This window comes from Globicephala melas, chromosome 2 (genome assembly GCF_963455315.2).
Source record: "Globicephala melas chromosome 2, mGloMel1.2, whole genome shotgun sequence".
Lineage (NCBI taxonomy): Eukaryota > Metazoa > Chordata > Mammalia > Artiodactyla > Delphinidae > Globicephala > Globicephala melas.
The window spans coordinates 125,593,879-125,665,967 of NC_083315.2; positions in this window are offsets into that span (position 1 = coordinate 125,593,879).

The following is a 72,089-nucleotide window of genomic DNA, read 5'->3' on the forward strand; positions in this document are numbered from 1 at the left end:
AAGGATTCTACAATATATGCAAATCAATCAACGTGATACACCATATTAACAAATTGAAGAAGAAAAAACATATGATCACCTCAATAGTTGCAAAGAAAGCTTTTGACAAAATTCAACACTAATTTATGATAAAATCCCTCCAGAAAGTAGGCATAGAGGGAACTTTCCTCAACATAATAAAGGCCATATATGACAAACCTATAGCCAACTTCGTCCTCAGTGGTGAAAAACTGAAACCATTTCCACTAAGATCAAGAACAAGTCAAGGTTGACCACTCTCACCACTATTATTCAACGTAGTTTTGAAATTTTAGCCAAAGAAATCAGAGACGAAAAAGAAATAAAAGGAATCCAAATTGGAAAAGAGGTAAAGCCGTCACTGTTTGCAGATGACATAATACTACATAGAGAAACCTAAAGATGCTACCAAAAAAACTACTAGAACTAATCAATGAATTTGGTAAAGTAGCAGGATACAAAATTAATGCACAGAAATCTCTTGCATTCCTATACGCTAATGATGAAAATCTGAAAGTGAAATCAAGAAAACACTCCCATTTACCATTGCAACAAAAAGAATAAAATATCTAGGAATAAACCTACCTAAGGAGACAAAAGACCTGTATGCAGAAAATTATAAGACACTGATGAAAGAAATGAAATATGATACAAATAGATGGAGAGATATATGATATACTTGGATTGGAAGAATCAACATTGTGAAAATGGCTATACTGCCCAAAGCAATCTACAGATTCAATGCAATCCCCATCAAACTACCAATGGCATTTTTCACAGAACTAGAACAAAAAATTTTACAATTTGTATGGAAACACAAAAGACCTGGAATAGCCAAAGCAATCTTGAGGAAAAAAATGGAGCTGGAGGAATCAGTCTCCCTGACTTCAGACTATACTACAAAGCTACAGTAATCGAGGCAGTATGGTACTGGCGCAGAAACAGAAATGTAGATCAATGGAACAGGATATAAAGCCCAGAGATAAACCCATGCACATATGGTCACCTTATTTTTGATAAAGGAGGCAAGAATATACAATGGAGAAAAGACAGCCTCTTCAATAAGTGGTGCTGGGAAAACTGGACAGCTATATGTAAAAGAATGAAATTAGAACACTCCCTAACACCATACACAAAAATAAACTCCAAATGGATTAAAGACCTAATTGTAAGGCCAAATAGTATCAAACTCTTAGAGGAAAACATAGGCAGAACACTCTATGACATAAATCATAGCAAGATCCTTTATGACCCACCTCCTAGAGAAATGGAAATAAAAGCAAAAATAAATAAATGGGACCTAATGAAACTTAAAATCTTTTGTGCAGCAAAGGAAATCATAAACAAGATGAAAAGACAACCCTTAGAATGGGAGAAAATATTTGCAAATGGTGCAACTGACCAAGGATTAATCTCCAAAATTTACAAGCAGCTCATACAGCTCAATATTAAAAAAACAAACAACCCAATCCAAAAATGGGCAGAAGACCTAAATAGATATTTCTCCAAAGAAGATATACAGATTGCCAACAAACACATGAAAGAATACTCAACATCATTAATCAGTAGAGAAATGCAAATCAAAACTACAATGAGATATCGTCTCACATCGGACAGAATGGCCATCTTCAAAAAATCTACAAACAATAAATGCTGGAGTGGGTGTGGAGAAAAGGGAACCCTCTTTTACTGTTGGTGGGAATATAAACTGTTACAGCCACTATGGAGAAAAGTATGGAGCTTCCTTAAAAAACTAAAAATAGAACTACCATATGACCCAGAAATCCCACTACTGGGCATATACCCTGAGTAAACCATAATTCAAAAATAGTCACGCACCCAAATGTTCATTGCAACTCTAGTTACAATAGCCAAGACATGGAAGCAACCGAAGTGTCCAGAAGCAGATGAATGGATAAAGATGTGGCACATATATGCAATGGAATGTTACTCAGCCATAAAAAGGAATGAAACTGAGATTTTTGTAGTGAGGTGGATGGACCTGGTGTCTGTCATACAGAGTGAAGTAAGTCAGAAAGAGAAAAACAAATACTGTGTGCTAACACATATATATGGAATCTAAAAAAAAAAAAAAAAGTCATGAAGAACCTAGGGGCAAGATGGGAATAAAGACGCAGAACTACTAGAGAATGGACTTGAGGACACGGGGAGGGGTAGGGTAAGCTGGGAGAAAGTGAGAGAGTGGCATGTACATGTATACACTACCAAACATAAAATAGCTAGCTAGTGGGAAGCAGCCACATAGCACAGAGAGATCCGCTCGGGGCTTTGTAACCACCTAGAAGGGTGGGATAGGGAGTGTGGGAGAGAGGGAGATGCAAGACGGAAGAGATATGGGGACATATGTATGTGTATAACTGATTCACTTTGTTATAAAGCAGAAACTAACACACCATTTTAAAGCAATTATACTCCAATAAGATGTTAAAAAAAATTTAAAAAATAGTAAAGCTTATGTTTCCTTTTTTATTTTCATTTTGCATGATCTGTCCTTTGGTGAAAGTGGGGTGTTAAAGTCCCTTGCTATGATTGTGTTTCTGTCGAGTCCCCCTTTTATGGCTGTTAGCATCTGCCTTATGTATTGAGGTGCTCCTATGTTGGGTGCATAAATATTTACAATTGTTATATCTTCTTCTTGGATTGATCCCTTGATCATTGTGTAGTGTCCTTTGTCTCTTGTAATAGTCTTTATTTTAAGGTCCTTTTTGTCTGATATGAGAATTGTTACTCCAGCTTTCCTTTGATTTCCATTTGCATGAAATATTTTTTTTCCATCCCCTCACTTTCAGTCTGTATGTTTCCCTAGATCTGAAGTGTGTCTCTTGTATGCAGCATATATATATGAGTCTTGTTTTTGAATCCACCCAGCCAATCTATGTCTTTTGGTTGGAGCATTTAATCCGTTTACATTTAAGGTAATTATTGATATGTATATTACTATTACCATTTTCTTAATTGTTTTTGGTTTGTTATTGTAGGTCTTTTCTTTGTCTTGTTTTTCCTACTTAGAGAAGTTCCTTTAGCATTTGTTGTAAAGCTGGTTTGGTGGTGCTGAATTCCCTTAGCTTTTGCTTGTCTGTAAAGGTTTTAATTTCTCTGTCAAATCTGAATGAGATCCTTGCTGAATAGAGTAATCTTGGTTTTAGGTTTTTCCCTTTCATCACTTTATATATGTCTTGCCACTCCCTTCTGGCTTGCAGAATTTCAGCTGTTTACCTTATGGGGATTCCCTTGTATGTTATTTGTTGTTTTTCCATTGCTGCTTTTAATATTTTTTCTTTGTATTTAATTTTTTATAGTTTGATTAGTATGTCTTGGTGTGTTTCTCCTTGCATTTATCCTGTATGGGACGCTCTGTGTTCCTGGACTTGATTGACTATTCCCGTTCCCATATTAGGGAAGTTTTCAAATATAATCTCTTCAAATATTTTCTCAGTCCCTTTCTTTTTCTCTCCTTCTTCTTGAACCCCTATAATTCAAATGTTGGTGCATTTAATGTTGTCACAGAGGTCTCTAAGACTGTCCTCAATTCTTTTCATTGTTTTTTCTTTATTCTCCATTCTAATTCCAAGATTTTGGATCATCTTTACTTTCATTACTCTGAATTCTTTTTCAGGGAGACTGCCTATTTCCTCTTCATTTGTTTAATCTGATGGGTTTTTACCTTGCTCCTTCATCTGCTGTGCATTTCTCTGTCTTCTCATTTTGCTTAACTTACTGTGTTTGGGGTCTCCTTGTTGCAGGCTGCAGGTTTGTAGTTCCCATTGTTTTTGGTGTCTGCCCCCAGTGGCTAAGGTTGGTTCAGGAGGTTGTGTAGGCTTCCTGGTGGAGGCCTCTAGTGCCTGTGTTCTGGTGGATGAGGCTGGATCTTGTCTTTCTGGTGGGCAGGTCCATGTCTGGTGGTGTGTTTTGGTGTATCTGTGGCCTTATTATGATTTTAGGCAGCCTCTGTGCTAATGTATGGGGTTGTGTTCCTGTCTTGCTAGTTGTTTGGCATAGGGGGTCCAGCACTGTAGCCTGCTGGTTGTTGAGTAGAGCTGGATCTTAGTATTGAGATGGAGATCTCTGGGAGAACTTTCACCATTTGATATTATGGGGAGCTGGGGGGTCTGTGGTGGGCCAGTGTCTTGAACTCAGTCCTCCCACCTCAGAGGCACAGGCCTGACACCATGCCAGGGCACGAAGACCCTGTCAGCCACATGGCTCAGAAGAAAAGGGAGAAAAAATGAAAGAAAGAAAGAAAATAATAAATAAAAAGAAATAAAATTATTAAAATTAAAAGAAAATATTAAAAATTAAAAAGTAATAAATAAATGAAAGAATGAAGAGAGCAACCAAGCCAAAAAACAAATCCACCAATGATAACAAGCACTAAAAACTATACTAAAAACAACAACAACAAAAAAATGGATAGACAGAACCCTAGGACAAATGGTAAAAGCGAAGCTATACAGACAAAGTCACAAAAAGAAGCATACACTCAGAAAAAGAGAAAAGGGAAAAAATATACCTATGTTAAAAATAAAAGGAAGAGAGCAACCAAATCAATAAATGAATCTACAGATTATATTAAACTCTAAATACTAAACTAAGATAAACATAAACCAGAAATCAGTCAGTTGCATATAGCAAATCCCAAGTCTACAGTTGCTCCCCAAGTCCACTGCCTCAATTATGGGATGATTTGTTGTCTATTTAGGTATTCCACAGATGCAAGGTACATCAAGTTGATTGAGGAGATTTAATTCGCTGCTCCTGAGGCTGCTGGGAGAGATTTCCCTTTCTCTTCTTTGTTCGCACAGCTCCTGGGGTTCAGTTTTGGATTTGGCCTTGCCTCTGTGCATAGGTGGCCTGAGGGCATCTGTTCTTCACTCAGACAGGATGGGGTTAAAGTATCAGCTGATTAGGGGGCTCTGGCTCACTCAGGCCGGGGGGATGGAGGGTTACGGAATGTGGGGCGAGCCTGCGGCGACAGAGGCCAGCGTGACATTACAACAGCCTGAGGCAAGCCGTGTGTTCTCACAGGGAAGTTGTCCCTGGATCATGGAACCCTGGTAGTGGCGGGCTGCACAGGCTCCAGGGAGGGGCGGTGTGGATAGTGATCTGTGCTTGTGCACAGGTCTTTGTGGCTGCAGCAGCAGCCTTAGCATCTCATGTCCTTCTCTGGTGTAGTGCTGATAGCCACGGCCCAAGCCCATCTCTGGAGCTCATTTAGGTGGTGCTCTGAATCTCTTCTCCTCGTGCACCCCAAAACAATGTTCTCTTGCCCCTTAGGCAGGTCCATACTTTTTCCTGGACTCTCTCCTGGCTAGCTGTGGCACACTAGGCCCCTGCAGGCTGTGTTCACGCAGCCAATCTCAGTCCTCTCCCTGGATCTGAACTCCTCTGAAGCCCGAGCCTCACTCAGCTCCCAGCCCCAACCTGCCCCAGTGGGTGAGCAGACAAGCCTCTCAGGCTGGTGAGTGCTGGTCGGCACCCATCCTCTGTGCAGGAATCTCTCTGCTTTGCCCTCTGACCCCCTGTTGCTGTGCTCTCCTCTGTTGCTCTGAAGCTTCCCCTTTCCTCCTTCACAGCTCCCTCCCAGAGGTGCAGGTCCTATCCCTATTCCTTTGTCTCTGTTTTTTCTTTTGCTCGACCCAGGTATGTGGGAAGTTTCTTTCCTTCTGGTAAGTCTGAGGTGTTCTGCCAACATTCATAAAGGGTTCTGTAGGAGTGGTTCCACATGTAGATGTATTTTTGATGTATTTGTGGGGAGGAAGGTGATTTCCACAACTTAGTCCTCTGCCATCTTGAAGGTGGAAAAACATTTCTTTTGACGAGGAAAGAATTTCTAAAATGAAGCTAGGACTAAACAAGATGAGGCTAAAAAATATAAAATAAATAATTCTTTAAAAAATTCCATTGGTTCAAGAAATCAAAGATCTAAATTGTTTCATCTAGAATGGTTTGTATGTTACAAACAGTGCATGCCAATTTTGCTCTTCTAGTCTCATGAACTCTAATACATACTTGATCCAGGATTGTCTGTTTTGTTTTTTCTGTCTTTTGAAATCAGTTTCCCTATGCTGCTGTACTGTTCGTCTAAATGTTATTTTGCATTCATTTTCTTCAAAGTCTGCTCACCTTTTAAGGTAGCAGGTTTTGATGACATTTTCTAAAATATTTCACATGGTGAGATCACAGCTTTCAACATGAAGTTCTAAGTTTAAGTACTGCCTTTTTATTGCTGTTATCTTTGATAATTGTCTTTTATCATTTGCAGAGTACTTTGACTTAACGTTTTCTAATTTTGCTTTAAAAAATATTTGAAAATCAATCAAACTATTTCAAATAAAAGCAAGATTCATTCACTACATTACACTGCCCCTTGTATAGACTACACAAGCTGCCTTTGACTCTGGAAATTTAATTATATTACTTTTTACAACCATGTTATCACTAACCACATTTATCATGTAACTACCATATGTTTATTAACTTTCTTCAGTCATTCTATTTCATGTAGTTCATATAACTCCACAGCGTAAACTCTTTTAAGTCTGAGGCTGGAAGAATTTAAGGAAATGGGGTGGATGGAGATGAACTCAATTAAATGGTAGGAAGAAAGGAGAAAATAAAAAAGAACAATGAAAGCTGAATTTGTACTTTAAAATAGAGGATTGGTTTTGTTTCTTGTGTTTAAGTTTATAGCTCTGGTGATAAATCCACAAGAACACTTCTGAAATGCTAAGATTTAGCAATATTGTTTGAATAGGATTTCCAGTTTTCTGAGTAAATCTATAAATGACAATTCTGAATTGGATGGATACATTTTGAAATTATTATTAAAAAAGAAACTCCAATTCAGTATTTATTAATCTTAGTTATCACAAAGAAAAAAAGTGTCATAGAAATGATCAGGTTATTTTATTAAAAATATCAACATATATTCTTAATATATTTTAAATATACTTCTGATTGAAATTGACTTAGTTGATTTTGAATTATTTAACCAGCATTAGAAATAAATATGAGATGTTTTCACAATAAAATAATTTTATCTAAGATCAAATGAACAGACCTTTAGGGGAAGTACGGATGAGTTTATACATTTTAACAGCATGTAAACGTTTTTCCTCTACCATTATAAGATAGTGCCTCAAGAAGGAAAAAATATATTTGTTCTGCACCAGTCATTATAACAACAAATAAATTAAACTCTAGTGCCTGTGCAATCACAGCAGAAATTCACTAAAGGAGGAGAGAAATCAACAGAAAACCATGAAACTGTTTCTAAAGTAGCCATCAGTTAACCCAAATTGTTTTTTTCAAATATCCTTGAAGAGAGCAGTTAAATATTGCACAAAGAAAACCTTCCATGATTTTGACAAAGAGGTTTCTTCATTTCTAACTTTTCTGTAAAAATAATGTAGGAATTATGTAGATGATATTTCTAAAATTGTAGATATAGTAATAAATTAAATTGCATACAATTGATTTTCTGATTTATCATTATTGGTGCACTTATAAAATTATCCTATTTTTATCATAGAGCCAAATCGTATGTAGATCAGTAGTTGGTTTCGCCAATTTTATTGTCATTTTTATTAAAAAATAACACTGAGTGACCCATTTCCTAGATAGGAAAATTAAATTTGCTTTTATTGGTCAAGTCCCAATAATTGTCAGGGGATAAAATTCTGTTTAATGGGTCGACTGTATTCAATTTGAATTTCTTCTTTGTCATGATTTTTTGTGATGGTAAGTGACCCTCTTGCTTTTTGTGGGGAGATATCCCTGACATCTACTTTATTGTATTTCAAAAACAGTATGTTGACAGTGGCATATCTTTTTTCAAACTCTGGAACGATAAGAATATTAAGTCAATAAAAACAGTTGTGAAGTGGATTCTGTTACAGATGTTTAAATTTTGAAGTAATGGAATAAGTGTGCAATGGCCTTGAGGTGGGAGCATGGTTAGATAGTTTGCAGAACTGTGTGCTGGTGCTTGGATTAGGGTGATGGAGGAAAGCTGGGGAGTATGGACTGCAGGAAGAAAGGAAAGTAGAAGGAGATAAATTTAGAGAAGTAACTGAGTGGGGGTGGTGAACACAGATAACGTAAAGAGTTAGTTTATTTGTAAAATGGGATAAATCATAATGCCTACTGCATGGAGTCTTGTAAAGATTAAATAAAGTAATCCTCTTTACTTCAAAGAGCTTAGCATAATTCCTGGAAAATAACTAGATATGATTATTATTATTCTTTAAATGTTTACTTTGTGTATGTGTGTGCGTGTGTGTGTGTGTGTGTGTGTGTGTATGTGTTTACAAACATGGGAATGCTAGTGTTTTGTTTTGACATGTGTATTTATAGACTATTTAAATGGAAAAACTTAAATTCTGGGTGCATATTGATGGGCGTAAAACTCTTCAGCTTGATTAAGTCAAAACTCATCTAGTGCTCTCAGGATATATTTAGAGAATCATGGGCTAAGGCTTCGGAAATAACAGACAAGTTTATAAAGCCACTCAGGGTCACAGCATATAGCAGGATGTTGAGCAATGAACAATGATAAGGTAAATTTGAATTTTTTAATGAAAAGAAGTTATGATAACAGTGGTTTTACAACACTTAGGTGATAGAAATCTCAAAATAATTAGATGTGAAATCAAAAGATGGAGATGGAGAAGGTTATTAGCAAGATATAAATGCAAATGATAGAAAATGCAGTGTTTTTGTATTAAAGAAACTATAAAGGTTAATTGGGAGCAATAACTGAAGAAAAACTATTAATGAGAATTTGGAAATATTCAGAACATTGCTGAGAAAACATAATTTTAGTCAAATGTCTAAATCTACTAAAATTCATGTGTAAATCTCCCCCCTAACAAAAAGCTTTGTGATTTTTTTCACAAGCATTTATAATATTTCTGTTTAATGGAGAAAGTTAAGACATTTAAAACTAAACACTTAAAAATTTAAACAGAAAATAGCAGTCTGAATGGGTAAGAGTTTGGTAAGAAGGGACTGTAGATATCTATTATCTATCCCCAGTAAAATTAGATTCTAGTCCCAATATATTTATCCAAGGCTCTGCAAATAACTTAAATTCCTTGCTTTTCCTTTTATAGAAATGTTTACAGACATCAGGCCCTCTTAATCTTGAACAAATGGTACCAACAAGGCTGGATGAGGGGAGAAAGCATTGTCAGGCCTTTGCCCTTCCTGAGCAATATATCTGATGTTAGCTTTCCAGCTCTCCAGAAAGCCCATCTTCTGCAAAGATAGAAGGACACAGAGAGTAAGTAAGGACTAAAATATGCTTTTTAAATATAAAAGCTAGTGACATGTTTTTCCTAGTTTCTTAAATTCAATCTTGCTTGGAAAAACCAAGAATCACATTAGTGAAATGATGTACTCTGATTTAAAAAAAATTTGTATTTCATTGATTCACCTACCAAAAATGTGGCTTTATTCTCTGTGGTATTCTATTATTTGGTAATTCAGTCACAAGTAAAATATCCTTATATTATTTTTACCCTGTAATTTTATAAGCTTAGTGGTTTTAAATAGAAATTATCAAAAATGAATCAGGTTTTATAATCCTCTAGTAGCTTTATTTTTCTCCAGTGGTCAATAAGTAATAAGAATTGCTTTCTATAATATAACGATTCATTATTTTGTTGTTCTAAATATGCTTACCAACCTAGGAAATATGATTATGAAGATAAAGAAACTAATCTGATAGTTAAATGCTGTTTTTCCAAAAGAATGTACATCTACATTTAGGTTAAAAATACTGATTCAAATGAATTGTAGCTGGCTCAATACCACACTGAATTAATAGGTAACTTTTCATTTTCCTTATATCCTGATGTGGTTTTCATTCAACTTATTGATTAAAGGGTAATTGGACCCAATTCTACTATTGGGCTTGGAATAAAAAGTCCCAAGTTGTGTCTTTGACAGTTGTTAGTCATGTGACTTAGGAAAGTCACTTTCTCAATTATTATTAAAATTTTCAACACACTGATACTCTGACATAAATTCCTGGCTTAGTTTTGAAATTATAAAGATAGTCTTTCTTTTATTTTCCTTTTAAACATTTTTAATTGTACCTTTTTTCATAAAGTTAAAAATATGAATACCCTAAGGCCCATTGATTTCATTCTTAGGTAATATTGTACACTGGGATGCAAATATAAGAGTGTTGATATCAGTGGTGTTCATAATTGCCCCAAACTTGAAACTATCCTTATGCCAACAGAATAAAGTATTGATGCACAGTTCTCCAATGGAATTCTACACAACAATAAGAATCAAATGAAATATAGAGAATAACGTATACATCTCTATATTTTAATGTCAATTTCCTCACATATAAAATAAATAATAACATTGCACAAATACAATCATTAATGAGACATTGCAAAAATCATAGAGCACTCAATTAGACAAATGTAAAGTGATTATTTTCCAAATAAATGAATATATGTTTAGAAAGGCTATATATGCTTAAGATGAATCCACTAAATGTACTATTCTAAAGATTTTTAGAACTATTAGAAAGACTTTAAAATCCCACAGTTATACACAAGGAAATAGGAACTTATTCTTGTTTGAGTTCAGAATAATTGGAACTGTTGATTTCACAAACATGCTTTTCTTCCTTCTTGCCTTTGTTCCAGTGATGCCTATGCCTATGCTCTAGCATCCTTTCTGATTCAGTTCAAATGTTTTCTTTTTCATAGAGTTCTTTATATATTGAAAGCCTATCATGTACCCTAAATTATGTTTGGATTGAATAAAGCTTTCTTTCCACTGGTATGTTAGATAAACCTGCATCCATAGGCGTCAACATAATCTTCTATTTTGAAGTTTCTGTATTGAATCATATCACATTTCCAGTAGCAGAACCACAATTCAATTAAGATACTGAATTTGAATGATCATCAGACTAACAGGAGAGAAGAGAATTCTTAAAGTATAAAATGCATAACTTTTGCAAATTTTCAGCATGTGAAAGGTAGGATTTTTTAAAAATCCTGATTTTATTTAGTTCAAAAAATTTCCAAGTGAGTATAAAGATGACTCTTCAAAGAAGGGACTTGTTTTGCAGCAGGCAGTTTCTCTGCCTCCAAAAATAATTCATGGAGCGGTGCACAGTGGTTTCCCAGAATTTAAAAGTATCCTGAGGTTTAATTAGTAGACCTTTCCTATGAAGCATGATGAGTGACATGTGGAGTCTCAAATAACAATATGGAAATTGAAGCAATTCATGTGATAACCAGGTAATCTGCAGTCTAGGTTTTAAATCACTGACAGCGTCAAACCACCTTTATGTGTGTATCACCTGCCCTGGTACATCTGCCTGGATCCTCCAGGCAGAGAATCTTGAGTCTTGAGTGACAATTTATGATATTCCCCACTAACCTTGATGCTTCTCTGGCCATAGATAAGCTCTTCTATCTTCACAATGGAACAATGTGTTAGAACAATCCTAAACCGGACTCCCCTTCATCCTAGTCTCTCTTCAGGGTACTCACCTCCTTTGTAATAATCCTATTCCTCTAATAATCTTTCACAGTAGAACTGGAAAGTCTATCAAGAGCTTTAGAAAAAACAAAAGAATAATCTTTCCAGGCAGGGAAAGAACACAGTCATTACAAACTCAAGGACAGATTTTCCATTTCTGGAAATATGTGGAAAATAACTATATAACTTCCTTTTGATTCAATCCTCCAACACCTACCTTCTAACGCCTACTTCCCACACACATCTCTTTTTCATAGTAACTGTCAACAACATCAACAAGAGTAAATTAAAATTTTCAGTGCTCTTGCTGCTAGTTAAGTTTTGGAGGGGTGACCAGCTATACGATATACTGTGGAAACGTTTCAGTGCTGTTAAGTGATTCCTTATAATATCATTTAAAAACTATTTACCTGGGCTTCCCTGGTGGCGCAGTGGTTGACAGTCCGCCTGCCAATGCAGGGGGACATGGGTTCGTGCCCTGGTCTGGGAAGATCCCACATGCCGCGGAGAGGCTGGGCCTGTGAGCCATGGCCGTTGAGCCTGCGTGCCCGGAGGCTGTGCTCCGCAACAGGAGAGGCCACAACAGTGAGAGACCCACGTACCGCAAAAAAAACAAAAAAACCCCCAAAAAAACCCCAACTATTTACCTTTGCATGACTGTACCGTACTTCAAACAAATGTCTTATTTTTGCATATTAAGGTTGGTTCTATATGGTTAAGATTATGAAAAATATAAATGATAAATAAAAACATACAGGACATTTGAACATTATATATTTTTATTTTTTTAATTTTAAGTAATAAAATTTAGGATAATAGATTAAATTCAGAAAAATAAATAAATATGAAACAACAAATATCTATGTATATAAACATCATTAACAAACAGTAAGAGTTTGCCAGTTTTCCTTATAAGTATTTCTTTGATTGTTTTTATGTGATAGAAATAAAACATTACTGATAAAGTTGAAGACCTAATTTTTACTTGCCATCCTCCCCAAGGCATTCACTTTCCTTTTTCTGTAGAAGATCATATCATGTCTCAAATATCATATATTTGCTATTTATTTTTCAGTCCTTTTTATAAATTTTACTTCATATAAATGAATCCATGCCAATATATAGTGTTGCATATGTTTATTTAATTTACTCAAAGGCATTGTACAAAGAATCGGGTGAAACATCTTTCTTTCATATTTTTCATTTAACAGAATATTTTCAAGAATTATCCAAGTGGGTACATATAAACCTAGCTTCTCTATATTATTTTATTATTTGATTACATCATAAGTTTTAATCTATTTACCTAAAGTAGACTTTTGAATTGTTCTCATTTTGCTCTATAGAAACAATTCTGCATTGACCTAAGTTGGATTTGTTTCCTGATGATGACACATGTTAGAAGACCCAGAGTTCCTCTAAGATTTATACTTAAGATCAGTATCGCTCAGTCCTTGGCTATTTCAAGCCTATTAGATGATGTCAATTTATTCTTCAAAGTAGAGGTTCCAATTTACTTTCTACAAGTTGATTAAGGAAGTTCTTATTTCCCATATTCTAGCAGATGTTTTTTTGGGTTAAGAGAATTTTTATTTCTGTCTACAAATGTGATTTCATTGATGGTTATTTATCTTCACAGTAACCTATTTCTTTTGAATTATATTTGCTCTTATTTAATGTTTCCTAAAAATAACTCATTTTAACTTTCCAATATTGTTGATATAAAATTTGGGACTCTTTCAATAGATATGTATGAAGTGCCTGTCACATGCTTGGCAGTGTACAGAAGGGACAGGCACTGTTCAGAGCCTGTCTGCAAATATTCCCTCAGTGCTTTTGGGATGACTCTTTCCTTGGCCTTAGGTACTTTCTTCACATGCACATGCTGATCACAGAATTAAGCAAAGTAGTTTATTATGAGAAAATTACAATTTTACAATACAATAAACTACAGCTATATGTAATAAAATGGGTAAATTTCACAAAAATTATGTTGAGTGAAATAAACCAGACAGAAAAGAATACATTTATAATACTCAAATTTATTAATTTCTGTACCAGATCTAGGTAATATTTGCTGTTAAAAATCATAATACTGTTTACAATTATGGACACCAAGGGGGGAAGGTGGTGGGGGAGGGGTGGTGGTGGGATGAATTGGGAGATTGGGATTGACATATATACACTAATATGTATAAAATGGATAACTAATAAGAACCTGCTGTATAAAAAATTAAATAAAATTCAGAAATTCAAAAAACATCATAATACTGTTTACATATGAAAGGCTAGTGATTGATAGGGGACACGGCCAGGACTACTGAGTTGGGAGATATATTCTATTTATTCACCAGCATGATAGTTGCACAGGTATTTTTGTGAAGATTCATTAAGCTATACACTTATGATTTATAAACTATTCTTATTTGTGATATACTTTATAAATAAGGTATTAAATCAAGAGAAAATTGGAACATGAAGTTGAGGAAACCTAAGCTAAGTAGGAAAAAATAGATGAAACAGAAGAGAGGAAAGAGATATAAGGAATCAATCTAGGATTTAAAAAATCAGATTAATCGAAATTCTAGAAAGGACAGAAAAACTTGAGGAGGTAATATTGTCGAAGAGATTACAGAAAGAGAAATTTCTGGATCTGAAGGAAAACAATCTTCAAATTAAAAGAGTCAACTTAGAACCTTGTGTGCAATGAATGTACATTATGCAAAATTAAAACAACAACAAAAAGTTAAAGGGAACACCTAAAAGCTTCTTTGAGGACATTAAAAGTACTAAAACTAAGTAAACTAAAACAGTAACAAATCAAAAATTTAAATACAAGTGAACTGGAGTAAGAATAGTATCAGATATCTCATCAGTAGCATTGGACATTAGAAAACAATGGATTGACGCATTTAGCTTTTAGTAAGAAAATTATTTTTACCTAGAATTCTGTTCCAAATGAAACAGTTAATGTAAAGAAAGAATAAAGGCATTATCAGTCATGTGATATTCATTACATTTATGTTGAATGTTGTTTTACTAAGGAATTCAGTGGAAAATTTATTTCCAACAAAACAAGACAATAAACCAAGAAAGAAGATATGAAAATAAATGTTAGATCCAATCTAGAAGAAAATGAAGAGGTATTATAAAACCATATATAAACAGCAGCCTTTGAAAAGAAATAGCAGAATGAGAATTTTGAAAAGCCTCGACTTAGGATGAAGGCAATTGATAGATGGTGAAAATGGACATTCACTTGAACTTGATGCTATGTACATTATCTGTTGGATAATCTGAGAGTTCAGAATTAGGGTCACATTAAGATGCAATAGGATTATATTTTAACTTGGCACTGCATTAAAAAAATCTTATTTATGTCATCTAAGTTATCTGAATAATGTTATTAGTTTTAAGTTTCTAGAATCAATTTCAGAAAACTATGTTTACTAGAAGATATGAAAGTAAAGAATTTAGAAGATGAAAGGATGTGAGGAGAAGTGAAAGGAATGAGGAAGATGCTAAGGTTCTCATCTAATAATGTAGAGAGTCAAAAGATAATGTCTGCAGTTTATAGAACAAGAAATGTTTGAAGTTGTTTGAAGAAGCAGAGGTAATTAGAAGAAAGAATATGAATGCCAATATAACTGTTAGGGAAGGTAGGAATAGAGAGAGATGGAGTTTAATTTAAGTAGCTGTACTTTTGTCATAAACACATCTGCATCATGACTCATATGTACAGAAGAAAAAAAACCTTTAAGTCTTAAACGATTCTTTTTTCACTCCTGGGCCTCCCACCTAGTTTCTGATTGCTGTTCTGATTCTATGGCTGATTAAATGCAGAGTCTGCTTTTTCTCTCTCAGCTTGTTCAGAGCCTGATACCTCTTCCTGATTGATATGGCCTCACTCTGGGTCCCTCTGGCTGAAAACTGTGAGCTGCAGCCACATTGTGTGTCCTTTCTGCTAATCTGGCACACCATGCCCAGGCTCTGATGTGGAATATCTCATCTGGGAGTCCTCATTGCCAATCCATTACTTATCTATTTAGCATCCATTCCACAGTTAAAATGCAGGGGGCTTGCAAAGCCTAATTTTAGACTCTGTTTGCCTGAATAAGATGGTGCAGTGTTAAAATAATACGGTGGGAGGGTGGCCCTGCAATCATTGCCTGAGTTCTGAGGGGAACTGTATTGGTACCCTATTGCTACTGTAACAAATTACCAGGCACTTAGTGGTTTAAAACAACATGAGGTTATTATCTTATAATTCTAGAAGTCAGATGTCTGAAATAGGTTTCACTTTACTAAAATCAGGGTGTCAGCAGGTTTGCATTTCTTTTGGAGGTTCTCAGGAAAATCTGTTTTGTTACCTTTGCTGCATGCTTGAGGCCACCTGCATTACTTAGCTCTTGGCTTCTTCCTCCATCTTCAAAACCAACAGAATAACATTTTCACATCTCTTGCTCTCTTTTTTCTCCCTCTAATTGTAAGGACCCTTGTAATTATACTGGGTCCACAAAGGTAATCCAGGATAATTTCCCCATCTCAAAATCTTTAATTTAGTCACATTGGCAAAGTAAGGTAACATCATCACAGGTTCCAGGGATGAGGATGTGGACATATTTGGGAGACCATTCTTCCTACTACAGGAGCCAAGGCTAAAATTCCATTCTGTGCTAATTGTCTCCACTACATTTCTAATATAATTCCTTTCCGGGAAGCATAGTTGTCTGACAGCCTTGCTTTCCTATCCCTCTCTCACTATTTCCCCTCCCTTTAACTCCCAGAATCCAATAGAGAGATTTCCTGTATGCCATTCTCTCCTTCCTGCCTTCACCTTTATTGTTGAGCCATTATTAGAAGCAGGCATATTTTTTTTCTATACATTTGGAGAACTCTATATTGACATGATAAAGAAAGAATGCAAGGGTAGGACAACGAAGAGGTGAAATCAATTTAGAAGTTTTTTTAAAAGACAATTGCATGGATCTCAAGGTGGCAGTCTTTTTGGATAATCCTATTTAGCATATAAGAAGGTGAGTATTACCTTATTCTTTCTTTTTTTCTTTTTTTTTTCTGCAACAAATCTTTATGTTCTCTAAGCCAGATAGATGTCTCTCAGTAGGGAGAAGATCAGATACTCAAGAGGCGAAGAAGAACTGTACAAAGATAACAATCAAAATATCAATGTGGGGCTTCCCTGGTGGCACAGTGGTTAAGAATCCGCCTGCCAATGCAGGGGACATGGGTTTGATCCCTGGTCCAGGAAGATCCCACATGTCACAGAGCAACTAAGTCTGTGAGCCACAACTACTGAGCCTGTGCTCTAGAGCCCATGAGCCACAACTACTGAGCCCGCATGCTGCAACTACTGAAGCCCACATACCTAGAGCCTGTGCTCTGCAACAAGAGAAGCCACCACAATGAGAAGCCAGCTCACCGCAACGAAGAGTAGCCTCTGCTCGCTGCAACTAGAGAATGCCTGAGCACAGCAATGAAGACACAACACAGCCAAAAATAAATAAATAAATTTATTAGAAAATATTAATGTGTTAGAAAGTACATTCTCCTCTAGCATGCAGTGAGTAATGGGAAATGTGAAAATATAAAGAAATATTATTGATATGAAGTTATTCGTTAGAAGTGTCAAAAAATAGTGATTTAAAACTGGTTCTCCATAATTGGAGGGATGGACAAGAGGCATGAATTATTTGATTCTTTATTATATGATTTACATAGGAAACAAAAAGTTGAAAGGATTTTTAATAAAATACTGGGTGAATTTCTATCTAAGAAATTGATCTGGAGAAAATTAGAGGTTAAAATAGTCTCTTAGTTACAGATATTTCAGTAGTCTAAAGGGAATGTTTGTACAAAGCAGAAATGGTACACCCTCTGGATAAATGCAGCCCCATGGGGTGCACCTTAAGAAAATAGATGTCTTTATGCTAATTAGTACAATGTGCCATTTTCTCTGGGCAGATGCGTTCATATGTCTGAGTTTGTAGCTTAGCAAGCATAGGGTAGGCTGGATTTCATCCCCCATGGCCCATCACTTGGACACTCTCCTGAAGTCTACCACCAGCAAAACCAAATGAGGTACTCATGCATGGATAATTCAATTGTCCAATATTCCCAGTTATATTACTGCAAATTGGCTGAAAAATGCAATATATGGAGCTTCAGAATTCAAAGAACCATTGGTGATAATATTTGCTGTTGTTGAGTTTCAATATAAAAGCATTTACAATTTTGTTGGCATTTCTGCTGTTTTCAAAAGTTTTCTTGTTTTATTATTTTTATTTATTATTATTTTTTTTTTTGCGGTACGTGGGCCTCTCACTGTTGTGGCCTCTCCTGTTGTGGAGCACAGGCTCCGGATGCACAGGCTCAGCGGCCATGGCTCACAGGCCTAGCCGCTCTGCGGCATGTGGGATCTTCCCGGACCGGGGCACGAACCTGTGTCCCCTGCATCGGCAGGCGGACTCTCAACCACTGTGCCACCAGGGAAGCCCAGTTTTCTTGTTTTATAGCCAATAACAATATTGCATTTTTTTCTCACTTTATAAAACTCAGTTTTGTGCCAAGGACAAGGCAGTCAAATTAATGTATCTTAGTGCAGTTGAAAAGGTGGTTCCTCATCTGTGGAAAATTTGAAAATACTTAAATCAACTATTACCCACTCTGGTTTTTATTATGGCCCATGCACTGGAAATTCTAAACATCATACATAAGAAATTATTCCTCCTTGAAAAATAAATTTTTATTCAAATTATAAAGACAACTGCTGCAGTTTGTGCCATATGTAATATCAAATCAGCTTTTGAAATTCTTAAAACTTAATTTTATTATCTATTATTGCTTTGTATTTTATTTTGTACTTACTTTCATTCGTTACCCATTAGCACTGGATAGAAACATTGTATGTAACGTGAAAGTTAATATGGAGAACGCCTGGTTAAAAGTATATTCAATCCCTGACATGCACAGATTCAGTTACCTGTGTTCATTTCTAGAGCATATTTGTAATGATTTGAAATTACTCCATCTTCATACTGATACAGTTTATATATCCAACTCCTGTAGTTCTACAATTTGCTAAAGTTAATCAGTAGTTTTGGATTTAAAAAAGTGGTAGTACAGTGTTTTTCAAGACAAATAAACCAAGCTTACTTCAATTCTATCACTCAATACAATCACTCAGAAATTTTACTTGTATTTTAAAATATAAAAGTACAAATTTAAAAGAGTACAAACTATAAGATGTAATATTTTTGTTTGATAGACACAAATTTTAGGTTACATGGAAACTTTTACTGAATTAGAATATAATCTGCAAAAAGTAAAGCATCTCTTTAAATTGCTTTTTTGAAACTAAAGACTGAATCAAGAGAAAAAAAGGGAAGTAATTTAGATACATTATTAGTGTCTATCACTGACTATTTGCTCACTTTATTCGATAAGTCCATACTTGTGTGCCACAGCAAGAATTTCACAGTAGTAATGCATAGACAATCTAAAATACTTACAGGATGAGCTAAAGTACTTATCTACGATAGCACAGAATGACTAGTACCCAGGATGGCTGTTTGGTAGTGTTGTCAGTCTGACTGGTTACAATGTCGGTCAGAAGCACAGTGGCAGGCAGGGTGCTATTACCACTGCTCTTTCAAGACCTTGCCATTGAACACTTGTGCCCTTGGTCTGTGTCTATGATCCTGGGGATCAACCTCCTCAGCTTGTATGTCCACAACAGCTGTCTCACATATAATATAGCTTTAATATTAGCAGAAACCATAGATTTCATGTTAACCAACAAGAGTGGGAAGAAAGACAGTGACGTTCAGACACTATGGTGTGGACCAGTTCCCTGAACTCAGGCAAGATTCTCTTAGATAACTATTTAGAAGTTAGGAAGGGATGAGAATACCCAGGTGAATTTAGGGATGGAGAAGACTAAATATTTGAGTCCTTATTTTGTCTTTAGTGTATTTACAGTGATAGGAAACATACTCAGAAAGTTTTGTTTCTTTTGGCTATTTTAATCCCAGGGTAATTTCCCTCCTATGTGATACTACTATATTCTTTAAGGCAGTTAAGAGATATGAATTAATGCCTTAGTACTGTCTACTTTGTGAGATTCATTATTACAAAGAGTTTAATTTACCCATACCACATTTTTTCTACTGATTAATGGTTAATTTTATAATGAATAAATCTGAAGGAGAATGTTAAGTGTAGCTTAAAGATTATAGAAATATAATTATTCTAAGCTACTTTTAATGAAAGTGAGTGCATTAAGATTCCAGTATTCAACTCATTTTTTTCTAAAAAATAAATGAAAACTGACAAGGTTAGTATCCTATCCTACCACTATCCTACAGATTAAAAAAGCAAATAACAATAGTGCTGAAACCCTGGTTTTCTAGGACAGTTGAAACTGAAAGTATTGCAGGTCTTTCTTCAAGAAGAAGATAGTCATGAATTGTTTAAAAGTTTAACTTAAGTGAGTTACAATAAAAGGAATATCTAATCTTAATTTTCGAGAAGTGTATGCACATTAATGTTTTAGCAAAACAAACCATGTTTATTGCAAAATTCATCATAAAAATGGGTTTCCTTGCATTTTAATCACACACTCTAAAAACATGTTTTGATTATTAATATAATATCATATAATATTATAGCACACTATTCTTTTTTTTTTTTTTTTTCCTTTTTTGGTACGTGGGCCTCTCACTGTTGTGGCCTCTCCCGTCGCGGAGCACAGGCTCCAGACGCGCAGGCTCAGCGGCCATGGCTCATGGGCCCAGCCCCTCTGCAGCATGTGGGATCTTCCCAGACCGGGGCACGAACCCGCGTCCCCTGCATTGGCAGGCGGACTCTCAACCACTGCACCACCAGGGAAGCCCTAGCACACTATTCTTAACCAGACTTTACTTAGAACTAAATTTATATAATGTTCCTACCCTCACAGTTTGGGGTCCTTTGAACCTTAATTTAATATTTTGATTAAAATGATATTGAATATAGACAAAAAATATATACAAAGCTTGCATCTACAATTCTGGGATAAAATATTAAGTTCAATCCTGATCTTATATACAAGTTTTGTTAGCTTTATCCTTTTTTTTTTTCTAAAGTGTACTTCTTGCTAGTTATCTGTTTTATACCCTCTGACTCTCTAGGTTTGAGGCCTGTATTAGTCAGTATAGCCTAATTTATGCTGTGAAAATAAACAAATCCAAAATATCAGTGGCTCAGTGCTATGAAAGTTTGCTCAGCTATACACCATGAGTTCCACATGGGTCATGTGGTGCTTCGGTCTACAGAGTACTCAGATCCTCAGTGAATTAGCACCACTACCCTGTAGATGGGTGATTATGGAATAAGTAGCTTTCTCCATCATGTAGGTGTGGAAAGATAAACCTAGGGAATCAGAGACAGGTCTTTCAGTGCCTTAACCAGGAAGTGTCAAATCACTGCTACTCATGTGTCATTGGCCAGAACCAGCCACATGACCTCAATCTAACTGCCAGGGAGGCTGGGGTAGGTAAGGGAGGAAATGGGAGGTTTGGTGAACACCACTGTTACAGTGCCCTTCCTTACTCTTGCCAGAAGCTAAATTTTTTACTGCTTAATATGAGTGTAGCATCTTGGAAACTGTCCACTCATCACCATCCATCCCTGTTTGGATTTCCAAACATTGTCAGCATCTGTACTCTTTATCTCAAATTTTGGAACGCTCTTTTGTTAGCCATGAATGGATGTAGGAATTCCTCATCGCCTGTTGTAAAAAATGACTGTACTCACTGGTTGTCCCCAGGCTCTCTGAAATAAGACAAAAATCTCAGAACAGGCTTTAAAACTAATTTTATAAGTGTGTCTCTAACTAAAATTTGGTTACGTCTCTATTTGGACTGCCTCTAGCCTTTATGCTCCAGAGGCTCAGAAGAATTTGAAATGCTCTAGCAATAGATATTAGAGAGGCCAAGGGGTAGCAAAGGACTGAGTTAAGTTCTCCTTCCCCTATTTTTTTCACCCAATTATCTTGTTTACAGAATTTTCTGCCCAGAGCATTGATCTCTATTTATACAAATTTTTAAAGTGTGTTGAGGAAAAAGATCAATGGAATAAAACAATATACAGGTAGAGAATTTGGTTGGTTGGTCGGTTTTCCTTTAAGAAGATTTGCTCCACAGATTTGCATAACACATCATGTAGTGAAAACTCAGGAAAAATAAAGAGCAGAGATGTCTTTGTAAAGCTTACATCACAGAGAATCCAAGCATATGAGTATGCTCCAAAGATAAGCTAATAGGAAAAGAATAGGAGAAAAGAGATTTGAGTTCTTGCACCTAAACTCATCAATCAAATAATGATCCCTTGTGTCTTGAGGAGGAGACAGAGCTGGAAAGAATGACAAGTAGTGCTATCCTGTTGGAGAGCCCTCCACATAAAAAAAAAAAAAAAAAAAAAAAAAAAAAGAATATATGATGATAGAAATAAAATCCCCTGACTTTTCCATTCTTAATCCTTTAGAGCTTAGCCATCAAGCCTATGATGAACTGGGGATATATGGTTAATGCCTCATAAGAACTTCCTTCCTTCAAGAGGCCAATCTCTGGCAACAACCACAGCCTCTTGTATGTATTATGCAAGAAGAAATAAGAGACAGCTTAGAATTTTACCTCAGGGGATGTTGAATGACCCAAATACTAAGATAGTAAATTGAATTTGAGAATACTCTGCCCATGGCCAAAAATGGATTCCTTCTCGTGTTTTCTATCTCAAGTCATGACCAGAAAATTCTTCTTTTGACCAAGATGGAGTAACAGGGACTGGATGTACTCTGCCTGAAACAACGACAACAGCAAGAACAATAAAACAGAAAAAAAATGAAACAATGGTTTTCAAAACAGTGGACACCAAGCAATGAAGAAAAGGGAGATGGGAAACAAATAAGGCTAGCCCTACTACTGCCCAGCTTACTGCTTTGAAAGAGTTTCCAAGCCACAGTGCAGGGAGTGGAAACTGAAGTAGAGCCCTAGCACATTCCCTAAGTTGAGGGGACAGAGCTGAGGGTCTGGAGAGACCAAGAAACCCAGTGTTCACAGGATAGAGTCATAGGAGAGAACACCATAGAGAGAGACTACAGGAGACTTGCAGAATGTCCGTCTAAATTGTCCAGCAAATTACTGTTCAGCATATGCATGTGAGGAAATTACCTGAGGTCAGGGAAATAACCATGTAATAATAATAATAAAAAAAGGAGAATAGTACCTGATGTTCTAGCAAGACACCGTGAACAGTGTCTTTTCCTACCAAATAAACTGGAAAAATTGATGAATTCATGGAACATTGAACAGAGTATCCAGGAACGTCTTGATTCAGAAGTAGGGAATAACAAACCTTAGACTGAGCACTGCTCTAGATCTACATAACAAATCATAAAAACAAGGTCCAAAAGAACAAGCCATTTCCAAGTAACTTAATTGCACTTTAGAACAAAGTTCAAGATGAATTTTAGGAATAAAAAAATTATCCGTTATAGAATAAAGTCAAATTCACAATGTCAGGAATCTATCAAAGATTACTGGGCATACAAAGAGCCAGGAAGAGAGACCCAAAATTAGGAGAAAAGTCAATCAAGACCCAGAACTGACACAGATGTCTGAATTATCAAAAAAGTCATTAAAACAATTGTCAAAATTATAATAAAAAGTAGAGACATAGAAGATATTTTAAAAAGATCAAAATCAAGCTTCCTCAAATAGACTCCAATAAAAATTTTTTAAAAACATTTTAATATAAAAAAATAAATTAAAAAATAAAAAAATCAGACTTTGAAATGTAAAAGCCATAATATCTGAGGTAAAAAATTCTGAATAGTATAGATGTCATATCAGATATTACAGATAAAGATATTAAGGACTGTAAGGATATAACAATAGAAACTATGCAAAATAAAATTAGAGAGAAAAAACTTTAAAGAAATGAAAAGAGCATCAGTAGTTTGTAGGTCAACTTCAAGCACACTGCTGTATATGTAACTGTAGACTTTCAGTGGGGAGGGATTAGACAGAAAAAAAAATTGAAATGATGGCCGGTACATTTCCAAACATGATGGAAATGATAGACCCAAATATCCAAGAACCTCAATAAACCCAAAGCACAAGAAAAATGAAGAAAACTATACCAAGGTATGTCACAATCAAATTGCTCAAAACCAGTGATGAAAAGAAAATCTTAAAGCAGCCAGGAAAAATAAAAAGATGTATACAGAGGAACTAAGGTGCAGATCAGTGAGTATTTCTCATGGCAAATAATAGAGCAAGGAAATAGTGATGAAATACCTTTAAAATACTGAAGAAAGGTTAGGAGTGGGGGATAGAATTGTTCATAAAGGCAGGCTTTATGATGGAACTGTTTTCAAAGTTACTTAGTTGGTGATACAGGATTCCATTCATTTGTCAAAACCCATCGAACTGCATGTCACAGAATAATTTTTAACACATTCAAATAACAACAAAAACAATAAAAATATGCCAGGTCATAAGGCAAAAGATCAAATGTAGACTGTGACATATGTATCTAACTGTATTACCGATGAATCACATAACAACGTTGAAGTGAATGTGGAAGAAAGTGGGCAGTGACCTAAGTAACTTTAGAAAACAGTGTTGTGACTGCATATCATAAGGCTAAAGATAATAATAATAAATAAAAATTACTGTATGAAGACACTGTACTATAGTTTTAGTTTTCTGCATTCAACATGCAAAGCTTGGCTTAAATGAAGTCTCTAATAAATGGTCACTAATTATATTTATTTGTACTTTTTGTTCCTGTATTTCACAAAAAACTGAGTTTAAAATCTTTCCAAATATGAAGAGTATTTGGGAGCTTTGTCTGACAAAATTGTAGACTATGAGATGAGCTATAATAAAAACTATTTTTGAAGAATCCTAGGAAGCAGCTAGGAGATTGAAGTGATACAGCAGTGACATGATCTAGTGAATGGTAGTTAAGATGTGATAGAGACAAGGTCATTGGGAGTTAGGAGGTCCAGTAATTGAGAGGTTGAGCTATTGTCCTATGATATAATCTATGATGACAAAAATAAGCAAATGTAAAAATGCTTAACTATTAATTGACTGGCTTCACTATGTTTTATTAGTCTTGAGATTTAGTTTCTGATGTCTGTTGAGAAAGAGGGGTCAAGAGTAAGTATGGTTATAATGAAAGGAGGGACCTGAGAATTATTAAAGCCTAGGGAAAGAACAAAAAGAACAAGCAACTAGGAAGTATGGAAGAGAGTTGAAGTCACCCATATTGTCTTTATTCACATGGTAAAATGTGAAGTCACACAATTTATAATAAAAGTCACACTAATATAATATAAAGTCACACTATTTATAATCAGAATATCACTGTGAACAGACCTTCCTTATGTTGTCAGTATTGAAAGATTCATAGGACATAATCCTTAGGAAAAATTTCTTAGCAAAGCAAAATCTTCCAATACTGTTGATAAAAGACTCTCTAAAGTAGAAATCATATTTATTTAAAGAACATAAAATCTGGCTCCAAGGAACACAGTTAACTTCCCTGAATATGGATTTACCTGAACAGATGCTCTAGTACTTTTATTTGGAATAGCAAATTAGGCCACGTGTATTTTCAGAATTAGCACATACAACAGATGAAAATTGGACATTGTACCCATTTTCACTGTTATGGGGATTTTGCTATGAGACACCCCAGATGTTACTCTTTGGAAAACAGTTATTATTTTTTGTTTGGGGCTCAGAAGATTATCTTATGATTCTGGATATATGTACCAATCTTATTCTCCAAGCGTCTGGCCTAATTTGGTCAAGCGAATAATATAATTGGATTTCCTTACTAATGAGGTTATATGTAAAATGACAGTTCACATGGTTTGGGAATCCTTCATGAATAACACTGCCTTTCCCATGCAGTGTGATGTAGTTTACGCTTTAATGAATGATGATTGTTGATTGAACAGAAGGCTCTATGTTCAACACGGAGACAAATTTCTTAATTTATACTGTGTGTTACACCTTCCTTTGGGCTCTACTAGCTTTCATTATAGTATGACATTTTAATAGATGCTGAAAAGCAGGCTGCTTCTTATTCAACAACGGTAATTGGTTAGTTTTGTTTTTCTTCAAGTATTTATGATGCCACATTTCTTTTCATAACTAATTTATATTTTTGATGTTATTTATTTTTAAATTTATTAATTTAGAATTCAAACTATTTATTGAATCTTGGCAATGAAACAGATAGATGCTGTGAAAAGATGCGTGTTCCAAAATTCTTCCATTTTGGTGGGATGTCCAAAATTGGGTTCGTCTAGCCAAAATACATCAGATATAAAAACTTTCTTTTTTGCTTCCACTAATGTCGCAAGTAGATGAGCCCCCACTCTTCATTCAAACCACTTAAAAAGTTCTCTGGGCTATTGGATGGATGTCTCTTACTTCGGTCAGGTGGGGGTAATTTCTCCAATCAATAGCCTTATTAAAAGAGCCAGATGTTGTGTTTATCTATTTCAATAAAGAAACTATAACCAGTGCAATAGCCACTATTGGGGCTGCCATTTAATTAATTAACATCATAGTCCCTTTTAGTCTATTATGATCCATCTATTTTTACAGAGGTTATGCAGGTAAAATGAACAGGGATATTCTGGGAACCACCATTCTGTATCCAAACTACTGAAAGTAGTTCTACTCTCTACAATGCCACCCTGATATAGTATAGCTTCTTTTGGCTGGGGAGAGACCAGTTTAAGGCATTTCCATTTGACTGTTACTAATGTTTTTTTTCTATAGGTCCAGGAACCAAAGTGAGGGTTCTGTTAGCTGAAAGGTATATCTATACTAATTCCATACTCAGAACTTAGGTAAATAACCACAAATTGAAGCTACAGATTCATTGGACTCTCTGTCAGACAAATTTGGCAACAGTACATTTATCAACTGTACTTCATATGTGCCAGTCTAACTTGGTGGTCACCATAGTGTTTTATATAATCTAGATTATATATATATATAATAATAATCTAGATATAATCTAGATCTCCCTTCCCCAGTATATACAGCTAGTCTGATAAATGTCAGCAAGTACGTTTGGAGAAGGATTGAGAATACTTACTTGTGGTGATATTACAGGGCTCTTTTTCAAGGGAAATCAACTTCCTTTTCAGTTCATATCCTCTGACTCAGTACTTACCAAGAGTTAGAAACTAGATGGAACTTCCATTCACTAGTTTTTTTTTCTGGGAAAAACAATTAAAGTTACCCTTGTTGACTATCCACTCATTGTGTACCATGTTTATTAATGGATCCTTGGTTTCTATCTCAACCTTACTACTCATGATGTCAATTATATCCACCTTGCCTCAGACACATGAGTAGTTTAAGTGCTTTCACTTTTCTTATCCAGAGTTCTATGACTCACATTAAACTAATGAGATCAGTTCCAAGGTATCATCTCTTTCTGTCAATTTTGAGTTATAGGTGGCAGCCACCACAGTGCTTCTCAAATATGCTGTCACATTAATTCCTTCATTATTGATTTGATAAAAGGAATGTCCTCTGAGACCTCTTAATGAATACAGTAGGTTAATTCTTTGGTCTCGAATAAAAAAGCAGTTTAACAACTTCACCACCTTGAGGCTTTAGATCCCTTTAATAACACACTAGGGATTATCACTACAAACAAGGCAGTATTTATTGTCACATGACTGATGAGTGATTCTTTTCTAGAACCCCATCATAGAGTGTGCTTTTTAGAATAATTTCTTGTACCAACTTTCTTAGCTTGAGTTTTCCTGAAAACAGAACCTGAGATAAGCACTTAAGTGCAGTTTTAATTATTTGGGAAGTGACTCCATAAAGTTGGAGGGAGGGAGTTGGGAGAATAACTAGGGAAGTAGTTAAAGACTAAGTGTGCAATAGGGAAGTACTTCTATGAGCAGTGGGCACGTAATTCACCACATTTGCTGAGGGGTGTGCAGAATACCTCCCAGAGGTATTCTGAGGAGGGGAGGGTGGAAAATATATCCACTGCTTCCATTGTCCTTTGGTAGAGCTTTAGCTGGAGATGGTATTATTTCTTTTGACATTTGGTTGTACTTGTATGCTGACTGCAACATCAAGGAAAGTCTGGGGGAGAAGATGAAAATACATACATTGTTTGCACTTTGGGACCAAATTCTCAGTGCAAGGTGACTCTGAGCTTGTGTGCACCTGTCCATTGTACATATGGCTAAAATTAAAAGTACATCGATGTATGTGAGGCTGGGCTTTTACCTGAGACTAAGGAAAAAAATAATGTACAAGAACTCAAAGAATACTGTATTCTTGAAGCCTTCCTGAAGAATATTTTGTAGGATGAGTTTTATCCAACCAAGACAAGACTGGGGAAACTTCAGCAAAGGGATTCCTAGTGAGAATTAAATACATTCAATTGGAGACTCAAGGCTAACACTAAGATGGGAACAAGGGCAGAAAAATACTATAAAAATACTATATATTCTGAAAAAAATAAAACAACATAACTAGGTAATAGGTGGGAGCCAAAGGATACCATTTAAATATGGCAATCCAATTTGTAGAAGCCAAAATAAGGAAGGGGTAAACTGAGAGCATTATAAAAATGTAACGGTAACAACCAGGATAAAACTAGAAACACTTTCGAAAAACAAAAAACAAAACAAAAAAGAACACACAGAGAAAGAATCAGAGTAATATAGAATAATATGGTAGAGTTTCAAGCAACTATTTCAGTCCTATCCATTAATGTGAATGGGTTTTATTCACATATTAAAGAAACAGATTCTCAGATTGACTCAGAAAAGCAAAGCTCATTATTTTCTCTATAGTCAGTTTTTCTGAAACATTTTATTAGATAGGTCTTTGTGTATACATACAATACTCTAGCAATGTCTTCGTATATACATACAATACTGTAGCAATATATCAATATATATAAATCCTAGCTCATTTCACCAAAAGTATTTCAAAATTTAAATGCAAAGACACCACAATAGCAACAGCCATAACTAGTGCTTAGATATTCCTAAATACAATTCCCTACTGAAAAGGAACCAGGACTCCTTGAAGAAATGACTAATACCAGGTCTGAGATAGGGAAAAAACAAGGTGAGTCCTTGTTGGGTATATCTTGTGAGAATAATCAAAAGAATTCTTAAAAACTGGCAGAGCCATGTTAAAAAGTTCAGATGAACTGGCTTGAAGGGCTCCCACTGGCCAAATCTGTGCAAGGAGAGTATCCAAAAGAATAAATGATGGTAATGGATAGTTAACACTTAAGAAAATAATTCATGAATCCATTACAATTCTCAGAATTAAAGTTGGAGGGACCCTTTTTTCAGAAGAATACCAACAAAGGCACAGGGAATTATGGAACTAGAAAATCACTATTTTACATTCACCAGTATAATAATTGATACTCTTAAGGATACAAGTAAGGATAGTCAGTAGACTCTTGATTAAAAGCTGTTAAGGCCAAGTATATTCACATGGTCTCAACTATCACTTATGGATCATTAATTAATTGTAGAACCAAAAATGAACCTTATCTTTTGGTACATGCCACCTAAACCAAGGGATCCCATTTAGCATCATCAAAATGGGACAAACTAATATTGTGTGTCTCCTGGTAGAATGTAATATGAAGTACAAGACATTACCTATATGGAATTCTTGCCAAAATATTTAATCTGAAGCAAATTATTAGCAATCCATCAAATCCAGACTGTGGAACATTCTATAAGATACCTGGGTTAGACTCTAAAAATGTCAATATCATCATTGTCTTATATGTAAAAAAAAAAAAAAAAGTTGTGCTTGGACCTTTCTAAATCAAAATAAACAAACGAGACATTAAAACCAAATGTCATGCATGGATTTTGATTGGATCCTGGATGTTTGCCTAGACTAACCTAGAATTTATTTATGTGTATATGCATTTATGTTGTGTGTGTGTTAAAATAATCCTCAGAATACTTAAGAAACTTCCCTACACTCATAGAATTTTGGTGGCAGAAAAATTAAGGATCTAAGAGTAGGATTCAGGTGTATTTCTTTGTGCTTTAACACTGCATTTCTCTGTACGGTACACCATGATGTATTCATTTCTCACATAAATTTTAGCTCATTGGGCTTATAATAATAGATTTTGAATTATGATAATTTGAATAGAAAGTACAACCATAGAGTTTGATGCAGGGGTTAGGTTTAGAGGTTATTTGGTCCATCTCTTCTGTCAAGGCAGGAACTCCATTTGACAGGAGATAATTCAAACTTTTATCTATAGCCTCCAAAAAAGAGCCCCTTCCCCAACCTCACAAATCAGCACATACATTGGTGGCAACTTCTATTCTTAGAGAAAAGTACTTCCTTAGTCTAAATTGCTCTCATTTTTCTCAATGCATCTGTTATGGCCTACTTTTTATTTATATATGGCTAATTTACTAATACATATGAGAGCAAAATAATCTCAAATTTTCTTTCTATCTCTCTATCATCTACCTATGTATTCATATTAGGTAAGAGATATAGAAAAGACTCCAAACCCAGATAGATAGATAGATAGATAGACATAAAATGTGCACTTAAAGCAGAGGAGACTCCAAAACACCAGAAAAGGATGAAGGAATTAAAATTATAATGACATATGAATAAAAAAACTCATAATCTACTTTTGCCTCACAGCCTGTTTGACGTACCTGAACAGCTATTTCCCACCTAAAAAATGTACCAACTGGCGGTATCCTGAGCTGGAACAAATGACAGTTTGGTTTCTGCCTTGATAAGCGTCTTCTATTAATATTGTGCTATCTCCCGTATTTGCTGAAAAACAATATGCTACAGGGTGTTTATGTATTTTTCCCGCAATTTGTAAGACATATGTCTATCTTTATTATTCCCGAATACAATCTGTTGTAGTACTTCTATTTATCATTATTATAGCTATAAATATTTTTTGGTTATTACATATTTACCTCAAAAATTTTGAGGCATCACAGACATTCCTAATACACCAGCATCAAATTAAAATTATTAAAAAAATAATAAAATGAAATAAAGGATATATGTTTTGTTCATGATTTTAAATCAAACCAGAGAATGCCATATGGCCTGCTATTCTAAAACTTAAAGAATCCCAAGTATATCTTATAAAATGGGATTATCTTCTACCTTCTGGTTCTGATACTGTAGGAATCATTAAGTGACTGCCATAGAGGTGAGGACAGGTCCTATATCCAAAGGACACACTAGTTGTCCTGTTGAGATGGTATATTCAGTGTAATGTACTCTTTCCTCAGCATATCTAAGGTTTTAAACTTCAAACATCTGCAATAAAGAGGTGAGAAGAAGGAAACTGGTGAAGAAGTTGACATCTTTTCCATACCATACCAGGAAATGCAGATAAAAATACAATGGGCTTCCTTGTTACAATAGTATCTTCTCTAAATAATGGAAAAGAGGATCTGATATATTTTAGTTATAAGCATTTTACTTATTTCTTTATTCAGAAATCTCAGCAGGATAATACTAGTCCAGAAAAAAACATTTCCATCAATACTCGTAACACTGAAGAGTGAAGATGTAACGTAATACAATACATAGCCAGTTAAAGAAAAGATTGCTCATGTCACCATGGCTTCCTGCAAAACAATTTTTGTTCTTCTCCGATTGTGTCATTTGCTGAATATATTTCATATGCATTAATAGAAGCTGTTGACCTCCCTTACCCTGAGAATGTTCATTCACTATCTAATCAAAACTCTCTTGGAGCAATTTATTCTATTTGCTTCTTACTATTTACAATTTGTTTTTGCTCTCTGGGGGCTCAAATAAGATTCATTCTTGTGAAAATGCATATACTATTGAAACTTCATTCACAAAATAGTAGAACGATATTAATTTTCATTTCATTTATGTGACTCAACCAATCATGGAGATGGAATCTCATAAGAGAATTTTGAATTATCTATATTTTAATTTTTTAATTATAAAATTAGTATATTATTATAGTAAAAATAAAACACACAGTTCAACTAACAATAAGGGCTTAGTTTATGTCCTTTCATGTCTTTCTTTTAATCATACAAACATACTCACACCATGTATTTTTACCTGGGTGGTTTGTTTGTGGATTTTTTACAAAATTGAATTATACTACAACTATTTCTGAATACTACTTTTTATCTGATCATGTTTTTCATGAATATCCTTACAAGTTAGTAGATAAAGATGTAACACAGTATTTTCTATTTCCTTTTGCGCATAATTAGGTATTTATAGGATTGCCTATGTTGATTAATTTAGATTTTTGTTGTTGCTGTTTCTGTTTTTCTCTTTAAATCTTTTTCTTTTTCTTTCTTTCTTTCTTTCTTCCTTCCTTCCTTCCTTCCTCTCTCTCTTTCTCTTTCTTTCTCTCCCTCCCACCCTCCTTCCCTCCCTCCCTCCCTCCCTCCTTCCCTCCCTCCCTCCTTCCCTCCCTCTCTTCCTCCCTCCCTCCTTCCCTCCCTCTCTCCCTCCCTCCTTTTTCTTTCTTTCTTTCTTTCTTTCTTTCTTTCTTTCTTTCTTTCTTTCTTTCTTTCTTTCTTTCTTTCTTTCTTTCTTTCTTTCTTTCTTTCTTTCTCTTTGTTGGGTCTCAGTTGCAACACGCAGGATCTTTCTTGAGGCATGCAGGATCTTTCTTTGTGGCACGTGGGCTCTTTTGTTGCTGTGCACAGGCTTCCCTCTAGTTGTGACATGCGGGTTTTCTCTCTCTAGTTGTGGTGCATGACCTCCAGAGCGTGTGGGCTCTGTAGTTTGCAGCACGTGGGCTCTCTCACTGAGGCACACGAGCTCAGTAGTTGTGGAGTATGGGCTTAGTTGCCCCGTGGCACAAGGGATCTTAATTCCCTGACCAGGGATCCAACCCGTGTCTCCTGCATTGGAAGGCAGATTCTTTACCACTGGACCACCTGGGAAGTCCCCTGTTTTACTTTTTAAAATGACTTCCCTGCTTCTCTCCTTCTTGATCTTCCTTCAAGCCATATAACCTGAGTTAACAACCCAGTGTATATTCTTTGGTATTTTTAACATGCTTATATATCTACACACATAGATACAAATACATAATTCTTATCTTCACTGTACAATATCTATGTAAAACAGTCTAAGCCCCTATTAATGAGTGTGATATATAATTTACATTGGTTAGCTCCATAATAATTCTAACACAGGTCAAGCATAATTTCTTATAATGAAGAACCTAAAGAGCTAACACTACATTTTCCTGACTCATCTGTAGCTAGTATTCTGATTTGGGAGATAGATTGTATGCATAGCATCCATTTTGCTGGCATAAGATTTTGCAGATGCAGTAAGATTTTGGAGTTTTCAGCTTTGACAGCACCTTCCTGATTCCTCAAGTTCTAGATCACGGCTATCCTGTCTTGCCAGTTGAATAGCATGGTTTTGGGAAACACTCAGTGATGTGCTGAAGCCACCTCACATCAGCTGATCAGGGCTTATTGTGCATATTTCTTCTGTACTTTATCATGTTGGTGGATTGAAATTGGCCATGGTGGGAGTGTTTGTACTACTACCTGCATTGAGCAAGTTATATGAGGAAATTACTAGGCTCAGGGTTTTAATTTCTTAACTTACTGGGTAGAACAATGGAGGGGTTTTTTTTGTTTGTTTTTTACCCTGAGTGAAACTTATCACTTGTTTCAGAGGTACTGGAACTAATATTAGAAAAGGGTTTGTATCTTCCATGCATAAAGTTTAATTATCATTTTCTGTTTCCTTATGTAAAAAAACAGAAAATGAATAAGAAACATTGGAACCCACTAGGAAGAATTGTGACATTTAGAAGAATTGAGACAACTACAGGTACCCCATATTCCCAGATGCCCCTGAGCCCCCATTAGTAACAGAATTGGCCCTTTCTCACCTGTATGAGGATGCTGGTCCTGTCTTGACGGAATATCATGTAACAACCACACCTAACTCAGTAACCTTGCAAGAAGATACCAACTTCCTTTATGCCCCACCACTGCCACTTACCATTACCTCCAGACCTATAACTGAAGTCAGATGATTGCATACCCAAGGGACAAACTTGGTATACTCCTTTGAGAGGAATGAAACTGAGAATTTGGTAACTAAATCACTGAACTTGAAGAAGATGTACAAATATGAATTTTGAATTTACTTGAAAAGAAGAAGATGGGACAAATCCTAATTGAGATTGAATTTCTTACCCAAGACTCTGGATTAACCTAGGTGGTAAGAATGCATCTCATTTTTTATTTTGTTGATTGGTCAAGTCTAGACTTATGGTGGTCTATGATGAATGAATTTGAGATTACAAAATTATTTGATTTTGTTTTAGTGTAAAACACAAATCTGCTTCAGTTAAAATATAAGTATACAAAGATATTTGTCCTCTCAGGCCGTGAGATGAGAGAGAATGTGAGATTTGAGGTGGCTGGATGCCCTGTGTTACAAAGAATATTATCACTTTCTATTTATGCTGTCATGTTGTGACAAAGTTTATGAAGTGCCAGTTAAAGAATGGATTTGCAAAAGTATGTCCATGGGAATGTTACACTGAGTTTAAGGAGTACCCTCTTATCCACCAGTTAACTGTGGTCTCTGGAAAAGTTTTTTTAAAAAACCCTTGAGAAATATACTGGAGAAGTGAGTATTAGCATCCTTGAAAATATCTTCAGTGACATGGAAAAGAGTATTCATCCTCTATAGTCTGAGGATAAAGACGGAAGACGCTGCCATTGCAGTTGATTTACTGATTTCAACTTGGACAAAAGATGCAGTGTAGGACACCATCAGCTCTTAAGATATCAAGATCCCTTTGAGTGAAGGGGAGGCCAATTACACTTGAGATGTGGCCTTAATAACATCATACCTGCATTCTGTAAATATTCCTTTTACTCATCTTCAAAGGAAGCTGTGGTCTTTATCAAGGTAACTATGCACTGATGTAAGAGAAATAAGAAAAATTTAGGGGATGATTAGAGAGATTCTGAATGCCATGTTGGTACACTTTTCAGAGAGGAGACTTATGGAATTTAAGTAATAAGTGTAGTTTTGGTCCAAGTTGTCTCACATTGGTTCCAGTGGCATAGATGAGACTATGAATCCACCCTGTTCATCCTCTTACTGAGTTATTACCTCAGTAACTAGCATAGTGCATACAGATTTACAATGAATGGCAGAGTCCTCACCCCTTACCCCTGAATCATGGAGTGAGGGTCATCAGGATAGGAAAACTCAAGTGGAAATCCCTGGATCATTCTCTTCTTATCATAATGATCTTTCAGAAGATATATCATGTTCTGTTGGAGAATGGGAGAGATTGGGATCACCACTAAAGCACTTGAACATGCAGGTGTAGTGATTCTTATCATATCCATATTTAAGTACCAAATTTATGCTTAAAAGAGACAGATGTTTCTTGGAGAATAATATTGACTGTTGAAAACTTAATCATGTGTTGATGAATCCAATTTCAGTTGTGTCCCAGATGTATTAATCTTATTGGAGCAAATCAACAGAATCAGGTTGTCAGGTTCCTACTCAGGCACCAGAAGGAAACCTCTCGGCTTCCCTAATCTCCTCTGGGCTGAAATAGACTCAACCAACATATTTAGCTTTTTCTCAGCTAGTTGGAGCAAGAAAAAGTAGAGTTGCTCCCTGAAGACAATCTTTATTTTCCCCAGGAATTTTTCAGGGCTGAGTTCTTAGAATCCACCATGTTCAGGTCCTAATCATGAACTTCATGACACACATCCCCCAATCCCTTTATAATGCCTCCTGGACTCTTGTCCGACCCACTGGAGGAAACATCTTGTAATAGTTCTCTACCTGTACCAAGTGGCACATGCTACTTTACAAACCCCAAAGTTCTTTTATTCATGATGGATGAATACGTTGGTGTTGGAGTTATATTGGAAGGAAACAGTTTTGTTTTGCTTCCCTACTGCTGAAGTTCACTTCGTATAATAAAATTTGTCTAGTCTTTGTCCTGGGTTCCTGGGTGGGAAACTGAAACCTTGGACTTCCATGAGTGATAGGAGTGCCTTTGTTATTCATGGTGGGCCCTGATAGTTTATACTATGATGTGATTCTTGGTGGGCCTTTAGATATTTATGTCAAAGACTGGGGCAGGTCATGTCACAAAGAAGGGTGGGCTCTCAGCTATGTGATATCAGTCTATGTGATACCTCCCTTGGGGGAGGGAGAGTATAGGCTAGAGGCTGAGTTCAAACATGTGGTCAGTGTTTCAATCAATAGTACTTAGGTAATGAAACCTCAATAAAATCTCTAGACACTGAAGCTTGTTGGTGCTTCCTGAGGGTGAACACAGCAGTGTGCCCAGAGGTTAATATACTCTGACTGCACAGGGAAAGAGCATGGAAGCTGTGTGTTCAGGACCCTCCCAAATCTGCTCTTTGTGTCTCTTCACCTGGCTGGTCCTGATTTGCATTCTTTAAAATAAAACTGTAATGATAACTAAAGCACTTTCCTAGTTCTGGAGTTGTTCTAGTGAACTATAGAACCTGAGGGGGTTGTGGGAACCTCCAGGATTTGTAGCCAGTTGGTTAGAAGTTCAGGTGGCCTGGGGACCTCTGAACTTGCACCTAGCATCTGGAGTGAGGGCAGTCTCCCTGCGACACTTGCTTTTTTTAAATTGAAATATAGTTGATTTACAATGTTGTGTTAATTTCTGCTATACAGCAAAGTGACTCAGTTATACATATATATATATATTTAAAAAATTTTATATGTGTTTAATTTCACTTTTCAATATTTTTGATTCAAAATGACAAAATAAATATGTAAATAGTAACAGAACTTCTTGTGGTCTTCTGCCATTGTTGTGAATTTTTTCAGTTTCCAGGTATGGAGATGAATGCAGTGACAAATTAAGAAAATTGTCTTACTATAACTGAGCTGTGTTCATGTCTGGTAAGATACAGCAATGCTTCTGCAGACTGCAGAGCAAAACCTGAGCTGGCCCCATGGTGGCGGAGCCAGTGCGGGCTGGGTGTTCACGGGAAGCTGCTGGGAAAACGGGCTGCTACGGCAGGGTCTTGGATGGTGGGCAGGCCTCTCTCAGTGCAGACATCCTCGGGTGCCCCAGTTCAGCAGGTGCAGGGGTCTGCCAGCCTGCAGGTCCCCTCCACTGTCACCACTCCAATCTGCTGGAGCCCAGTGCACAGTTGGTCCTCATGGCCAGCGCCTGCCCATATATATACATTTTTTAACATTCTTTTCCATTATGGTTTATCACAGGATATTGAATATAGTTCCCTGTGCTATTCAGTAGGACCTTGTTGTTTATCTGTTCTATATATAATAGTTTGCATCTGCTAACCCCAAACTCCCACTCCATCTCTCCCCTAAACCTCCTCCCTTTTGGCAACCACAAGCTTGTTTTCCATGTCTATGAGTCTGTTTCTGTTTTGTAGACAAGTTCACTTGTGTCATATTTTAGATTCCACATATAAGTGATATCATATGGTATTTGTCTTTTTCTGACTTACTTCACTTAGTATGATAATCTCTAAGTCCATCCATGTTACTGCAAATGGCATTATTTTGTTCTATTTTATGGCTGAGTAGTATTCCATTGTATATATATATACCACATCTCCTTTGTCCATTCATCTGTTGATGGACATCTAGGTTGTTTCCATGTCTTGGCTATTGTGACTAGTACTGCTATGAACATTGGAGTGCATGTATCTTTTTGAATTATAGTTTTGTCTGGATATATGCCCAGGAGTGGGATTGCTGGATCATATGGCAACTCTATTTTTAGTCTTTTGAGGAACCTCCTTACTGTTTTCCATAATAGCTGCACCAACTTACATTCTCACCAATAGTGTAGGAGAGTTCCCTTTTCTCCACACCATCTCTAACATTTGTTATTTGCAGACTTTTTAATGATGGCCATTCTGACCAGTGTTAGGTGGTACCTCATTGTAGTTTTGATTTGCATTTCTCTAATAATTAGCAAAGTTGAGCATCTTTTCATATGCCTGTTGGCCATCTGTATGTCTTCTTTGGAGATATGTCTATTTAGTTCTTCTGCCCACTTTTTGATTGAGTTGTTTGGTTTTTTTGTTGTTGAGTTGTATGAGCTATTTGTATATTTTGGAGATTAATCCCTTGTCACTTGCATCATTTGCAAATATTTTTTCCCATTCTGTAGTGTTTTTTGTTTGTTTGTTTATGGTTTCCTTTGCTGTGCAAAAGCTTGTAAGTTTGATTAGGGACCCTTGTTTTTTAACCTGTGGAGTCTGGTATTAATCCTTGGTGATCAGTGTCAGAATTGAATTACCTTGCAGTATTTTATCCACTCATACAAAATTTTAACCAAATAAAAAATAAATTGTTTTCCTGTTTGATACAGAAGATATTTGTGCTGTGATAAATGTAAAGTCATATATTAGCTTTTCAATCAAACTGTCTCTGTGCTATTTAATTTAGTTGGTTCTACTGCCATCCAATGAGACTAAGAGTTTATTTCTTTATGCAACTGTTAGCTTTATGATAGTCTAATGGTCACATGCTATAAATAAGCTAGAACAACACCTTGTAAATTCATCACTGTCATAACTATTTCTGTTTACCATTTTAACTTCAGTGACTAGCATAGGTCCTAGCATATAGCATGTAAGGAGTCAGATACTTGATGAATGTTGAAGATTAGTAAAATAGGAAAGTTTTCTGCTCTAAGACTATTCTATTCTAATCGACAAAAAAAAAAAAAAAAAAAAAAGGAAAGCATATGTTCTATGGATAAAGTGTAACTAAAATCATCATTCATTTTGTAGAAGTTTTATTCTCTTCCATGATTGACTTACAATGGACATGAGCTTCCCCAGTAATATGTCACAAATATGTTACAGGGTTGCCTCTCTTCAGGGGTCAGCTCAGACCTTAGCCAGCTTCTTCTAGCTTCATAAGGAGCTTCAAAGAGGGAAGCTCAAGCAGAATTTGCCACACACGTCACCTGTAGGCTGAAAATACAAAGAGCAGCAAACCAGTACCCACCATTTTGATGCATGGCCAAGGAGAATCTATGAACTGAACACCTACCTCATTAAACAACTGCAGATGTTCCCTTGCTTCTCATAGCAAGGAGTCTATACTGCTGCCAGAGGGTATTCCGGGTCCTAAAAATATTAAATACATGGTGAACTGTCCAACTGACTGCCAGTGGGATTGAGGGGGGACTAGAGAGAAAGGGAACAGGCAGATACTTAAGGGTATTACTCTACAACTACATGTCGGTTCCTTAAATTAGGACAATACTTCAATTGCATTCAAAGTCTAATCATGCTATCAATATTTAACATTTCTTATCTAACTGAAGACTAAGAAAAAAATATGGATTCTTTAACTATCACTTTTCCTCATATATTTTTGGATGGCGGTACATATTGGTTTATAATTTTTTTATCATCTACCTATGCAGAGTTTCTTGAAGATAGTTACCAATAAGACTGAAGATATCACTTAAAGATCTGGGTAAACATTGAATATAGCCATCTTAAGCATAAAATCAGATGTAAAGGTTTATGTTTATGTTTGTGGCACATACTCAGCTATCCCAATAATAATTTTTATATTTCATTTTCTTGAAAACATTTAATATACTCAAAAGGAAATGAACTTTAATGTTCAACAACATGTAGACAACTCTTACAGTTCAATCCAGGGTTAAAAAATCTTGGTCATTTTCTCCGTGTGCCATAAAGTACAAAAGTTTGGGAAGCACTGCTGTAGGCCAACTGAAAAACTGGTTTACCATATAAAAGATAATATAAATTTATATGTGATTAATTCATTTCATTGCATTATACAATAGTGATTTTGGGGGGGGGGGCATGCAGCATGCAGGATCTTAATTCCCCTACCAGGGATCGAATCCATGCCTTCTGCATTAGGAGCATGGAGTCTTAACCACTGGACCCAGGGAAGTCCCAGTAGTGATTTATTTTTAAAAGATATTTATCATAGTCCCTTGACATCTGTTTATTAGATAAGATTTAACAGTGATACACTTTAAAAATGACATCTGTTTATTAGATAAGATTTAACAGTGATACACTTTAAAAATGATATATATGTGTATGTGTGAATATATACATATATATTTTTACTCATTAATATTTAATAAAGGAATACCTAAGATACCTCCCAAGGAAGTAAAAATATTGTCAAGATTATATTTTTTAAAACATTAAAAGATCAAGCCAGAGGCATAGCTTAAGGGCAATAACACTCATCTTACAGACAAATTGGAAATTAATGCTTAACTATTATATATAAAAAGGAAATGAAAACTAATTTATTAATGGTTGCTAGTACATAGCTTAGAGAGAAGGAATGCAAAATAATACTAGGAAAATATTAACCTACTTCACCTCAATTGATGATGAAAGATTTGGGCTAGCATAAGGCATGCCTCAGGATTTGCTTAACATGCAAGTTATAAAAACAAGGTGTTCTTATGTCTGATAAATGCATTAATATGCTCTGTAATTTCTCCTAAGTTTTACAGCTTAATATAATACTATGACATTTATTATGCCTGTAAAAAAAGTGATCATTGAAATAGTTATTCACATGATTCTGGAAAAGACATCTGTGTCTATTAAGTAATTTGCCTTTTTGCTTTAGTTTTTTTTTTTTTTGAATCAGTATATTCAAATACTGAATAATAAAACAATAATTTGTCTAGAATCACTTCTCTGTTTTGCCTGTAGACAAAAACGTAGTGATGGAATAATAGAATCTTAGAGCTGAAAGAAGTCATCTATCACAGCTCCTTATGTAACTGAAGAAATCAAGCTAAAAATAGGCTAAATACCTTTCTAGATTCTTTAGCCTCTATAATTTTTATACAGCTTCCCTCCATGTCACTGAAAATGTCAATGAGAGATCTCAATCTTTTCTAATATAGAACAATTAAGAGATAATATTTATTGAATGTCAACATATTCAAGACACTGTTCAAGATGCTTTATATGTTTCATGTTATTTAGTCCTAACAACAGTACTAACATGTTGACAATACCATCACTCTTTTGCAAGAGAGGAAACTCAATCATCGAAAGGTTCTAACTGGTTACCAATTTATGTAGCTATTAAGCAGCAGAAACAGGATTTGAACTCAGGTATTCTAGTTTTCTAGGTCCAGTGGGCTCTCTTACAACAATTAAACCCCTTTACATGAGCATAATAGAACATTAGTGATACTGTATTCCTCAGTTATAACCATTGCTATTCCACTTACAAAAGCGTATGTGAGTGTACATGAGTAAAAGTGAAGTCGTAGTGTTTGTGTGTGTGTGTGTGTGTGTGTGTGTGTGTGTGTGTGTGTGTGAAAGACAGAGAGAGAGAGATTAAAATTTGGGTCTATTTATCAAACTCATTCCAGGTATCACTTTAAATATGAGAGGAATATATTTAATTGAAGCTCATTGGTTATGCCTGAGTACTTGAAGAACAGGATTTTAAGGACAGCAATCCTTCTCAAGAGGAGATGTGGAATCTGAACTCCTTACGAAAACTGGGACCTCTCATGTTTATTGATTAACAGCTTTTAGGCATTTTGCCCAGTTTCCACAGTGGGAGCTACTTCAAGGAGGCAGCCCTGAGAGAGCACTGTGGTGTTGAGACCATCTGGACACAGTACACAGGACCCAAGGCAGAAATGACTTAAAGTAGAATGGACTGATTAAGAAACAGTTAGGAGACCTTCAAGATGGCGGAGGAGTAAGAGGTGGATATCACCTTCCTCCCCACAAATACATCAAAAATACATCTACATGTGGAACAACTCCTACAGAACACCTACTGAACACTGGCAGAAGACCTCCGACTTCCCAAAAGGCAAGAAACTCCCAACGTACATGGGTAGGGCAAAAGAAAAATGAAAAAACACAGAAAAAAGAATAGGGATGGGACCTGCACCTCTGGGAGAGAGCTGTGATGGAGGAAAAGTTTCCACACATTAGGAAGGCCCTTCACTGGCCAAGACAGGGGGGTGGGTGGAGGGGGAGAAGCTTTGGAGCCACAGAGGAGGGTGCAGCAACAGGGGTGCAGAGGGCAAAGCAGAGAGATTCCTGCACAGAGGATCGGTGCCTACCAACACTCACCAGCCTGAGAGGCTTGTCTGCTCACCCACTGGGGCAGGTGGGGGCTGGGAGCTGCAGCTCAGGCTTCAGAGTCAGACTCCAGGGAGAAGACGGGGGTTGGCTGCATGAACACAGACTGAAGGGGGCTAGTGCGCCACAGCTAGCCAGGAGGGAGTCCGAGAAAAAGTCTGGACCTGCCTAAGAGGCAAGAGACCATTGTTTCAGGGTGCACAAGGAGAGGGGATTCCTTCCCTGTCTGCCCACATAAGGCAGAGCACCACCTAAATGAGTTCCAGAGACAGAGCAAGCCAGGCTATCAGCTCAGACCATAGAGACGGGCATGAAATGCTAACACTGCTGCTACAGCCATCAAGAATCCTGTGTGCAAGCACAGGTCACTAACCACACACCCCCTGACAACCCCAGGAGCCTGTGCAGCCCGCCACTACCAGGGTCCCGTGATCCAAAGGCAACTTCCGTAGGAGAACACACAGTGTGCCTCAGGCTGTTGCAAAGTCAGGCTGGCTTCTGCCACTGCAGGCTCATCCTGCATTCCAATTATAACTACCATACACCTTCCTCCCCCTGGCCTGAGTGAGCCAGAGCTCCCTAATCAGCCACTGCTTTAACCCAGTACTGTCTGGGCAGGAACAGAAGCCAGAGGGCAACCTACACACAGAGGTGTGGCCAAAACGAAAGCTGAACCCCAGGAGCTGTGTGAACAAAGAAGAGAAAAGGAAATTTCTCTGTGCAGCCTCAGGAGCAGAGGATTAAATCCCCACAAGCAACTTGAAGTATGCTGCATGTGTGGAATACCTGAATAGACAATGAATCAACCAAAAGTTGAGGCGATGGACTTTGGGAGCAACTGTAGACTTGGGGTTTGATGTCTGCGACTGACTTGTTTCTGATTTTGATCTTTATCTTAGTATAGTTTTCAGTGCTTATTATCATTGGTGGACTTCTTTATTGGTTTGGATGCTCTCTTCTTTTTTTATTACTTTTTTAAATACTCTTTTGTTTTTTGATTTTAATAATTGTTAAATTTTAATTAATTTATTTAAAAATTTTTTTTCTTTCTTATTTTCCTCCCTTTTCTTCTGAGTTGTGTGGCTGACAGTGTCTTGGTGCTCCAGCCTGATGTGAGGCTTGAGTCTCTGAGGTGAGAGTGCTGAGTTCAGGACATTGGAAAACCAGAGACCGCCCAGCCCAATGTAATATCAATTGGTGAGAGCTCTCCCAGTGATCTCCATCTCAACGCTAAAACCGAGCTCCACCCAATGGCCAGCAAGCTCCAGTGCTAGATGCCCCATGCCAAATAACTAGGAAGACAGGATCACAACCCCACCCATTAGCAGAGAGGCTGCCTAAAATCATACTAAGTTCACAGACACCCTAAAACACACCACTGGACACAGACGTGCCAACCAGAAAGACAAGATCCAGTCCCACTCACCAGAACATAGGCACCAGTTCCCTCCAACAAGAAGCCTACAGAAGCCACTGAACCAACATTACCCATGGAGGGCAGACACCAAAATCAATGGGAACTACAAACCTGCAGCCTGTGAAAAGGAGACCCCAAACACAGAAAGTTAAGCAAAATGGGAAGACATAGAAATATGCAGCAGATGAAGGAGCAAGGTAAAAACCCACCAGACCAAACAAATGAAGAGGAAATAGGCAGTCTACCTGAAAATGAATTCAGAGTAATGATAGTAAAGATGATCCAAAATCTTGGAAATAGAATGGAGAAAATACAAGAAACATTTAGCAAGGACCTAGAAGAAGTAGGGAGCAAGCAAACAATGATGAACAACACAATAAATGAAATGAAAAATTCTCTAGAAGGATTCAATAGCAGAATAACTGAGACAGAAGAAGGGATAAGTGACCTGGAAGATAAAATAGTGGAAATAATTACCACAGAGCAGAATAAAGAAAAAAGAATGAAAAAAATTGAGGACAGTCTCAGAGACCTCTGGGACAACATTAAACACAACATTCAAATTATAGGGGTAACAGAATAAGAAGAGAAAAAGAAAGCATCTGAGAAAATATTTGAAGACATTATAGTTGAAAACTTCCCTAACATGGGAAAGGAAATAGTTAATCAAGTCCAGGAAGCACAGAGAGTCCCATACAGGATAAATCCAAGGAGAAACATGCAAAAACACATATTAATCAAACTATAAAATTAAATACAAAGAAAAACTATTAAAAGCAGTAGGGGAAATACAACAATTGCATACAAGGGAATTCCCATAAGTTTAACAGCTGATCTTTCAGCAGAAACTCTGCAAGCCAGAAGGGAGAGGCAGGACGTATTTAAAGTGATGAAAGGGAAAAACCTACAACTAAGATTACTCTACTCAGCAAGGATCTCATTCAAATTTGATGGAGAAATTAAAACATCTACAGACAAGCAAAAGCTAAGAGAATTCAACACCACCAAACCAGCTTTACAACAAATACTAAAGGAACTTCCCTAAGTGGGAAACACAACAGAAGAAAAAGACCTACAAAAACAAATGCAAAACAATTAAGAAAATGGTAATAGGAACATACGTATCAATAATTACCTTAAAGGTAAATGGATTAAATGCTCCAACCAAAAGACATAGACGGACTGAATGGAAACAAAAACAAGACTCATATATATGCTGCCTACAAGAGACCCACTTCGGATCTAGGGACACATACAGAATTAAAGTGAGGAGATGAAACAAGATATTCCATGCTAATGGAAATCAAAAGAAAGCTGGAGTAGCAACTCTCATATCAGACAAAATAGACTTTAAAACAAAGACTATTAAAAGAGACAAAGAAGGACACTACACAATGATCAAGGGATTTATCCAAGAAGAAGATATAACATTTTAAATATTTATGCACCCAACATAGGAGGACCTCAATACATAAGGCAAATGATAACAGCCATGAAAGGGGAAATCGGCAGTAACACAATCATAGTAGGGGACTTTAACACCCTGCTTTCACCAATGAACAGATCATCAAAACTGAAAATGAATAAGAAAACACAAGCTTTAAATGACACATTAAACATGATGGACTTAATAGATATTTATAGGACATTCCATCCAAAAACAACAGAATACACTTTCTTCACAAGTGCTTATGGAACATTCTCCAGGATAGATCATATCTTGGGTCACAAATCAAGCTTAGGTTAAGTTAAGAAAATTGAAATCATATCACATATCTTTTCTGACCACAACACTATGAGACTAGATATCAATTACAGGAAAACATCTTTAAGAAATATAAACACATGGAGGCTGAACAATACACTACTAAATAACGAAGAAATCACTAAAGAAATCAAAAAAGGAAATAAAAAGTACATAGAAAAAAATAACATTGAAAACATGACGCCCCCAAACCTATGGGGTGCAGCAAAAGCAGTTCTAAGAGGGAAGTTTATAGCAATACAATCCTACCTCAAGAAACAAGAAAAATCTCAAATAAACAACCTAAACTTACACTTAAAGCAACTAGAGAAAAAAGACGCAAAATCACCAAAGTTAGCAGAAGGAAAGAAATCATAAAGAGCAGATAAGAAATAAATGAAAAAGGAATGAAGGAAACAATAATAAAGATCAATAAAACTAAAATTTGGTTCTTTGAGAAAATAAACAAAATTGATAAACAAATAGCCAGACTCATCAAGAAAAAAAAAGGGAGAAGACTTAAATCAACAGAATTAGAAGTGAAAGGAGAAGTAACTACTGACACTGCAGAAATACAAAGGATCATGAGGGATTACTACAAGCAACACTATGCCAATAAAGTGGACAATGTGGAAGAAATGGACAAGTTCTTAGGAAAGCACAACCTCCCAAGACTGAACCAGAAATAGAAAATATAAGCAGACCAATCACAAGTACTGAAATTGAAACTGTGATTAAAAATCTTCCAACAGGTCTTCCCTGGTAGCGCAGTGGTTGAGAGTCCACCTGCCGTTGCAGGGGACACAGGTTCGTGCCCTGGTCCAGGAAGATCCCACATGCCACAGAGCAGCTGAGCCCGTGAGCCATGGCCGTTGAGCCTGTGCGTCCAGAGCCTGTGCTCCGCAACGGGAGAGGCCACAACAGTGAGAGACCCGCGTACCGGAAAAAATAAAAAAATAAAAAATAAAAAAATAAAAATAAAAATCTTCCAACAAACAAAAGCCCAGGACCAGATGGCTTCACAGGTGAATTCTATTAAACATTTAGAGAAGATCTAACATCTATCCTTCTCAAACTCTTCCAAAATATAGCAGAGTGAGGAACACTCCAAAACTTATTCTACGAGGCCACCATCACCCTGATACCAAAACCAGACAAGGATGTCACAAAAAAAGAAAACTACAAGCCAATATCTCTGATGAACATAGATGCAAAAATCCTCAACAAAATACTAGCAAACAGAATCCAACAGCACATTAAAAGGATCATACACCATGATCAAGTTGGGTTTATCCCAAGAATGCAAGGATTCTTCAATACACGCAAATCAATCAATGTGATACACCATATTAACAAATTGAAAGATAAAAACCATTTGATAATCTCAATAGATGCAGAAAACGCTTTTGACAAAATTCAACAAAGATTTATGATAAAAACCCTCCAGAAAGTAGGCATAGAGGGAACTTACCTCAACAAAATAAATGCCATATATGACAAACCCACAGCCAACATTGTTCTCAATGGTGAAAAACTGAATCCATTTCCTCTAAGATCAGGAATAAGACAAGGTTGCCCACTCTCACCACTATTATTCAACATAGTTTTGGAAGTTTTAGCCACGCAATCAGAGAAATAAAGGAAATAAAAGGAATCCAAATTGGAAAAGAAGCGGTAAAGCTGTCACTGTTTGCAGATGACATGATACTATACATAAAAAATAGTAAAGATGCTACCAGCAAACTACTAGAGCTAATCAATGAATTTGGTAATGTAGCAGGATACATAATTAATGCACAGAAATCTCACGCACTTCTATATACTAATGATGAAGAATCTGAAAGTGAAATTACAGATACAATCCCATTCACCATTGAAAGAAAAAGAATGAAATACCTAGGAATACACCTACCTAAGGAGGCAAAAGACCTGTATGCAGAAAACTATAAGACACTGATGAAAGAAATTAAAGATGATACAAACAGATGGAGAGATATACCATGTTCTTGGATTGGAAGAATCAACACTGTGAAAATGACTCTACTACCCAAAGCAATCTACAGATTCAATGCAATCCCTGTCAAACTAATAGTATTTTTCACAGAACTAGAACAAAAAATTTCACAATTTGTATGGAAACACAAAAAAACCCAAATAGCCTAGGCAATCTTTTTTTTTTTTTTTTTTTTTTTTTTTTTTTTTTTTTGCTGTACGTGAGCCTCTCACTGTTGTGGCCTCTCCCATTGTGGAGCACAGGCTGCAGACACGCAGGCTCAGTGGCCAGGGCTCACGGGCCCAGCCACCCTGCGGCATGTGGCATCTTCCTGGATCGGGGCACGAACCTGTGTCCCCTGCATCGGCAGGCGGACTCTCAACCACTGCATCACCAGGGAAGCTCCCAGCCTAGGCAATCTTGAGAAAGAAAAACGGAGCTGAAGGAATCATGCTCCCTGACATCAGAATATGCTACAAAGCTGCAGCAATCAAGACAGTATGGTTCCAGCACAAAAACAGAAATACAGATCAATGGAACAGGATAGAAAGCCCAGAGATAAACCCATGCACATATGTTCACCTTATCTTTGATAGAGGAGGCAAGAATATACAATAGAGAAAAGACAGCCTCTTCAGTAAGTGCTGCTGGGAAAACTGGACAGTTGCATGTAAAAGAATGAAATTAGAACACTCTCTAACACCATACACAAAAATAAACTCAAAATGGATTAAAGACCTAAATGTAAGGCCAGAAACTATCAAACTTAGAGGAAAACATAGGAAGAACACTCTATAACATAAATCACAGCAAGATCCTTTTGACCCCCCCACCAGCGAAATGGAAATAAAAGCAAAAATAAAAAAAATGGGATCTAATGAAACTTAAAAGGTTTTGCACAGCAACAGAAACCATAATCATGATGAAAAGACAACTCCTAGAATGGGAGAAAATATTTGCAAATGAAGCAACTGACAGAGGATTAATCTCTAAAATATAGAAGCAGCTCATGCAGCTCAATATCATAAAAACAAATGACTGAATCCAAAAATGAGCAGAAGATCTAAACAGACGTTTCTCCAAAGTTGGCATTATACAGATTGCCAACAAATACATGAAAGGATGCTCAGTATCTCTAATCATTAGACAAATGAAAATCAAAACTACAATGAGGTATCTCCTGACAGAAGTTAGAATGGCCATCGTCAAAAATCTACAAACAATAAATGCTGCAGAGGGTTTGGAGAAAAGAGAACCCTTTTGCACTGTTGGTGGGAATGTAAATTGATACAGCTACTATGGAGGACAGTATGGAGGCTCTTTAAAAATCTAAAAATAGAATTACCATGTGACCCAGCATTCCCACTACTGGAACTATACCCTGAGAAAACCATAATTCAAAAAGAGTCATGTAACCACAATGTTCATTCCAGAACTATTTACAATAGCCTGGACATGGAAGCAAACTAAATGTCCAATGACAGATGAATGGGTAAAGAAGACGTGGCACATATATACAATGGAATATTACTAAGCCATAAAAAGAAACAAAATTGGGTTATTTGTAGTGAGGCGGATAGACCTAGAGTGTGTCATACAGAGTGAAGTAAGTCAGAAAGAGAAATAGAAAAACCATATGCTAACACATATATATGGGATCTAAATTAAAAAAAAGAAAAATGGTTCTGATGAACCTAGGGGCCGGACAAGAATAAAGACGCAGATGTAGAGAATGGACTTGAGGACATGGGGAGGGGGAAGGGTAAGCTGGGGCTACATGAGAAAGTGGCATTGACATATATACAGAACCAAATACAGCTAGTGGGTAGCAGCCACAAAGCACAGGGAGATCAGCTTGGTGTTCTGTGACTACCTAGAGGGCTGGGTTAGGGATGGTGGGAGGGAGATGCAAGAGAGAATGTGTATGGGGATGTATGTATGCATATAGCTGATTCACTTTGTTATACAGCAGAAACTAACACAACATTGTAAAGCAGTTATACTCCAATAAAGATTTTAGAAAAAAAACAAAAAAAAACCTTTTACCTTAGAGATCTATAAGGCTGTCTTTGTTTTCTTACATTTCTGTTTACTTTTGTTTTAATCAGAAGCCCAGGTTTCCTAGATCACTCATTATCACAGAGACACTTATCAACAAACAGTTTCCACATATTATCTAATTTAGTCCTATTAAACTTCATTTCCAGTCAGGGCAAATCTACTCACTCTGGCCTCTGAAGCTCATAGTCTGTCATCATTAAAGGCACCATGTGTCTTCAATTTCTTTTCTGAAAGTTTCCTTCACTTTGGGGGTCTAATTGGACCCTGACTGTATGCTGAGTCACTACTTCCTTGTATGATGCACTTTCCCACAACCCATTCACTTTAGGACCTAACAGTGGAAGATGGGTCCTCCACTTACTCCACTGCTATTGATATTAACAAAGCTTTTGGTGTTTTCGCATGGTAGTTGAGAAGTTCTTCCATAAAGGAGGATTTCAGACAGTTGTTGTACATGACTGCGAGGTAGCTAAATGAAATCTGTTTATTATGAGGCAGGTATTTCCAACCACACAGTATTAATTTAAGTACAGAATGTAACTCATACTTTTTCATACTGATGTCTTGATATACAAATTATCTTTCCAATTTCCTCTACTGCTATGGGGACAGCTCATATCACAACACAATAGGGTCAATTCAATGAAAGTTAGGTAAAAGGGAGCATTATTCAACACAAAGAAACCAACTCACTCTCTTGGTGACTTCTAGGGAAATATGTCACTGTAGAGGAAGTGTGTTGCAACATTAATGTAGGATCCTCAGTCGCACATCCCTAAAACCCCCAAAGACATTTTTCTTCTTTTATACTGGTAAAAGAGAAGTCTCTAGAGAGTTTTTCTTTCTACATACAATAAAAACTTTAGTAATTATAGAAGATAATATTATCCTAAGTATAGAATAAAGTTTCCATACCCCCAAGTGGTCAGATTAGTCAATTTCCAGTATTATTTTTAAAACTTGGCAATTTTTTCATATTCTAGGCCCATCGTACATGCACACACAATTATATATATTCATTATATATTTATATATGATATTTAATATAATGTTATGCATATTATAAATAAATTTTATATGTATTTTAACCATTTGGTCAATTAACTGCACTCCCCTCTGGCCTACACATCAATTTTAGAATTATAGATCCTGTTATCAACCAGAATTTTTCCATTCTTAACATCCATTTCTACAACTTTTCTTTTCTCTGGCCATTTCATTATATCTATCAGTCTTATCCTCATTCCAGTTATATTTGTACACTATCTCCTACATTCTACTGATGTACTGTTTTTCTTCCCTATCTGCAAAAGCCTCCATGTACTGTCAATCCAAAGGCTGTTTTGCTAATAACCTATTCTCCTTAACTCTCTGGACTGCCATTATTTCATCAAGGAAAACTTTTTCCCTGATTGACTCAAGTTTCATCACTTCAACTTTTACACATGAATGCTAAATGCAGCTGGAGAAAATTACACAATATCCTTACTTGGTGTTATAAAAAATAGGATTTCTAACCCTAAAGAGGAAACTAATAAAGAAGAGATATAAAAACAAATAATCTTGCCTGTTGCCCATTCATTTCTATGTGAAGTAGGGCCAAATTATATGCTGTAAAAGTAGAAAGAGTGTGAGAAGTGTGGTAAACATAAAGTGTATATGGCAAAAATAGAAATTATCTTTTTAGTACTATAGAAAGTAGAAATTATCTTTAACTCCTTTACCTCTATTTTCAGCATATATATGTATATTTGTGTTTTACTATGTACCATATATTGCTATTTTCTGAAAACACAGCAGAAAAAGATAGATGGCATTTGTGCTCAAGAAGCTTAGAATTTACAGTGAGAAATAGATATTTTTAAGGATAGGAATTATACAACTTCTTATTCACTTATAGTTGTGATAAGTGCCTCAAAAGAAAGTCTGAAGGTACAGTGAGAGCATGAAGTATATATATTTGACCTATCCTAGAGTAATTTTCTGAAAACTGATGTGAAAAAGTTGCCAGTTTAAAAAAAATACCATGGGGAAGGATAAAAGAATATTTCAGCAATAAAGCCTAGCATGTATGAAGGCACTGGAGATAGAAAGAAGTTTGTTTGCAAACAAGTAAACAAACAAACAAGGAAGACTTGTGAAGGTAGTAAGCAATAGGAAGATTGTTTTGTGACGAGACTAGGATGTTTAGTAGGAGGCATGTTTTAAAGGTATCTTTAGACCTTTTAAGAATTTGGAAGCTGTGATGAGAAATCATTTAAGTCTGCAGGCAAGTGAGTCAGATGGAAATATCTGCATGTTTGCAACTTCATCTACTGTTCCATGTACAATTATTGGAATGGAGAAGACAACATTACATAGGTAGAAACTAGTTAGTAGGTTATTGCAATACTCCAAATAAAAAATGATGATGAATTCCTTAGAGCGAGTGCAGGTAAAGATGTTCCATTTTCCCCCTTGTGTGCAGGATGCGATGCCTGAAACAGTTGCAGCCATCAGCCATCTTGCAACCAGCCTGAGGGTGAAGCCACACCAAGGATGGTGGCCCAAAGGAATGAAAAGAACCTGGGTCTTTGATAACATTACTGAGTCCTTGAATCAGTTAAGCCTGAAGATAAACTAGGATATCTGATTATGAGAACTGAGGCCCAGAGAAAATATCTGAAACCTATGCAAGTGTAATATCTCAGAGAAATGGATTTCTTTAGAACTTTCTTTCTTGAGTGAGAAGAAGGCCTTGAAGGGTTCAAACAATGCCTTGAGAATTTGAAGAATAAGAGACCATTTTCAGAGAATGGGCTATTTTAATTAGTGATTTTGTGGTGATAAGTTTTGACTGTTGGTAGGGTCCAAGCTGTAAGGAAGGATAATTTCATTGACGATAAAATGGTCAAGGAAATGAGAGATTTGAATTGGATGGATCATCAGTGTGAAATTGGAGTACATCTAGGATTATGGCAGAAAAATTGTGGTGGGGAGGAAGAGAATTTGAGTCTCTTACGGAAGTTTTTATACAGTGAGGAAAAGTGACAAGAAACTATGTAAATGACAGAAATAAAAGGGAGAATGTAATTGTATAACCATGAATCTCAGTGGAGCAGGGAAAGAGACATCCATATAATTGGAATGACATTGGAATCAAGATCTTGATGTATATGAGATGTGAAAGAATGCACTGCTTACACTTGAGGAAGCACAAAGTAAATGGTGTTATTGAAAGCCAATTGTCATTTCAGGCTCAGAGATGGAAATAAAATTCAGAGGTAAAGAAACAAGAGAATTTAAAAAGTTTTTTACAGCAGAAATTCTGAAAGACACAAAGAAAGATTTAGCTAGGATGGGGGAATATACAGAACCTGGATACAAAATGAGAAATATCAAACCATTCTAAAGAACTGTAGACTAGGATATAAATAACAGGAGGGAGTATTACCACATTAGTCACTGACTCATGATAGATGCATTACAGTCCTGGTAGATTTCTTCTTGATGACGTCTTGGAGGGTTTGTGTTTATGATACATTGCATTCTGAGAAGGAAGTCCTGCTGTTTGTTGTGGAGTGAGGTATCATTTTCTCTGCAGGAGCTGGCATCTGCAAGGGTATGGTAACTATGAGTGGCTGGGAAAATAAGTGTTTTGTTTGGTCACAGGAGGAAAGAAGATGTCTCTAAGAATATTAGCCTTACATTTCAAAATAAATTCAAATGAGACAGTTGTCAGTCCATTACTGTTAAAAGTCTGTATACTAAATATTATCAATATGATAAGTAAGTCACTCTATTTCAACATAGAATCCTGTCTTAGTGGTTGTTTGTCCCAGGACTCAGGCTAACAAAGAGACTAATTTCCAGTAATAGGATTACACAGAAAAGCACTGTTGATTCTAAAGATAATACCATGGACAACATCATGCCAATAAATATTAAATTTTAACTAAAATTGATAAATTCATTGAAAAAAATCTTCTCTCTCTTATATAAATTGAATCCATGCTTAAAAACTTTTCCATAAACTTAGTTCCAAGACCTCACATCTTCACTGCTGGATCCCAAAAATGTGAAAAAAAAAAAAAACCCAAAAAACAAAAAAACCCATAACACCAAAGTCAAAGAAATCTTTCAGAAAGGGAAAAAAAAAATCCTTGTGATTGATTTGATGCAGTTTGAATAAACTTGATAGCAAAATATGTATGCCAGTCTCCCTGAAAAATCTTGATATAAAAATCTAACCAAATGATTAGCAAATGAAAGACATTGATGTATAAAATTGATAATGCATTATAATTATTTTGGAAATACAAGGTTTGTATTCATTATAATAACAGAATATAAGAAAAATCAAATGATAGACACAATAAATGCAGAATATCCATTCATGATTGAAAACACAGCAAACTATGAACAGAAACTCTTTTAACCTGATTACGAATATCTACAAACATCTGTAGCAAACATTATGCTTAATGAATTATTGTAAAATATCCTCTGGAGAGTATTGGAGTGATATATGGTATTTATATACTGGAACAATCAATATTGTAAAGATGTCAATTATCTACCTATTTATCTATGTTAATATATAAATTTTTGAAATTTATAAATTCTACTTTTAGAGTGAGAGAAATTTATCAGAAGATTCCAATAGAATTACTCTCCTTTATAATTGGCCAGAATGGTTTTTCATGAACATTACTAGCCCTGTCAAGGGAATAGGTTTACCAGATTAGCTTGAGCTAATCAAAATTCATCCCCTGGGGAATATGGCTGGATGATACATAAGCAATATTAAGGTTCTGTTAATAAGGACAGCACACTGGAATGGGTTTTAACAAGAGCAAACTTTTAAAAATTTGCTCTTATGTACAGTTTTGTAATAAGTCACTTTTAGCTTTGCTCTGGAGACAAAAGTCATAAGATACATCTTGGAAAGATGAGCTGATTTATGAGCGCTCACCCTTTACTATTCTCTTTTTATAAAATGGCACACTCCTGACATGATTCCTTCTGTCTTTGTTTCAACAATTCTTCTTGGAAGACTTAAGAAATGTATTCACACATATGTTTGAATGAAAAAGTGCTTGTATTTCTGCAATGAAATTCTACTGTCCTGCTTGTAGAAGATTTTATTTGTAATAATTTTACAGCTATAGAGATTAATGCCTTTGCTATCAGCTAACTTGGTTCCATTTGACTATCTTTTTATCTCATGCATATTTGCTACTTTATTCAATCAGCACAGACTCTGCTATACACAGAACTAGTCTTGATTCAATTGAGAGATTACCAATTGGGTCATTACAGGTGGGTAATTAATTCATTACACAGTTAAAATAATTTCAGTGCTGTTGTGTGGTGATGTATTAACATAACTTAAAATATAATTTAAGGAAACTTACATTTGTATCTGTGATTCTGATCCAGGGCCAAAGATACATTACTCTTAAACTTTCTATAATTAATTAATTCAGCAAATATTTATTAAGCAACTAATACATCCAGGTACTCAGCTAGATCTCTAGGATAGAATAGTGAACAAAAAGCAAAAATATTCCTGTTCTTGTAGAGTGTACATTCCAGTGAAAGAAGGCAGATGTTAAAAAATAAGATTAGTACAAAATAAGAATTACTGAGGTAAACACATCAACAAATGCTGTAGACAAAGGAAAGAGTAGACTAGTGTAGAGTGCATTTAGGAATGCTGGAGAGGGAGCAGATTGAAATTTTCAACAGAGTGATCAGGATAACCCCTATTGGAAATACAGCATTTGAACTAAGACTTAAAAAACTTAGAGAGGTAGACACAAAAGTGACTGAGTGAAGAAGAATCCAGTTGAAGAAAACAGTACAGATTCCTGCAAGGCTGGAATATTCCTGATATGTTAAAAGGAAGGACAGCAATGATGCTCTTTTGTATAAAGCAGAGTGGTTGAGGGAGAGTAGTATAATATGAGGTTAGAGAGTAACTGAGGCCATTACAGGCCATTATTAGAAATTGTCTTTTATACTGAGTTAAAATATTGCTATGTTTTGAGCAAAGGAGGGAGGTAAATAGACTTCCATTTGAAAAAGATCACTGTAGCTGTTGTGCTTCAAAGAAAGTAAGAAGGGAAGGGCAAAAACAGAAGGAGCTGTAGAAAGACTATTTCAATAATCCAGGCAAGTAAGGATAAAGACAATGGCTCAGAGAAGGATAGGTAGCAATAGAGGTGATGACACATTGTTACATTCTACATATAGTATTTTTAGGTCAGAGCCAGCAGAATTTCCTAATGGACTGGATATGAGGTGTGAGAGAAAAGCGGCATTAAGGAGAACTTCATTTTTTTGGCCTATAAACTGAAAGAATGAAGATGCTGTCAAATGAGATGATGATTATTAACAGAGGAGAAAGTTTGATCAGGAAGATCAGGAGTTCAGTTCAACATGAGATGATTTGAATTATCTTCTAAATATTGGAGATATCTTGAAAGCAGTTGGATTTATGAGGTCAGGGCATGGGATGAAGTATGAGCTGGAAAAAATGGGTGTAATCACTGGCCTATAGATGGCATTTCATATTATGATAATGAATTAGTTCATCAAGAAAGTGAGTGGAGCTTGAGAATAGATAAGCACCTAGGACTAAACCCCAGGGCACTTCATTTTTAAGAGGTTGAGGACAATAGCAGGAATTCACAAAAGGTCTAAGACAAAGTTGAGTAAAAAAAGAAAATCCAGGAGACCATGGTGTCATTAAATTTTAATGTTGGGTATATTTTGCATGGCACATTACCCTTACACTTTTGATCACATTTCATCCCTTTGTAATTTTTATCCTGTATACTACCATATTTAAATACAGTTTTTAAGTATTTCTAGTATTGAAGTAGTAAAATTTTTGTTTTTTCCTCAAAAATTTAACTAAATTTGTTGAAGTGATGTTCAGTAAATATGCATGTGAAATCTGCCATGAAAGTCAAATGATACTTACAATACTATTTTGTGCTAAATCATATATTAGAGTCCTAGTTTAGAACACTTGTAATTGTAAAAACACATTTCATATAAGAAGGTCATGAAAACTAAAGCAAACACAGTCAAAAATTAACATATAATACATTCTCATAAAAGTATATATTTTATGTGTTTCTTCATGTAAAAAAAGACCTCTTTGAAAGTATAGAATAAAAAAGTCATCATGGTCACAAATAAAATAGACATGAGAAAATATAATTCATGAAACAAAATGAATTGCCAGAGAAATTATTTGCTGGAACACATCTAATAAAGGACTATTATCCAAAATCACAAAGAACTTTTAAAGTTCAAGAGTAAGGAAACAAACAACCCTATTAAAAAATGAGCAAAACACCTGAAGAGGTACCTCATCAAGGAAGATATACAGATGTCATATAAGAATTCAAAAAATGTTCAACATAATGTCATTGGGGTATTGAAAATTAAAACAACAATGAGATACCACTACACACCTATTAGAATGACTAAAATCTAAATCACTGACAACACCAATTGCTGGTCAGGATGGGGAGCAACAGGAAGTCTTATTCATTGCTGGTAGGAATGCAAAATGGTACAGTCACTTTGGAAGACAGTTTGGCAGTTTCTACAAAACTTACCATAAGATCTAGCAGTTGCACTCCTTGGTTTTTACTCAAAGGATTTGAAAACTTATGTCCCCACAAAATCCTATACATTGTTGTTTATAGCAGTTTTATTAATAATTACCCAAACTTGGAAGCAACCAAAATATACTTCAATACATGAAATAGATAAATATATAAACAGTGGTACGACAATGGAATATTGTTCAGCATTAATAAGAAATGAGCTATCAAAACAAGAAGACATGGAGGAATCTAAAGTGCATATTACTAAGTGTAAGAAGCCAATCTGTAAGGGCTATCTCTATATATACTGTAGGATTCTAACTACATGACATTCTGGAAAAGGCAAAACTATGAAGACAGTAGCAAGATCAGTAGTTGCCAGCAGTTGGGAGAAGAAGGGAGGTATGAATAGGCAGAGCACAGAAGATTTGGGTATAACACTATAATGGCGCATATATGTCTTATGCATTTGTCCAAACCTATAGAATGTATCAGGTTAAAAATGAACCCTGATATAAAATATGGACTTTGAGTGATCATTTTGTGTCAGTATAGGTTCATCCTATACATTTGTGTTAACTAATGTACCATTCTGGTGTGGGATGTTGATAGTAGGGGAGACTGTGCATGTATGGGAAAAGGGGATATACGGGAACTTTCTGTTCTTTCCACTCAGTTTTGCTGTGAAACTAAAACTGCTTTAAACATTAAAGTTATTTTTTTAAAAAATGAATCAATAAAGACAATTTTCCAGTAAAGTAAGATTTAAATACACAAATCATAGTTAGACTGATTTAAGCTATTTTTTTTTTAAGATGGCAGAGCACTGCAGGGGGCCATCAGGCTAAGCCTCTGTATCCACGAGTCCCCAGAGCTCCGGGAGAGTGACTTTGTTCTTTTTTTACATCTTTATTGGAGTATAATTGCTTTACAATGGTGTGTTAGTTTCTGCTTTATAATAAAATGAATCAGTTATACATATACATATGTTCTCATATCTCTTCCATATCCCAGCCCTCTAGGTGGTCACAAAGAACTGACTGATCTCCCTGTGCTATGTGGCTGCTTCCCACTAACTATCTATTTTATGTTTGGTAGTGTATATATGTCCAGGCCACTCTCTCACTTTGTCACAGCTTACCCTTCCCCCTCCCCATATCCTCAAGTCCATTCTCTAGTAGGTCTGTGTCTTTATTCCTGTCTTACCCCTAGGTTCTTCATGACATTTTTTTTTTCTTAGATTTGATATATATGTATTTGTATTTCTCTTTCTGACTTACTTCACTCTGTATGACACACTCTAGGTCCATCCACCTCATTACAAATAGCTCAATTTCATTTCTTTTTATGGCTGAGTAATATTCCATTGTATATATGTGCCACATCTTCTTTATCCATTCATCTGTCCATGGACACTTAGGTTGTTTCCATCTCCTGGCTATTGTAAATAGAGTTGCAATGAACATTTTGGTACATGACTCTTTTTGAATTATGGTTTTCTCAGGGTATATGCCCATTAGTGGGATTGCTGGGTCATATGGTAGTTCTAATTTTAGTTTTTTAAGGAACCTCCGTACTGTTCTCCATAGTGGCTGTACCAATTCACATTCCCACCAGCAGTGCAAGAGTGTTCCCTTTTCTCCACACCCTCTCCAGCATTTATTGTTTCTAGATTTTTTGATGATGGCCATTCTGACTGGTGTGAGATGATATCTCATTTTAGTTTTGATTTGCATTTCTCTAATGATTAATGATGTTGAGCATTCTTTCATGTGTTTGTTGGCAGTCTGTATATCTTCTTTGGAGAAATTTCTATTTAGGACTTCTGCCCATTTTTGGATTGGGTTGCTTGTTTTTTTGTTATTGAGCTGCATGAGCTGCTTGTAAATTTTGGAGAATAATCCTTTGTCAGTTGCTTCATTTACAAATATGTTCTCCCATTCTAAGGGTTGTCTTTTGGTCTTGTTTATGGTTTCCTTTGCTGTGCAAAAGCTTTGAAGTTTCATTAGGTCCCATTTTTTTATTTTTGTTTTTATTCCCATTTCTCTAGGAGGTGGGTCAGAAAGGATATTGGTGGATTTATGTCATAGAGTGTTCTTACTATGTTTTCCTCTAAGAGTTTGATAGTTTCTGGCCATACATTTAGGTCTTTAATCCATTTAGAGCTTATTTTTGTGTATGGTGTTAGGGAGTGATCTAATCTCATACTTTTACATGTACCTGTCCAGTTTCCCCAGCACCACTTATTGAAGAGGCTGTCCTTTCTCCACTGTATAGTCCTGCCTCCTTTATCAAAGATAAGGTGACCATATGTGCGTGGGTTTATCTCTGGGCTTTCTATCCTGTTCCATTGATCTATATTTCTGTTTTTGTGCCAGTACCATACTATCTTGATTACTGTAACTTTGTAGTGTAGTCTGAAGTCAGGGAGCCTGATTCCTCCAGCTCTGTTTGTCTATCTCAAGATTGTGTTTGTTATTCAGGGTCTTTTGTGTTTCCATACAAATTGTGAAATTTTTATTCTAGTTCTGTGAAAAATGCCAGTGGTAGTTTGATAGAGATTGCATTGAATCTGTAGATTGCTTTGGGTAGTAGAGTCATTTTCACAATGTTGATTCTTCCTATCCAATAACATGGTATATCTCTCCATCTATTTTTGTCATCTTTAATTTCTTTCATCAGTGTCTTATAATTTTCTGCATACAGGTCTTTTGTCTCCTTAGGTAGGTTTATTCCTAGATATTTTATTCTTTTTGTTGCAATGGTAAATGGGAGTGTTTTCTTGATTTCACTTTCAGATTTTTCATCATTAGTGTATAGGAATGCCAGAGATTTCTGTGCATTCATTTTGTATCCTGCTACTTTACCAAATTCATTGACTAGATCTAGTAGTTTTCTGGTAGCATCTTTACGATTCTTTATGTATAGTATCATGTCATCTGCAAACAGTGATATCTTTACTTCTTCTTTTCTGATTTGGATTGCTTTTATTTCCTTTTCTTCTCTGATTGCTTAGGCTAAACTTCCAATACTATGTTGAATAAGAGTGGTGAGAGTAGGCAACCTTGTCCCTGATCTTAGTGGAAATGCTTTCAGTTTTTCCCCATTGAGGATGATGTTGGCTGTGGGTTTTTCATATATGACCTTTATTATGTTGAGTAAAGTTCCCTCTATGCCTACTTTCTGGAGGGTTTTTATCATAAATGGTTTTGAATTTTGTCGAAAGCTTTCTCTGCATCTATTGAGATGACCATATGGTTTTTCTCCTTCAATTTTTTGAAATGGTGTATCACATTGATTGTTTTGCATGTATTGAAGAATCCTTGCATTCCTGGAATAAACCCCACTTGATCATGGTGTATGATCATTTTAATGTGCTGTTGGATTCTGTTTGCTAGTATTTTGTTGATGATTTTTGCATCTATGTTCATCAGTGATATTGGCCTTTTGGTTTCTTTCTTTGTGGCATCCTTGTCTGGTTTTGGTATCAGGGTGAAGGTGGCCACATAAAATGAGTTTGGGAGTGTTCCTCCCTCTGCTATATTTTGGAAGAGTTTGAGAAGGATAGGTGTTAGCTCTTCTCTAAATATTTGATAGAATTCGCCTGTGAAACCATCTGGTCCTGGGCTTTTGTTTGTTGGAAGATTTTTCATCACAGTTTCAATTTCAGTGCTTGTGATTTGTCTGTTCATGTTTTCTATTTCTTCCTGATTTAGTCTTGGCAGGTTGTGCTTTTCTAAGAATTTGTCCATTTTTCCAGGTTGTCCATTTTATTGCATAGAGTTGCTTGTAGTAACCTCTCATGATCTTTGTATTTCTGCAGTGTCACTTGTTATTTCTCCTTTTTCATTTCTAATTCTATTAATTTGAGTCTTCTCCCTTTTTTTCTTGATGAGTCTGGCTAGTGGTTTATCAATTTTGTTTATCTTCTCAAAGAAACAGCTTTTAGTTTTATTGATCTTTGCTATCATTTCCTTCATTTCTTTTTCATTCATTTCTGATCTGACCTTTATGATTTCTTTCCCTATGCTAACTTTGGGGTATTTTTTTTTTCCTTCTTTCTCTAATTGCTTTAGGTGCAAGGTTAGGTTGTTTATGCGAGACGTTTCCTCTTTCTTAAGGTAGGATTGTATTGCTATAAACTTCCCTCTTAAAACTGCTTTTGCTGCATCCCATAGGTTTTGGGTCATCGTGTCTCCATTGTCATTCATTTCTAGGTATTTTTTGATTTCCTCTTTGATTTTTTCAGTGATTACTTCGTTATTAAGTAATGTATTGTTTAGCCTCCATGTGTTTGTAGTTTTTTACAGATCTTTTCCTGTAATTGATATCCAGTCTCATAGCATTGTGGTCAGAAAAGATACTTGATACAATTTCAATTTTCTTAAATTTACCAAGGCTTGATTTGTGACCCAAGATATGATCTATCCTGTAGAATGTTCCATGAGCACTTGAGAAAAATGTGTATTCTGTTGTTTTTGGATGGAATGTCCTATAAATATCAATTAAGTCCATCTTGTTTAATGTATCATTTAAAGCTTGTGTTTCCTTATTTATTTTCATTTTGGATGATCTGTCCATTGCTGAAAGTTGAGTCTTAAAGTCCCCTACTATGACTGTGTTACTGTCAATTTCCCCTTTTATGGCTGTTAGTATTTGCCTTATGTATTGAGGTGCTCCTATGTTGGGTGCATAAATATTTACAATTTTTATATCTTCTTCTTGGATCGATCCCTTGATCATTATGTAGTGTCCTTCTTTGTCTCTTCTAATAGTCTTTATTTTAATGTCATTTTGTCTGATATGAGAATTGCTACTCCAGCTTTCTTTTGGTTTCCATTTGCATGGAATATCTTTTTCCATCCCCTCATTTTCAGTCTGTATGTGTCTCTAGGTCTGAAGTTGGTCTCTTGTAGACAGCATATATATGGGTCTTGGTTTTGTATCCATTCAGCCAGTCTGTGTCTTTTGGTGGGAGCATTAATCCAGTTACATTTAATGTAATTATCGATATGTATGTTCCTATTTCCATTTTCTTAATTGTTTTGGGTTCGTTACTGTAGGTCTTTTCCTTCTCTTGTGTTTCTTTCCTAGAGAAGATCCTTTAGCATTTGTTGTAAACCTGGTTTGGTGGTGTTGAACTCTCTCAGGTTTGCTTGTCTGTAAAGGTTTTAATTTCTCCATCAAATCTGAATGAGATCCTTGCTGGGTTCAGTAATCTTTGTTGTAGGTTTTTCTCCTTCATCACTTTAAATATGTCCTGCCAGTCCCTTCTGGCTTGCAGAGTTTCTGCTGAAAAAATCAGCTGTTAACCTTATGGGGATTCCCTTGTGTGTTATTTGTTGTTTTTCCCTTGCTGCTTTTAATATGTTTTCTTTGTATTTAATTTTTGACAGTTTAATTAATATGTGTGTTGGCATGTTTCTCCTTGGATTTATCCTGTATGGGACTCTCTGTGCTTCCTGGACTTGATTAACTATTTCCTTTCCCATATTAGGGAACTTTTCAACTATAATCTCTTCAAATATTTTCTCAGTCCCTTTCTTTTTCTCTTCTTCTTCTGGAACCCTTATAATTCGAATGTTGGTGCATTTAATGTTTTCCCAGAGGTCTCTGAGACTGTCCTCAGTTCTTTTCATTCTTTTTTCTTTATTCTGCTCTGCAGTAGTTATTTCCACTACTTTATCTTCCAGGTCACTTATCTGTTCTTTTGCTTCAGTCATTCTGCCATTGATCCCTTCTAGAGTATTTTAAATTTCATTTATTGTGTTGTTCATCATTGCTTGTTTCATCTTTAGTTCTTCTATGTCCTTGTTAACTGTTTCTTGCATTTTGTCTATTCTATTTCCAAGATTTTGGATCATCTTTACTATCATTATTCTGAATTCTTTTTCAGGTAGACTGCCTATTTCCTCTTCATTTGTTAGGTCTGGTGGGTTTTTATCTTGCTCCTTCATCTGCTGTGTGTTTTTCTGTCTTCTCATTTTGCTTATCCTACTGTGTTTAGGGTCTCCTTTTTGCAGGCTACAGGTTCGTAGTTCCCGTTGTTTTTGGTGTCTGTCCCCAGTGGCTAAAGTTGGTTCAGTGGGCTGTGTAGGCTTTCTGATGGAGGGGACGAGTGCCTGTGTTCTGGTGGATGAGTCTGGATCTTATTTTTCTAGTGGGCAGGTCCACATCTGGTGGTGTAAGCTGGTTTTTAAACATTTTATTTATTTAATTTATTTTTTATACTGCAGGTTCTTCTTGATTTAAGCCATTTTATATAAAAGACCCTTCAAAAAAATAGGCTGTTCATAAAAAGACTGGCAGTGAATTAGCTGGTAGTGTCATCAAGGATCATGGTTTAAAAAATTATATATTGTCTAAAAAACCAATTCTTCTACCTATTTAAAAATCTAATTCAGATGAACAGTATTTAAAGCTGTTCTATTCTCTCTGTAGTATGAAGAATGGAATATTAATTGTACGTTTGGAACACTTGTTTTCTTCCAACTACCTGCTTTTCAAATATGTCAATGCTCATGTGCTGGATTCCATTATGAATTAAACATGCAAAATGGATGCTTTTCAATAAACATCACTATTCAGACTACAATAATATAATCCAGAATTTGAGCTGATTTAAGTGTGTATGTTCGTCTAATTCCTTTACTTTTTTCCTTTCTACTCTGTGATCAATGTAGTTTTATGACATTATGGTTATTTGAACACTGTGTTAGGGAAGTCATGAAAACTAATTGCAGGGGTGAATTCCAATCAGCCATAAAGCAAGTCTTATTTCCTCTGATATAACTATTTACCTCATTTAGTCATGGAGATCTTTTAGCTAAATACTTCACATGATTATTTTTTCACTGTGTTCCAGATGCCATTTGAGGTTTCAGATTTCTGACTTGAATGACATATCTTCCACATTAGTATCTCTTAGATATCACTTTCTGTATTAATGTCTTAATCAAAAATGTTTTTCAGCTATTGAAAATACATTTGCTACACTTTAAATAAAAACATTTATAATAGAATGTAGATTTTGATGGTGTGTAAGATAGAGTTATCTTACAGCTGGACAGGCTTATTTTCAGGAATGCCATGGTATGGAATTTTGTCCAAGATAAGGTTAATATGGGCTATCTAACAATTTATAAAGTGCTATTTAAAGTTTGAAACTAGAAGACAGTCCCCAGGGCTAGTTTGTTTAGAGTTAGAGATATGTAGATTGATGACTTAGACCTGGTTTAATCAGTTACAGATTCTCTCTTGGCTATATAACCAATGGGACATAAATGATTCCCCTGGAAAATCTTGCTCAAGCTCTCCTAAAACCAAGATTTCTTACATGGATCTTCATGGTTCATACTCCTGAGGCAAAATATGTCCTGTGAAACTAAGACAGTAGCCTATGTAGCTGTGTATGGAAATTTGTTGGGCTCCAGATGCTTACCTGTGCTTTCTTTCTACTGCTACACCGTGTTTACTCCCTTGACACCCTGAGAAATCTTGTGAGTCCTTTCTATTACCTGTGAAGTTGTTATAGGTGGCTTTAGGAAAGTAGCTAATAACTTCTTTTGTGGTAAGTTCCAAATGTGTCCTCTCCCAGTATTAAATTTCCTTAGGAAATAAAATATAACATTTTAAAAACATGTGAATACATGCATAGGAATACTGTTTTTCATTTAAAATATATTGGAATCAAGAATTAACATTGTTTTCTCCATTAAGCAAATGGTTACAAGCTTGGACTTTAGATTATATCTAGATTTCCATTTGACTCTGCACCTTATTAATTCTGTGATCTTGGGCAAATAATATAAAATCTTTGTGCTTCAATTCTCTTTTATGTAAGATGTGGATAACAATAGCATCTAACTCCTAAGATTGTTTTAAGGACTAAATTAAATTATAAATCTGAAATCTATAGATAAATGCATCATAGTATTCATTATTAATAATTCCAACCCTAGTTGGAATCCTATAATATATGTAGACAAAATTTCATGCCTAAGGAATTAATTGTAAGTCCTCTTTATTATTTTCAAACTATTTCATCTTCTCCTTAAGGTGAAAAAAAATATTTCCTCAGAGTAAGAGTTCAAATATACAGGTTTGCAATCCTACCATAATCCAAAAAATGCTGAGCCAACTTTTTTATGGATTAACTGATTCTGAGGTTCCATAATACAGTAATTCAATTTATTTTATGGGACTATCTAAAATAATGACAATATGCATGTACTGTGTTTTTAACACCACTCACTTTAAGGTTACTAATGGAATGTAAAAATTCTTAAATAGGAGAAGTATATTTTGCATTATTAAAGCACAAATTTGGACTTTTAAACAGATTCTATTGATTACTCAAATTATCAAATATGAATATTAAAATTAATTATTCAAATACCAAATATAATGAATCAAACATATACCCAAGCACTATAATTTTCAAAAATTCCACAACTTTTCATCATATAAAAATGCATATAATTTGAAATATAGTTTTCATTAAATATTGGCATATACCACTTTGATCCTAGGCATTATCACTCTTGATTCTGTCATGCCCTTCAGGAAGTAACTCAAAACATCATATAAAAAGATGTTTATTATGGTTTCATTTAAAATTTAAAATACATTATGAATAGCTTTTAAGTTTAAAAATAGAAAAAATCATTAAAGACAGTAATACATCTACTTATATTAATTTGTAGGAAATAAAAATGATAATTTTGAGAAATATGTTGCAATTTCATATTTAATACATTCATTTATAACATAAATTTAAAAGAAAAGCTGGAAACATTTGATCCACACTATGATTAGGGCCAGGTTAGAAATAATTGAGAAGGTAAAAATGGTTAAGATGGTAAATTTTACATTATGTGTATTTCAATTAAAAAAGTAACTTAAAAAGGTTTTCACTCCTGCCTAGGATATGGAAAGCCAGAAGGAGTCTCAGTACACTTCTACAACAATCAAACTGCTGGATAATCTACAAAATCCTAACTTTTCTTGACACCATCAAAGAGCTAAGGAAATCTATCAAGTAAGTACCCTGAAATCTAGAAAAGACAGTTATTTCTAATGAGAGATGGGATGAAGAAAACCGTGGCTTACATGTGGCAGAATAAAGTGGGAGAGAGACATTGAATGCCATACCAAAAAAAAAAAAAAGGAAGATATCTGGAAGATTCCAAATATTTAAAATTTTACCCAAACACTTCTAATCCCATGGGGAATGAGCATATTTCAAAGACTATTACAAAATAGTTTTATTTTAATAAAATTTAAGTACAGCATTTTAAAAGTTGTATTATTATGCTACTTAATCAGTACTTAGAGGGAAATTTATATATTTAATGCTTATAAAAGAAAACAAGAAAGTTCTCAAATCAATGATCTGATTCCACCTTAACAATCTTAAAAAAAAAAAAAGAGCAAACCAAAACCAAAGAAGGTAGAAGGAAGGATATTTTAAACATAAGAAATCAATGAATTTGATAAAAGCAAAACAATAGAGAATTACTAAAGTACTAAAACTGTCAACTCAGATTTCTACATCCAGTGAAAACATCTTCCAAAAGTGAAATTACCAGTAGACATAGTATGTGAAATGAAACCAGACTCTGACTTAAAGATGATTAAATACCAAAGACAGTTTCCACATACAAAGAAATGTGTCCATGATTTTTGATCTAAAATGGTAATGAGATAAAGTATAAGTAAACAACTTTGTTTTATTCACTATTTTTACTTCAGTGCCTCGAATGGTAGCTGATAAATTTTAGGTGCACAAGAAACATTTTGATAAATATAAAAGGAGTAGGGATGTTTGTTTCCCTATTCTCGAGAATTCCTTTAATAATACTGTAACACAAATCTCATCCTCTATCTGCAACTAATTACTGGATTGAACATTACTATCCAAAATTGTCCCTGAGGATGCCTGAAGTTGAATCAAAGTCATGGTTCTTTACCTACTTGTCATTGGTAGGACCAAATACCTGAAATAACAATAAATGGCTGGTCAGGGATCATTTTTAATTCTCTTCCAAAGCTACAATTTATGAAGCTTGTTTAAGAGGGAAACTATTAACCTCACCAGGAATAGCACTCTTTATGTCATCAGAAAAGTGATTAGCCTCTGGATTCTGTTCTTGTGCAGGTCTTGATAACTGTGCAGAAGTGATAAGAACAGTGTTCATGATGAGAATTAAATAGGTTACCAAATGTTTAGAGCCTTTATATTCATTTGACAGTTTATACCTCTGTTGTAGCAAATGATGCTTAAGTTCAAAATACTAAATATTTTAGTTAAGAAGAATGTGGTAGTTGTTTTTGCTTTTTTGAAAATATAAAATAATAAGAAGTTTGCAAAATTCTGTAGGCAGGGTTTGGCAAATTTCAATGTGAGTATAAATCACCTCAAAAATTGCTTAAGATACAGAATCTGTTTCAGCAGTTTGGGAGAAGGGCTTCAAATTTGTCATCTCTAATAATCTCCCAGGTGATGGCAATGGTGTTGGTCTATTGGGCCACACTTTGTAAAGCAACCGGCTAATATATCTTGAGTATTTAAATGCCAACAACCTGTAGAAATAAAATAGAATACATTCAAAAAAAAGGGAGCCATGAAAGGGGCAGTAGAGTAAATTTATTCCTACTCTTCTGGCTTCACTGCCACATCTATTATATGCCATTGTTACCTAACAAAGCACTTACTGCCCCATGCACAAAGAAGCCAATGCTATGGCACTGGCTTTTGAGAAAAGAGAATGCTTTATTGTGAAGTCAACTGGCAAGGAGACAGGAGGCAGGGCTCAACTCTTTCTCCCCAGTCTGGGGTTGATCTGGGTTTGGGTCAAACTCTTATGATGGTGTGTGGAAACACTGGTGGGACAGGTTTCCACTGGAGGGCTTTGGAACTTGGCAATTTATATAGTAAGGCATGGTAAAGGGAGCTTCAGGATCGATCTTCCTGGACAGTGGACCCCTTGCATCTGAAAGGGTTCCAGCATTCAGGTTCCAGTCATGTCCTCGTCCTTGGGTTCCGGGTGTTGTTTGTGGTAAAAATCTTCTCCTCTGCATATGCTTGGGCTGCATGATTTGCTGTTTTACTCTGTTGTCTCAAAAAAGAACAACTCAGTGTCTTGTTAGAGACAGTATAGGAACAGTTTGGGGTTGATTCTGTGGTTATACAATGAGGTAGAGTAGAGTTATGAATTTCAGAAAACTGTATGAGCAAGAAAGAGAAACCATGGACCTATCTCAACTCAATCCAACCACTATATATAAAGTCCCTAATGTAAGTACCCATTATAACTAGTTATATTAAGTCCCTAATGTAAGTACCCATTGTAAGTATTATCTTGTTTGCATAGCATTTTGTTCTTCCAAAGATCAGGAACTAAAGTATTCATGTGCCCGTGTGTGTGTGAGTATGTGTGTGTGTGTAAACATATGATAGAATTTAACAAGTAATTACTGAATTATTGTATCTTTCAAGAATGACTACTATCCTGTTATGAAGTATAAAATTATGAACAAGACATGCTACCTGTCTCGAGGAGCTTAAATTTAGCTCTAAGGGAATCAAACAAATTATTGTCACACTTATTCAAAAAGGTTGACAATTCTTTTTCTTATGCAAATTATTTATAATGTTTTATTATAACTATCTGCTATAGACTGAATGTTTGTCTCCCTCCAAAATGACTACTGATACCTAGGTTTCAAAGGAGGGAGTTGCCTGGAGCTGCAGGAACGTGACCCCAGCCAGAGTGCACTGTAGGGAGGTAGCCCAGGCACAGAGCTACTGCAGGGTCTTCCGCTGAGCTGTAGGGGTGGTGTTGCCACCCCAGTTGGCCCGGAAGGCAGAGCCTTGAGCCAAAGCTTATTCTCGAGGCTTAAGGTTAAATAGAACATTCCCTGTTAGGTTCTGGATTTACCAGGAACCTGTCACTCCTTTCTTCTTTTCTATTTTTCCCTTTTGGAATGGAATGTATATCTTAAGCCTGCCCCACCATTGTATTTTTGAAGCACATAACTTGTTTGATTTCATAGATTCACAGCTGGAGAGGAATTTGCCTCAGGATTAATAGTACCTTGAGTCTCCACATCTGATTTAGATGAAACTTTAGACTTAGACTTTAAGGTTGATGCTGGAATGAGTTAATACTTTTGGGGCTATTGGGGTGGATTGAATAAATTTTGTGAGAAGGACATAAATTTTGGGGTGTGGGGCAGAGTTCAATAGGCTAAATATTTGTACACTCTCAAATTTCGTATGTTGAAACCTAATCTCCAATGTGATAGTATTTGGAGGTGATGCTTCTGGGAGGTGATTAGGTGATGAAGACAGAGCCCTTCTGATGGGATTAGTATCTTTATAAAAGAACCCCCCATGGAGCTACCTCACCCTGTCCACTATGTAAGGATTCAGGGAAGATGGTCGTCTATGAACCAGGAAGTGAGTTCTCATGGGACACCCAGTCTGCTGACACCTTGATCTTGGACTTCCCAGCCTCCTGAACTGTGAGACATAAATGTTTATTTTGTTTAATATTATTGTTATGATATTTTTGATACAGCAGCTTGAACAGACTAAGATACTACTTCTAAACAAAATTATCATTAAGAGCGAAAGTTACCATTTACTACACTAATTTATATGCCAGGTGCCATTATTGCTCCTTACGAAGAGTATCCCACTTAATTCTCAAAGCAAATTTTTGAAGGAGGTACTGTTACTTATATTTTTAGATGACAAAATTGCAGCTCACAAATTATTCCAGTTTTCTATGTGGCATAATAAACCCACTTTAGTGGAATGAAACAATCATTCATTGTCATGGTTCTAGCAGTTGACTGGGCTCAGTGGGGTAGTTCTCATTATGAAGTTGAAGGCACATGGTGGTTGGGATGGAGTCATACTAAAGACTTTCTCCCATGTCTAGCAATTGATGCCAGCTGTAGGCTGAGATCTCAGTGGAGTGTTGTTGGCTGGGGCACACACACCAAGCCCTTCCATTTAGTCTGGGATTCCTTGCTGTATGGTGTCTGGAGTCCACAGAGAGAGAGCCAGGGGGATGCTGTATTGTCTTTTATGACCTAACCTTGAAAATCACTGTGTCAAATCTATTGCACTGTGGTCATTAGAAATGAGTCACTAAAACCATCCCATTATCAAGGGGAGTATCAAAGAATTTACAAACATGAATTTGTAGAACTACCTCTCTTATCAAGTAATTTGCCCAAAGAAAAACAGCTAGTAAATTTAAATATTAATATGGAATTGTTTTATCAGATTCCAAACTTATTTTCTTAACTATTATATCATTTTGTTTTAATTTCACAAATACCTCTAGTGAAGTATACCCTAACATTTAGACCATTCTTCAGTGGTAAGGGTAACAGAAGGAATTTAAAACAATAACAAAAAAGGACTACACTGAATGGCAGTTTCTTAAGTGGTTTTATTGAATACATGATCTTGGCAAAACTTGTCAAAAAGATTTTCTAGATGTCATTCTCCCCACTAGTAGAATATTTTGTCCAGTCTGCTCTCACTCCCATCCCCCTCTCATCAGCACAACAGGACACACCCTTAGGAGTTAGGAGTTAGACTTCCTCTGTTTGCTCCTCCAAGACTTTTATTTTATTTAATTTTATTGATATTCTATACACTACCATCAATTTAGGCTGTAAATTCTCAGAATTGAAATCCACAAATTTTCAGTTACAGATACCCTATGATAGTTTTATTTCATTTTCCCAATAAATTAATCCATGTAAAGTACTTAAAACTATGCCTGACATAGTAAGAATTCAATAAATGGTAAATGAAAAATGACTCCCAGTATTATCAAAAATAAGATTTTTAAAAATCCAAAATCACATGTATTTTTTTTATAACACATAATAGAACCATGTACTCTTTGGCTTTGACCAAAATGCCTCCAAGTTTTCCTTAACAGAAAAGTTCATCATGTGCAGAAGCCCTTCTTTACTATAAAACATTTTAACTAGAAAGGCAAAGAAAGAAAATGGTCAATTAAAAACACCTTACCCTTTAAGCAGAGAACCTAGAAAATTTTACTACTTAGTGATTTCAAACAACAGCGACAATGTGTATTTTATGTTTATGTAGAAATATTGAGTAAAACATCTACACTGAGACTAAGGGTCACCTTGGGAAGGCCTAGTGGCTGCCTAGATAAAGCTTTACAGGTCGTATGACTTTGATAAATACACTATAGTTCAACATTTGATTCCTAACCTTGTAGACTTAAAGTCATGACTTGTTAGCCAGCTAAGAATGGATCCATTTCTAAAGTGTGGATTTCCTTTAACCAAGTTCCCAGAGACTGAGAAATAAAACTTTCATGAGGTAGTTATTTTTCTTGTCCAAAATCCAAACTATTTTATCGCTTTAAACAAAATATATGAGAAAAAAAATCTGAAAACTTTTGAAATGTAGAAGAAATCTTGACAAGGAAAGTTAGTTATGAGAGTCAGATATTTAGTGGTGTCAGTCTTCATCATGGGAATATTCCTGCCACTGGGGCTGAGTTATATATTTTTTCTTGATCATACTCTATTGGAAATGTTTAGATCTGCTGCACAAACATTTTTCTCTGAATCTCTCTCCTCCTTCCTCCCTGCTTTCTTTCCTTCCTTTCTTTCTCTTTTCTTTTCTTTTATTTTTTGCTTCCATTTATGATCAAAGCCACTTCTTATTGATGCATTCTTTATTTTTTAAGATATGTTGATAATTCCATCCATTTCCTGTAAAATCTGCTGGTTTAGAAATCATTCCTTACCTAAAAAGTGATGTGCTCTATTTGTATTCTGATACATTATACATTTAAAGTTTAAGTGATCTACAATTTCTTGGACAAAACTCATACCATTTCCATTAATGACAGTAAGTATGTAACAGATTCTTTGCTAAGCAATTTTAATAATAATACTATGAGGAAGGTGTCATTATTATTGTTACTTATTACTGCGATGAGGAAAATGGAAAAGGGAGATGGTAAATAGCTTGCCCAACCCAACATCTTATACCTAATAAAAAACAAATCTTGGTATAGGGCTCAATATTTTACAGTAATGGAATTGGATTCTATCCTGCAGTGCAGTGAAAATGACAGGTGAATTTTTGTTTTACAAAGGTGGGAGCTTTTTGAAGAATGACTTGAAACAAGGAGAGACAAGAGGCCAAGGGATAAGAGGGATGCCAATTAGGCAGTTATTGCAGTAATCCTAGTATAATACAATAAACCTGGCACAAATGTATTGACAGTGGATTGAGGAAAGAACTCATATTCTGGGGTTACTAAAGAGTTAGTATAGGTAAGATGTCTGACTGGGTTCAAGAGGTAAAGATAAAAAGTTATCAAGAAGGAAACCCTGAGATGTCTGGTGTGGGCAGCTAGCTAGATGTT